General features: G+C 34.0%; 1 protein-coding gene across 1 annotated transcript; it reads right to left on the bottom strand.

Annotated features, from left to right (window-relative positions):
* Positions 1-56,933: 56,933 nt before the first annotated feature.
* On the bottom strand, positions 56,934-63,483 carry LOC148651500 (fucolectin-1-like). Its single transcript, XM_088601851.1, has 4 exons — positions 63,335-63,483; positions 61,784-61,860; positions 58,425-58,710; positions 56,934-57,176 (listed from the first exon to the last, which is right to left on the bottom strand). Exons 1-4 carry the CDS (start codon positions 63,355-63,357, stop codon positions 56,978-56,980), a joined length of 585 nt encoding a protein of 194 aa, XP_088457977.1. The 5' UTR covers positions 63,358-63,483; the 3' UTR covers positions 56,934-56,977.
* Positions 63,484-68,148: the final 4,665 nt, after the last annotated feature.

Below are 68,148 nucleotides of genomic sequence, written 5' to 3'. Positions count from 1 at the left end.
TTTCAGATCAATTCATATTCTGAATTCTAAATAATTCAAATATTGAATTCTATGTACAAGTATTTACAGATGCTACTATTGACAACCTTTGTTAACAGTCCTTTCATTCTTAAACTATACTTTTCAGCAACTTGCCACACTCCAAAGAATATATGTTTTCTGCCCTATAATCAAGTGAATAATACAGCACCTATAAAGAACAATCACATGATACATACCAAGTGTTTTTTTTCTGAGATGGGCATATCATTATCCAAGATTTCTTGTGACTTTTATGCTTTGTAATAAAGTAAACTACGTGAAAGTAACACAGTCATTGTGTATGAATAGGAGTGTCCTATGTATAAAACACTTTCTCATGTATTTCAGAACATTAACAAAATTGTGCTGAAAAAATTACAGACAACTAGATCCCTCTGGAGAATTCTCATACCAAACCGATTATAAAGCTTTGCTAAGTATTCATGGTTAAAAAGCTTGTTTTTTATATAATTATGCTCCCCCACAAATCTAGGGTAATTTAATGCATTATACAATAACTAGTGTGCTTCTGAGTATTTTTACTCCACTGTGAGCCTGTGATTAATTTCATGCTGTGGAAAGAGTGAGAAATATCTAGTTAAGAATTGTCCCAACTTACAAAACATGCTTGTGAGGAACCGTGGAATTCTATACTACAACTGTCTTATGACTTTTTGTGCTCTTTTACACATCTAGTCACACATTTGTAGACCGCAGTATGGCTATATATTTAATATTAAAAATTCAAAATGAATTTCAATGACTGGCTGATTCATGATCAGGGACCTTAAAAAATAAGATATATATATCATATCTTCTTGTATTATTAACAAATTATAGATACATTTTAATTCCAGGGACTGAAAAGCCTTTTTCCATTAAGCTTAATTTTCAAGGCCAAAGCCCAATTACAATTGACTGTTAGCTGTACATATTACGAAGAACAGTGTTGACTAGCACATTCATTTAACCTTGTATCCTACCTATCTGCTCTTGAAAATAACATCTCAGTGTCACATTCATAAATACATTTTTACTGTCAGAAAACCCCATCTCTAACTCAATAGTGATAAATTCACCCTTCCGTTTCTTATTCTAAAGAAATGCTCCAGTACATACTGTATAATCAGGACCATCTTCCAGTACATATAAACAGGACCAGTGTTGCCAGATCAGAGATTTCTCTCCATTTTGTAGGGGGACAGTAGCAGTAGGTACAGACAAAATGAAGATCCTTGTCTGAACCACATAACTCAGAATGTTGTGAAGAATTAGCTGCTGCTCTCTGTCGCCTGACCAGATAAGAAAAGACAGCTGGTCAAGAGACAGTTTAAAAAACAGGAAGCTAAGGTTGATAAGGGTGCAAGACCCACCAATTCAGAGATCACTTGTTCCTCAACCCCTTTGTGTGTCACCATATCTTGATTTTTTTTTTTCAGGGAACTCAAGGGAGCAGAGCAGAGGTTTTTGAAGGTAAATGTCTCATTTCAAAGGATTCAATTTTCAGTCAGTTTTTGTGTTAGCAGATAACCTTTGCGGAGATGGAAGATGTGCACCTGCAACAGAATATGCTGAAATCACATATGTAGCAGAACACACAGCTACATCAGCTCTTGTTGCCAATAGATAACCTAACATGTAGAGACATTAACATTCATACTTTGCATGGAGAAGTTGAATTACAGCTCTCCATCTTCTAGATTCTAGATGCAGGAATGTTTTATACTCATTTTTAAATTTCTCTATATGTGTATAGAATATGCAGTGCATACACAAATAAATACAGAATTTATTTAAGGACATTTCAGACCTAATCCCTTCTTTGTCTGTTTAGAAAGAAATGTAACAACATAAATTTACATTACCACTGTGGTTATATTACTTTCAAAATATTTTTGAAATATCTTTCGTTCAAAAGTTCCTGAAAAGTTCCTTAAATTAAGTTTAATTAATTAATTAGTTAATTTTAAAGACATAGTCTTACACACTGAATGGACAAAATACGAGAAAAAAATTGTTGTACTAGTACTGGAAATATTTGTTGTTGTGTTTTGTTTAAGACTGAACACAAAGAAAGAAATAATGTGACGGATATTTTGCTTGTCCTTTCAAGCCTGATGAGACTGGATTTCTAAAGCCACTCTAAGTTGAAGTATTACAAGCATGAAGAGGTTCGCTAATAAGATAAAAAAGGATTATGTCAGCTAAGGGCTATTGTTTTTAGCTTGTTTTGACAATATTTGACCTGTAAATCTCTGTCATCACAATCTTTTAAGCTACATTTTATAATTAAGCTTAAGCAGGATACTTGCAGTTAGCAGGAGTTTGAAATTCGTCATTGCTTTATTGTACTAAATAATTATCTGTTGCTTTCCTATGGAACACTACTTTCCCAGTATGATTGCAGGAATAGGAAAACGGCTGATTTCCAGGTTATTTTTGTTCTTTTTCTGCTTTTTTTCGTTCCCCTTTCCATTTTTGTTTCCTAACAATAGTCTAGGATGCAATTTAAATATATGGATTTAGATACCTTCAAAATAGCAAATAAAGTACTTTTTTTTTTACATTTAGAACATGGGGTGTCCCATGGGGTTTTGGGTAATGAACTCACAGTTGTAACTGTTAGACTTTTTTTCTAAAGAGGTGTGAGTAGGACTTTAAAGGGGAACAAACACAGGTTAAGTCTATGATGAAAAACAAATAAATAAAAAGATGGTTCAGAAGGGTCCAGAGCAAAAATGTGTTCTTTCTTTTTGTTTTTCAATGTGAATTTATTCTCCAATTGGTCCTTTACAGGTTTTGAAAGTCAGCACATAAAAAATATCTACATACTATCTTTAGTTAATATTTGAGCAATCTGTATTTTGTTTCAAAATTTACCTTAATTTTGTACAGAAACAGATGATTCTGGGCTCTTATTTCCTGTGTTTAAGAACTGTGTCATCTACCATGGGCAGGGTTGAAAGAAAGGATTACATATTCCCTAACGTTATTGATTTCAAGCCCCAGTTTTGAGTTTAGTGCTTTGTCAGGTCTTTTTGACTTCAAAGGCTCATGATTTAGTTTCTCCATTTTTTCTTTTGGCTGAGAAAATAAAGAATAAAAGGAATCCCATAAGCTTGCTTTCAGCTTTTGACAGTAAAAAACATTTGGTGAATTTTAATTTTGAAAAATTGTAAGTTGGAAAACAGACATCTGCTTTTGAAAGAGTTTTTGAAGGTGTATGAGTCATTACCACATATATTTGCTCATAAAAGACCTATTAAAAACTATAACATAATTGCTTTTAATATTAACACCAACTAGCCTGTTTCTTTTTTGTGTTAAGCTTTTGTACTGTTGTGCGTCATTGCATTCTGCAAATGGAATTTTAATGATAAAGCAAATAAATACAGTATGTCCTGTTCCTGGAGAGAGACCTTTCACAGCTAGCTCTGTGATATAGATAGATACTTTATTAATCCTGTGAGAGAAATTGACATCCTTCAATTGGTTTGTATTACTTATAAAGGCTATTTGTAGTGTCTTGAGACTGACATCTTTCAAGGAGACCACAGAGTCATGAATTGGTCCAATTGTTCGAAAGTTTGATTTTCATTAATCATTAAAGCTTGTGCTTCATGATAATAAGCTATGAAATGGCACAGTATTTTAACACTAGTAAGAAAATGGTGTAGTTGGTTTTATTTGTTAAAGTTTTAAGATATAGCACTCAAAATGTTTTTAACTACACATTAAAATACTATATTCCAAAAAAACTATTGAACAGAAAAACTAAAACAAAAATTGACATATGTTGGGGGTATCTATTAGAACTCTTTCAGTATTATAGATCTTCATTATGGACAACCACTTTAACTAAACTGTAATTAAGAGCCTAAGAACAACTACAATAATGAGAAGATATTGTGGTCCATCTAGCCTGTTTGGTAGTTAGTAGCTAATTGATTCAACGATTTCACTAAGCAATTTACTTCAAAGAACATAGATTATTGGCTTCAACAACAACTGACAACCCAGCTGGGTAGCTTTTTCATGCTCCTGTAACTATTTTCAGTTTTAAATGCACTTCTATATAGTTTCTATTGTGGAGACTGTCTGTCTTTCACTGTTTATTTCTGATTAAGTCCGTTGGGTGAATTCTATTAATGCCTTTATACACAATCTTTTATTTTAAAGAATATCCCTTTATTTAACTATTTATCATAACATTTTGTTTGACTTTTTAATTGCTTTGCCAGATTGTCTAGAAGATCACAGTCAATGATGTGTCAACACAATTGCAATACCTACAGTAAGTCCTTTTCATATTAAGCTTCTTCTATCTCTGTGTTTCTCATTTTAATTTATAGTTTGTTTTTGCTATCTGCATGCAAAAACCTGCACTTGTCTATATTTAACGTCATCTGGTGTTTGCTCAGTCTTGAATTTTATCTAAATCTTATTGAATTTCATTTCCTGCTTTATATAATGTTTGCCAATGATCCTAATTTGGTTTTGTATGTAAATTTGACTAGTTAATTAACAACAGTATAGCAGAAGCTAGATCATCAATATATCATAGGTAGAGCAGTAGTCCTCATATGTAACCCTTTGCTAATTAATTTCCCCCAATTTGAACTGATATGTATCTCTTACTATACTCTGTTTCTTATTTCTTTATTACTTTTGAATCCAAAGAAATGCATTACACCCAATGATTGCAACCTGTAATTTGAGAATTAATATTTTATTAGGAACTTCATCAAAAGTAATTTGAAAAAACACCATAGCGTACGTAAAAATACCATATACTATGGAAGGTGTGTATTCATTACTGCTGTTTATAATGAGACAGTTTATTAAATATTGGTAACAAAATAAATTAATTAATGATATTGCCATGGATGAGAGCGAGAGTTCATGCAAATTGTGATGTGAAGCGGCCCTTCCTGCTCACTAGTCACTGTAATGACTAATGTAATGAGATGTACAAGCAAATAAGTACAAGTTGTGCAGCAGACATTTCACTGCGGAAATGTTCCAACGTGATCAGCATGCAGAGTTAACAAGTAGTATTTGTTGGCAAAACCATCTCGAAGTTGAGATGATGGATTAAACGAGATGTATTCACAAGCCTGCTAGTTTACAATGTAATAGGCCTTTTCATGTCACTGGAAGTTTGGTTGCCTCGTTTCAAATGGCAGAATATGGTGCTGCACATACCTGGAAATGTCTTCTATTTGGTGGTGTAAATTGGAGCTTTTACATGGAACTGTGCACATTTTACGTTCATTGTGGTTTGAAATACACATCAATGCCAGTTCTTTCTAACCTTAAAATGTAAAAATGGCATTGCAGTTCCCCACTACGAAAAAACTCTCACAAGTGGGATTCCTAAATCCATATTAAATATTTCCCTTATATTTCCAGATATCTTATACTCTGATAGAGTTTATATCATCATTATCATCGTGGTCACTCGAAATCAGTATGACGGCCATCAGGGTTTCTTGTGTGTCCTTAAATGTCTGAGGAGTCCAATCCTCGAGCCACAAATCTTGGAGCAGTGGGGGGCAAGAAATCCCATTTGGGAGTGGCTTTCACAAATCTGGGTTCTCCTCCTTCTCCTTCCGTTGTCGTCTTTTGTTTACTTCATCAGAAAGGAGCTTGGTTTCAAAAAGGTGGTAAGTTGCCGCACGACGGGTCATGCGGTGCCACAGGGGACGTTCTGTTGCTAGGGCTTGTTGATGTCACACCTGAGGAAGGCTCAACGGCCGAAACGTTGTGTTTTCTTTCTTCTCTTTTCAGCATGGAATAAACCTATTACTTGTTCCTTTGCAGCCTACGCATGCTGATGCAGCTACCCACCTGAACTACTATAGTTGATATACAGTAGATAAAGTTGTTGTTCAAATGGTTTTTATTACCTTAAATATTAAGTTAGACATAGTGAGTTATAATTACTTGGTTCAGTTTTTTCGTCCTTCTTATGGATGGGCTTTTCATTAGCAATTCTTCTGTCTATGGGTTCTATCCCTGTCTTAAGTGACTGTTGTTTTAATATTCTCTGAATAACTTTTTTGTTCTCTGAATAAAATTTTATGAAAACAATCCTTTTTTCCCCACAGAGAGGTATACAGGATATGTGTACTTTTGAGTAAAAAACAAGTTTGATAATTGTTTGTTGTTAGTTAATCTAATAAAGTGGGTCCTAATGATGTTACTAAAGGAATACTGTGTCTTCTAATTTTTCTCTAGTGGAGTTCTTTCTCACAGGCTAATTCATTTATGTATTGTTTTAATTCATAATTCTAAATATCAAAACTTGTAATTGATTAGTAATAGGTATCAACCCTGTAATAATTTCTGATTTCCCAAACTGCCCTCATTCAAGTGTATTGTCTGACATGTAACCATTTGAGCCTCTGCAGAAGGAACATGCTTATTGTGGAAGTGTCCTATAGTATCATTCCCATCTGTGTTTGTTCATTCTTAATTGATCAACCAATAAGAGTTGCATAGTCAGAAATAAATGTGTGTCACCTGAAGAGAGCCTACTTAAAATTCTGAATGCCAAAGTTGTTGGAAGCAGTACCTTTGAAGTCGGGGTATTTCTGACACTAAAACTGTCTAATCATGCAAGTTAAATAAATGTCTAAACAGGCAAGATAATAAATGAAACTGTCAATTAATTGAGGGGATGTGGACCTCAGATAAAATAAAAACATTTTTTTCTTTGATCAAAGTTGGAATGAAATGTGTACAGTAGATGCATTTGGCCTTGAGTTTGTGTATTTGGCCTTGTTTGCAGTTTTCTTTCAGAAATATTTTTGTTTTAAATCTATTGTTTTCTTATTTCTCCACCTCGAGACTATTCACAGGAAATTAAAGAAGTCACATGACCAGTATTCATAATCACCTGGGGATGTTGTATTATTTAACTCGTTGAAATTGTTTGGACTCTAGCTGGTGTCAGAAATTATTAATTGTTGAATCTCTTTAATTTTTAACATGACCCTTAAAGAAATATTTGTTTGAAAGAGTACAATATTACTGGAGCACATTTTTAATTACATTTTCACAATTTTACACATACAAAAGATGATACCAATACTAAAAAAAATGATGTATAGAACACATTTTGTGGCAAGTATTAAATACAAGTAGTATTAAAGTAAAAATAGACCTTTTCTCTTTGGAAATTTCCTAAACATGCATTTTTTTCCATAATTGTATGCTTGCTTGTATAATGTTAAACTTATTTTACATACTTTTGCCAATGAGCACACAAATTATGAACTTTTAATATTGGTGTTGAAATAAATTTTAAGTATCTAAGTAAATGATGTTAATGCATATATATATTTGTGAAACGTCTTCAGACTCTTTGTTCAAGTTTAAATATAAATCGTTACAATTCAAATAAATTGAATGGTTTGATGTGTGCTTTCTTCACTTTCTCCCCTAAAGAAAATGTATAAACATCCAGTCAGATAAAAACAATCCTGGAGCTTGAAATTATCACAGTAAAACACAAAAAGCAGTTGTTGTTTTTTTCCATTGGAACGGACACAATGTGTTGGTATTATTCCATATAACTTAGGTTTTCCACTGTGGGATTCAGTATATTTCTGTTTTATAATAAATCCACATAATTTCCACAGAGTACATATCGCAATGTGGTATGAAATGTAATAATCTGTAGATTTATCTGATTAGAAAATGTAAAAAGAAAGAAAAAGGAACAACATTAATATCGGTAGAATATTGGTGTAATATAGCCCATTCCACATCGGTGGCCTATAGCCTGTATTAAAATTGAGCTCCAGCTCAAAGAGAAAAATTTAAATCATTATGTAAATGATTAGCCTGCTTGGTGACTAATTAGTCTACTACACAGTCCCAGCCAACAATACAGTACATGCACATCTGACTCATTGTGAATTGGTTTCCACGTGGTAAATTAGGTTTTGTCATTTTATTCAATGTGCTTTGGTTTTACTGAATAATGCTCCTAATATAGTTCTTACTTCAGAGTAAATGTTCTTGTGCCCCAGTGTTGTGCCTTTAATGTAGCTGAAGCAGAAGAAAATTGAATGGTGGTGCATGAATTTTTTTTTTCTTATAAGGAAAAAATATAGAGCCTAACTGACTTCCTTTTAGATTGATGAAGCCAAAGAGTCTATAGTTCTCTCTGTAATTAAAGTAATACTGTAATGACCTAATAAGATTTACAAAAAACTGTTTTTACTATCTGGAACCTAGACCTTCCATAAGCATCCTAAAAGTGCTTTACTTCTTCCTCTCAACATTTGTTCTTCTATCATCTTGCTTTCTGCCCTATTCAGTTATCATCCCTCCTTTTACATCTAATGTTGCTAATTTATATTTATTTTTAGTTTCTAATGTTTCTTATCTTTTGTTGCAATACATCAGCACAATCTCTCCATTGTCTGTAGAGTTGCAGCTGACTGAATCAACTTTACATAATAGTGTAATCCAAGTGACACATTTAAAAATAGTTTCTGTGAATCATGTAGATCTCTTTCTGGTACACTTAGCCATAAATATTTGATGTTTACACATTTTAACATTAAAAAGAACACAGCTGTTTTAAATGTGTATTTGTTCCACCTGGTATTCAAATATTTCACCATTTTACTGTATTTAACACTGTATTACAATACACAACATATTTTTTTAAAAAAACTCAAACATAAGTGAGAATCATAATGTGTCCCTAGTTAATTTTATTTAGATTTTAGAATGAATCTATTGAAAATTAGGATGTGTTCAACATAATAAGAATGGATATAACAATTCTGGGCAACATGGTGGTGTAGTAGTTAGCATTGTTGCTTTGTACATTATGTGTGGAGTTTGTATGTTCTCCCCATGTTCACATGAGTTTTCCCTGGTGTTCTGGTTTCCTCTCATTTGTTGAAAAACATAGCAGTAAGTTAACTGGCATTTGGAAAATTGGCCCTAGTATAAGTGTGTGTCTGTGTGTGTCCTGCGATGGACTGATGTCCCATCCAGGGTGTGTCTTGCCTTATGTCTGTTGCTTGCTGGGATAGGCTCTCGCTCCCCTCCAGCCCTGGATTAGATAGAGCAGTTAGAAAATTGATAGAGGGATATTGAAAGTATTAATTTTTGCATATTATAATATACCAACTTGTATCAAATAGAGCAGAATGACTTTAAAAGTTAAAGTGATAGATAACAGCAGCGGTATTTTCTGATAAACACTGATAACACAGTCCAACCACAGGCAGTTTTCTTTTTATGTGCTCTTAATTTGCACATTTTTTGTTTAATGCTCCTCAAGAACATATCATACAAGTATGTCTTTAGGATAAATTAGTTCTCACTTTAACACATTTTGGAACTGTCAGCAACAGGCAGCTTGAAGGAGTGTTAGAGACAACATTTGCTGTATACAACTGGAATGTATAGAGTATCTGGGCTGACGCACAGGCAGCTGGGCAATCTTTGCCTCAGTATCATTCCAGCTGTTCATCTCAAGCTTACATAATAAATGTAGAAAATGGCTATCTTAGCTGGCTACATGCATTCTTATGTGGCATATAATGAGGAATGCATCTGCCATTTAAATAAATGGCTACCTATACATTTAATATAAAAGTGTAGTTATATGTGAAATACAAATTTGTTACATTATATTTATTTGTCATTAAATGTTAAGGTAGTACATTACATACTGGAATTAAATAAAAGTTTAAAATTGGGAATGCATTTAAATTGAGAACTTTTATTTTAATCAAAATACATGCTTTGTTTACATACAGTATATGGTTTAGTTATGTTGATATTTCAGATGATATCCTAAAACAGTGTTGCTTACTTGAACTACAAATACACTACTTTTGTTGTTGTATCCGTACAGCTGAATCCAAATAAAGAGAAAATTGAAGAGTAACAGAGAGAAGGCACCAATGTGTAATCTGATAATGCTTCAAAAAACTAACCGTTCAGATAAGATCATTCAACCAATTTTGCTTGGCTGGTTGCTTTCAGTCAATCACAGAATTGCACCAATCGCTTCACAAAAGATCTGATGCCTGCTTGCATGATAAAACTGAGTAGATTTGTGTGTCATATATGAGGGTAACATGCAGACTCCACATAAAGATACAGATGTGAGTTGAATTAAACATATGATATTGGAGCTGTGAGGCTTCTGATAACATTATCAATGTGCTGCCCAAGATAAAATGCAATTTTCTGTAAACCGATACAAGTGGCCCTAGGTATAGCAATATTAATTCCCAAAAAATGTGTAATCTTTTTACATTTCTATATCAGATTTACAAAAAACAGTTGTTTAGAAAAAACAAGCTGGATTATCTGTATGAGAAAGAGCCTTCACATTATTGTATTTTACTTTCAAAAGATGAAATTTCCCTAAATTTTGAAATATTAGTGTAATTAAAAAAATACAGATTTTGTACTATGGACATTGAAACATTTGAGGTTACAGACATAGATAATTGTGTATGAGGGGCCTCTAAACTCTTATTTAAATCAGGGTTCAATAAAATTAAAGAAATTGAATATAATTAATCTAAATTCATTAGTGTTAGGCTGTCCACAGCATTGTCAGTTTTGTCTTGGGAATCTTCTTATGTTTTTATATCAGGATATTAAACCTGTAGAGGACAAGAAGTAAAGAAAAAAAACTAATTTTAATTTTCATGGAAAGATGTAAACTGAGTTAAGAATAGCATCACTTAATTATACATTTATCAATCATTTAGAAACAGCTAATGATATCGCCAAATTGCATATATGACAAAAACAAATCTGCCAATAAAGAATAGGAGTTTTTTTTCTAATGAATCTGAATTTCATTTCCTGAAGAAAAGCAAAAAAACACACATTGAAACATTTGGATGAAAGACCTTCCTGTCAGAGAAATTAATCATTTCCATGGCAGGACAGCTATTATTAAAGCTCAACATATTTAAAGGAAAAGTCATCATTGCCCTCAAGAAAACAGTGGAAATTAATGTGATGAATATAAACTCTAAGGAACATTATTTTCGGCTGTTTATTGTATTTGACATTCAGTGCAATATATATTATATTCAAATGTTTTCCCTCTTCTGTAAGACTTGCTTAAAGGGGAACTGCAATCCCAATTTCTCAGACTGGTTATTAAATCTCAGTAACAAAATAAATTAATTGGTAGTGTTGCAAAATTTTTCAAATTTGTATTAAGCACAAAATTGTGAACTGTGTGAAATGAACTGATCTGTGAACTGTGTATTGAAATTTTCTCTGCTTTTGAGTTCATGAAGTCTGACGGTTTGTAATAAGAAATATATTTTCATTTCAGATTCTGCTCAAGCCAGGTGCTATACCTACCATTTTTGCTCATAAAAAGCAACCGATTAAAAGAGAGCTCAGTGAGAGGGTAATATCAGTGCTTGATAGAGAAATAAAAAAAAAATCTATCTTCACAATTTACATGATCGTTTTATTATAATTATGTTTGAAACCTAAGATGTACATTAAATATGGCTTTATGACTAAGCGTAATATGTCTATCAGATTAATAGAAATACAGTATGTACATTCACAAGCGTGCTTGTTCACAATAAAATACAGTAGGGCCACTTCATGTCACTGGATGTTTTAATTGCTTACACTTAAATAGCACTTTTTCTGGACACTCCACTCAAAGCACTTTACAGGTAATGTGACTCCCCTCCACCACCACTAATGTGCAGCCCCACCTGGATTACAGCAGCCAGAATGCTCACCACACACCAGCTATCAGTGGGGAGGAGAACAGCTTGATGAAGCCAGTTCATAGATGGGGATTATTAGGAGGCCATGATTGGTAAGGGCCAATGGGAAATTTGGCCAGGTCGCCGGGGTTACACCCCTTATCTTTTCGAGAAACACCCAGGGATTTTTAATGACCACAGAGAGTCAGGACCTTGGTTTTACATCTCATCCGAAGGATGGTACCTTTTTACAGTATAGTATCCCCATCACTATACTGGGGCATTAGGACCCACATGGACCACAGGATGAGTGCCCCCTGCTGGCCCCACTAACACCTCTCCCAGGAGCAGCCTTAGTTTTTCCCAGGAGGTCTCCCATTCAGGTACTGACCAGGCTCACACCCGCTGAGCTTCAGTGGGTTGCCAGTTGTGAGTTGCAGGGTTTTGTTGCCTTGATCTGAATTACAGACAGTATGGCATTTTGCATACCTGGAAAAGTAGTCAATTCAGTGATATAAACTGGAGGTTTTACTATGTACATTGTACATTCATTGTGGTTTGAAATGAACTCATCCTTACCAGTTCTTTTAAACCCCGAAATGTAAAAATAGGATTGCAATTCCCTGTTACTGTATTTATAAGGTGATTCATATTTTAGAAAACACAAATATTGAAATCATTTAAAACTTTGTGTCTTCTTACCAAGTGTTTGAAACTTTTTAAATACCTCCTTCTGCATACCCAGTGGGATCCAAGAAAAAAGAAATGTTGAAGGAAAAATGTTTCAGAAAGGTCAGGTTTTTTTAGAATACTTGGTAATGAAAATGTAACTTTAGAGATATAAAGTTAAGCTTATATTTAATTAATTTCTAAACATACAACCTGTACTTCTAAGATCATATCCAATAAGTACAAGTCATTATCGATCAACAATTTATGCACTCTTCATTGTACAGTACATGTAGGCTAAATTAATTACAAGCAATTAGACTAATGCATGATATATAAGATTAAGTTATAAAACATGGTTACTTATTAATACTAGTCATTGAATTGAATTTGTTTGAAACATTTTACATTTGATTAGGTTTTAAATATTCATTTCACAAGTATATTTTAATGATCTGGTAATATGCCACAAATTCATTTGGATATAAAACCTAGAGAAGACTAAATAAGAGGTTAGAGAAACTGTTTCCTTGGTGAAGAAATATTGTATTGTTGTAAGTGTCTGTGTAAAGTGGTTTCAGTGTTGTACTTCTGTATGGATTATGTACTGTATATGGTAAAGTACAATGTGAAGCTTTTGCTAAAAAATATTTGATAGAAATTACTCTGTATCTCTAGAAGACAGAATACTTTGATTAATGTGCAAAATGCCTTCCCTTAAGAAATGCACAGCCTAATCTGCATATACTATGCATATAAGCAGAATGTGATTTTCACCATTTTTAACAGATGTATGCATCTGTATATCCTTCAAAAGTCTAACTTTTGACACTATACAGTATATAATATTATCCACTTGGAAATCACCATTAACCAACAACATTAACATCCACAAGCATTAACCTTTTTCCGTTAGGTAGCCAGATTGATCTTTCTGGAAATAATTTCTGCATGTACAGTATTGTATCCCATGGTGCATCATCCTTTGTTTGATCTATAATATTTTTAATATCTTATTAGAAACTGACATTTGACTCTGGAAATTATATCAAGGCACTAGGCTTGCTATTTTGAATGAAATGCACTATTGTCACATGTCCTTGTACAATCATGAACCTAGTAATTGGTTTTCTTGCTATTATTTGCAGTGTTATTTAAAATAGCACACAATTGTCTAATGTAGCTTCTAGAATATGATTGATTTTGTTGTTGTTAAGACTAATTGTGTGAATCAGTATATTTCTAAGATTGTACCATTACTATATATCTACAGTATAAACAATAACTACATAAAATGTATTACTGGACAAATCTTCTATCACCAGTTGTTATGAATATGGATATAAGAATTGTTCAAGTAGGCAGCTGCGTCAGCCATATCTTAGACCAATAGCTGACTCCCCCTTATAACTTTATCCCTTGTTCTGTCACACTGACATCCACAGGGTTGACTTTGAAATCCCTAAGGATTTTAAGTACTTACATCAGGTCCCTTCGTAGTCTTATGTGAGTCAAAAATAGTTCAGCTCTTTTAGTCTGTCATTGCAGAACATTCCTTTAAGCCCAGTAATATATCTGGTTTCTTTTTTCTCGACTGCTTCCTTTTCTGTAACTTGGTAACCAAAATTGTACGTGGTATTCTAAATGAGATCTTATTAGTGCATTGTACTGATAATGCGTTTCATTGAATCACTAATCACACACATACAACCCCCCAAACTTAATTTCTTCAACAGCCATTTGTAACATCTACTCTGGAAGCAATATTGTTGTTGTAAAAAGATCTATGTGGGAGATAAAGTATTGACATCCCACTTCCATCTGTTTACTCCATATAAAAAGACAGTACAATATTTGAGTGACATAACTCACACATTTTTAAGGCATCTATGGCAACAAGAGGCAGAGTGGATATGTGGAAATGAGGCATTAAATAATAGCTATCAAAACAGATACATTTTCCTAAGAAGTACAATTGAAAAAAAAAAGGTCTTTTGATGCTAATAACATTGTGAAATGAAACAAACTGCAAATATGGAATTTTATGATGCAAGTATATCATCCTGGTGACAGCTTTGAAAATAACAAAATTTGAGGTTTGGGAAGATCACATGAAGAATGAAGACTGAAAACATTTCACCTAAGAGGACCAAATCTGGTTTATGTAATACATTCTGTTTTAATGCAGCTCAGAGTCTGAAAGAAAAACAGCAATGAATACAGCAGTGAAATACATTGTACACTGTGGTAGTCAATTGATTTGTTATATCCTCTTTCACTTATTTAAAACACATATTTACTCCTTGATGTGATTTCCTTGCTGTATTGTGAGTATATAATGTATAGTATTTACTGTAAGTGCCCAGAAATAAAGGGCAGTAATTAAAGTATATTTAATACTGTTTTTATGATAATAAAAAAAGTCAAGGTCTTATCAGATGTAATTAAATTGTACATCAAAACAGCATTGAAAATGTAATAAATAGAAGCAAGAAAGCTGAGATAACATTTCCCTGTTCTGATAGAACTGTGAAAGGTTTTATTCCCATACTAAAGCAGCAGTCCAGTTCTAACATTTTATTTTTGATATACCATAAATTAGTATATTTTAATGCCATTGCAAAGTTATTACAATGATAGATCAGACTTTCGAGACTATGGAGGTAGAAAGCTATTACTGCCAGTGTGAAGAACCAGGTGAACTTTCCACTATCACCAGTTGTATTAACCCTGGAAGAAAGTCAAGGCTGGGATCTGTGAATCACATACTGTAAGATAATATTAAGACTGCAATATATAGTGCAATAATACAAGTGAAAAGTCATACTGATGAGATTAATAAAAAGATTAAGGGTCCATAACAGGACTATAACACTGGGACTGAAGTAATAGTGTATTTGGATTGACAACATTGTAGAAAAATCAGCCTATAGGAAACACTTGAGCGCCTTAACAACTGTACAGTCAGTTGGGTATAGTTTTTCATGACACAGTGGGAATAAAGATAGCTTCTAGGAAATCTTTTGTTACAGGGTTCCCTTACACAGCTTTTAAACCATGTTAGCAGGACAATACAAGGCTATCAATTTAAAGTTTTTCCTATTGCAGTTACATTCTTTTCACTTAGAGCCAATTTGAATCAAACTATTGGGGGAGGGGGATAGATTTGGGATCTTATTCTAACAACAAAATGTAGTGTGTCTTTTCTTTTAATCTAATTTACAGAAATACTACCTCTCCAGAGTGGCTTGTGACCTCTAGGACAATGCAAGGATATCCAAGAACTTGCTCTAAATAACACAGTGAGTGAGTGTGCAAGGGCCAAGATATTGAACAATATAATAAAGTCAACCATTTAACCACTGGGCTTCTTAAACGTCTTTTATATAAAACTAATATGTTAATGGAGCAATTGTGTAAGATGTATTTTTGTTGCACTATGTCTTAAGGCATAATGCAAATGTAATCCAAGGAAAGTAAAGTTCTGACTTCTTTATTCTTAAAATAATCCTGATTTTATAATGCAGTGGTGAGACCTGCTGCTTTGTAGTGCTAGGGCCCTGGGTGCAATTCCTGGGGTGTGTTCTAGATGGTTTCCTCCTAGTGCTCCAGTTTCCTCCCACAGTCCAAAGACAAACTGAATAAAACACGTCATAATAACATTTTACCTGAATTACCCAGTATGATATCAATATTTCTCTTTTAAAGAAATAGCTGTAGTCACTGCATATTTTAAGAATGTACAGTATTTTTAACTGCAGAACATCTCCTACATATTTTAAAATAGTCCATCTTGACCTGTATTTGCTGTACCTTTCTATGACCTCCAAACACAGTCTTATGTCCATAAGTCTATCACTGTCAGTTTATACAAAATCTGAAAGTCAATAGTTTGAATTAGGTTCATTATAAAAAATAACACTTTGATCTATTCATACAATAGACCTAAGAAAAACAACTTAAAAAAGTAAGTTTAAAAAGTATATTGCTGTAAATGTCAGTTCAGTGTAAATCAAATTCAAATTTAATTATATTAGTTTTTTTTTTACTAATTAATAAACTAAATGCTGTAATAATTATTTAATGTAATTGGAAAATGAGAATCAAATTAAAAGGTTTTTATCGTTGTGACTTCTGTTAGAGCTGAGAAAACTGAATGCTTTTTTAAAAAGTAATCTTAATAATCCATCCAATTAATTTCTTCTAAACAGAATGAGAAACACTCACACAATAGACCACAGAAATGTTACACAGTAGGCACATACAGTATTGTACTGAAAATGCACAGTATGTAGTCAAACAGGTTATTCAACATATAAAGCACCATAAGAAGACAAAAATATGTTCTGGCTTGTCAAGAAGTAAAGTAGTTAAGGTGGCCTGCAAAACCGTGTCTGTTTTAATCTTTCCTGATACTGTATCTTGCAATTGCACAATACACAAGTAAGACCTCATTCACAATAGTGTAACCATTTTTGCTCACAACAATACAGAAAGTCTTTGGTAAACAGGAATTAGTCCAGACGGGAGCCTCCCTAGGCTCAAAGGATTGTATTGTGCAGAAAGATTTAAAGAACAAACTCTTTATGAACAAAAGGATTCAATAGTATATATCCTTACAAGAATAAATATGTGAAGCCATACAGTACGTTCAGTAACTAGTGGTAGAGTACATCCCTGATCAGCAATGATGCCAACTGTTCATTTATTGTACCTGTTTATCAGTCTTGAGCAGCTGCTTTTAGGAATTTTATACTATTCTGCCTTTTAGAACTTCCTCACGTTGATGCACAAATAAATAGATTTAGGTCCTGCTATTACATTTCAATGCAATTTTCCAAAATTTGAAATTCTTCTTTTTCAGCCATTCTGTTGTAGATCTGCTTGTATATTTAGGATCATTGTCTTACTGCTTGACCCAGTTTTAGCTCAGCTTCAGTTGAATGGATAACTTCAAACTCTCTTCCAGAATTTGTTAATTTCCATTTTCCTTTAATGATAGAGCTGTTACCTCTCTTTTTTTACTGTTTTTTATTGCCTTGGGTATTGTATTACTCATTTGAATCAAGCAGGGAATTTGGCATATGAATCTCCACAGAGGTATTAAATAATTATACCCATACAGTACAATTGTATTGCTTCTCAGTAAATTACTTTTGTAGAACTAAAGTATGAAAATAAACTTAAGTCTAACTTGAGGTAAGCTCCTTGAGTTTTAAAACTGAAGCAAAACACAAAGTATGTGCTAGAAAAACAAACCCATCCAATTTAGTTATGGCAAACAAAAGGGCAAGAGCAGTCTTGTTCATATAATGAAATAATTAAGAGAAGTGTATCGTTGTATAAGATTGCTGGAACTTGCGGTAAATGGTAGAGCTTGATGGTATTCAACATATGGAAAAAAAACATGAATTATGGATATGAATCATTCTCGCAGTAGATGAAGCTATTTTCCATTGATTTATTCTGGAAGAAGACAGACAAAGATAAGAGGTCCACAAGTGTATAATAAAGAATAAGAGAAGGAAGATAAACAGAGCAGTTCATAAAGGAAATAAGAAAAGAGGGTTGAAAAGATGCTGTTTGAATAAGGCTGTGTTTGTTCTATGTTTTTCTCAAATGCAAATTCCTTTGATGAGCCACCTGGAAAACAGAGATTGTGTAAATAGCTGGTGAACCTGACTGAATGTCTGCTAAGGAAAATTATTTTGTTTTAAAATATATATTAAATGAAATGACCTTTTTTATTCTTAAAAATTGAATAGTGTTTTATGTCTTTTTTGTCAAAACATCTGAGTCTGTGTTAGGTGCTGTTACCAGCAATGATAATGAGGCATAACCATTAATGTCCACATTGAATGAATAAATAATACAGGAGAGAATTTTCTTCCCTTTAGGCCAAAATTACATAATGAAAAAAGGGGAGGAAAATAAAAAAAAAGTTATGCAAAAGGCTTATTTTTTAAATAATATGTAAAGAGTTTTAAATGTATAGTATTAGAGTGTGGGAAAAAGGTTTTAATCCTGACCACATCAGGATGTAGTACAACAAGCTACATCCAGCAAGATTAAGACTTTCTACATACAGTAGCAAGTCCTTATTATCAATACAGTTCTAAACCAAATGTCATCAATCTCTACATTCTCCTCACTTTCTTGGATTCTCTTCCTAATTTTCTTTTCTCTTTGTCTGCCCTTGCTCCTTCTCATTACATTCGCCCCCTCAGCTCTTGCCCACCCTAGGCCTATAAGTTCATTTTGTCAGCTCTCTGCAGATACATCTAGCTTCACTCTTTTCTTAACTTGGTCTTTGACTTTTTCTCTCCTCTCACCCTCACATTCCTCCTCTTCGACCCTCACCCACTCTTTTCAGCAAAGAGAGATGAATAAAACCATACTTTCTTTTTCTCAATTTATCCTTTATACTGTGAATGACAAGCTGAGATATATATATATAAAAGGAAAGATTGAAGAGGGAGAAAGCTATGTGAAAATGTGTTCAAAACATGTGGATGAGTACATGTTCAGAAATCTCTGTCAATGGCCAGCAGCCTATAATTAACATTTAATCTGTAATCAGTTTTATGATTAAATTACTTTTTATGCAATACTTTATAGATAAAACAGCATTTTTGTTAATCTGTTTTATGTTGTCTAGTATTCACAATGACTGATCCTTTTCTCATTACCACAATGCTAATTCATTTATTTTTCGTATAATTTACAAAAGCAGACAAAAAAACGCCGAACAAAAATAAACCAAGTAGAAATTTCAGTTAGGCACATATAAAAGAACCAATATTTACCCCTTTCCTTTCAAATAAGGAACTGCTAGGTAAAAGATAAACCTAAAATATTAATGCCAAGTGATCCAAAACTAGTAAAATAATTTAATACATTTTAATAAAGCAATAAATTGTAAACAGGGAATATCATATGTAATGTCAGTCTTTAATCTTTTCCAAAGAATAATTATAATTCCCGAAATAAAAAAGAAAAGGAAATTTGAATAAAATATAGACCTCAGTGTAGAGGAGGTGTATGGTTCATATTTGAATTTTTGGGTTTAATGTAAAGGCTAGTGATACATTTCCATCAATACAAATGTAATGTGTTTTCCCACAAACTGTCATTTGACCTACTTTAAATAATAATTTTGCTTTTGCTTAAAGAAGTAAAATTAATTTAGTCTTAAAAAATGAAATGGTCATATAATGTTGAAGTGTTAGTATAGATTTTCACTCTAAAGACTGGAATCTGTCCCTGTTTTTAAAATAGTGAACTGAATAATTTACTTCTGCTGTTTTACTGTTATCTGGTTCACATTACTCAAATGAATAATTGTATAGAATTTTTAAATAAAACTACAGTGAAACATTTGAAAAGCTACTGGTAGTTTCACCCAAAATTATTGAGAACATACATTTTGCAAATGAGAGGAGGCCGTTTGTCATTACTCACTTTTTTGTTTATTCCGGTAGCAAATTGATTCAAGGATCTTGTCTGCTTATTTCTTGAAAAAAGCTGTGAATCTTCAACTATTTGTGCTTAATTAATTCATTGTGCTGCACTGTTTAATCTCTACAGTATGTTGATTAGAGGGTGCATTGTGCCTCTAAAAACATTAGTATCCCCGTTTTACAATCCTTGTTACCTCTATTTTCTTAAAGGATGAATTAATTAGGGTGGTGCCAAATGTAGATATCTTGAAGCAGGCAAGTGTTTCCTTGGTAGCTCTTTAGATTTGATGTTACACAAACCTTTAATACTGTATAAATGGTTTATCATATATAATTACTTAATTATTAATCTATGTGGTGAAAGATGTTGGGCGTCGTCTTTCAGATGAGATGTTAAACAGAGGTCCTGACTCTCAGTGGTCATTAAAAATTTCTCAATAAGAGTAGGGAGTTATCCCGGTCCCAAGCCAAATCTCCCCCCTCAGCCTTTACTGCCCTGCGATGGACTGGTGCCCCATCCAGGGTGTACCCAGGGTGTACCCTCTCCTGCATTCGTTGCATGCCAGGTAGGCTCTGGCTTCTCGTGACACCGTGTGGTATAAAGCGGTTTAGTAAATGACATGACAAATGTTTTTGCCTAACCGTTGTTTTTTAATTTTATATATGGGAGTAACAAATATCCTATACTTAATAATCAGGGATCTGAACTACTGTACTGTATATCCCTTTGATAAACATGTTATTAGTAACATTTGCTACAAAATATGGGCTTCCTTTATTCTCAACATTATCTCAAAAACATCTGCTTAAATTCATTAAATATAGAACATTTTCCCTGAAGGCATGCCCTCAGACCTCCATAGACAGTATGGGTTATTGACACACTGCAATATTTATGCAATTTAAAATAGTAAAACCTAGAACTGAAAGAGATTATTCATGTAACTGACCTAAAAAAAAAATCCTTAGTAGCATCTCTCTTTGGCACAGACAGTGAAAAAATGTCAAGACATTGACCAGAAATCTATCATGTTCAGATGTTTACATTCCTTGAAGACACACAGGTTCATCACTTACAATGCAATGATGTCACAGAGCACTGGAAGACACCCAACACATTCTGCTAATTGTGCTGCAGGTTCATCATAAAAAAAGGAATGACAAACTTCAACTCTCAGAAATTACCTGAATAAATTTAGGAATTCCATCTGCCTTTGCTCAAGTGCCCCTCAACCAACATTACTGCCACAGTCAATGTGCAATCATTTGACATTTTATAGGTGGTATTCTGTTATCTTTCTGGCTAGGCTTTTGTCCCACAGGTTAAGCAGGATCCATCAAAGTCCAAGCACGGTATATCCCCCAAACAATATTATTTGGAGGTTGTCTGCATCTCCTTAATACATATATTGTCTCGCGTATAAAATATAAAATATTCACAGAGGTCTCTAAGTATTTTGGTGGACGTTCTGGAATATGGAGCCATAGCCAGTTATCTAATTTTGCCTTGGACCAGGGGCTATGTTGCTGAAGATTTATTGTATATATCCAGATCTCTTCACAGCAGGCGTAGTGCTTAAAACAGGTTATCTCTTTCCTGCATACCATGCCCTGCATGATAAATGAATAGAGTTCTGCCATATGGAGAATAAAAGTGAGAGGCATTACAATGCCTTTGATTAGTGAATAATGGCTTACACTCAATGTGATTTTCAAAAAGAAAAGATCAAACATGGCCACACTGTGATAGAAACCACTTTGCAAATGCAAGTACTTTAAATGAATCTATCAATTGCTGAGACATTGTCAATATTAGTCATCACTAAAACACTTTTTCCCAAAGAATAGAATTGGAAAAGTGCATTGCTCCCTCACAGTGCGGGGGATGGGGTTAAATTCTAGATCTGGGGTGCTATCTTGTTTGTATGTTTCCCCTGACTTCAGATGGGTTTCTTCCAGGTGCTCCAGTTTTCTCCAGCATTTCAATACATACTGGTAGGTTAATTGGCGTCTGGGAAACTGGCCCTGGTCTGAGTGTATATGTGTGTGTGTCTGAATTGGATGAAGAGGTTAGAAATTTGATGGATGGTGTTAACTCCATAATTATTCCCTCTATTAAGAAATATAGGTGAACTGGTAGTAATAAATATATAAGTATAAAGAACTACATGTGTCATAAGAATAACAATTTGATGTAAATATAGAACACATTCAGAAAAAAATAAATGGGTTTGTAAAGGTTAAGCCAACATTGATTCTAGCTCAGCTCACAGAAACTTTTTGACCTACAGTATAATAATAAAACCTTTTCTCTCATAAGTAATTTTTTGAGGGAGAGTAGGATTTGAGAACATTTAAAAAATATATATTTAATATAGTTGAAAGTTCAGTAAGGAAGCAGTTAAAATGCATGTAACCTTTGCTAGTAAGTTATAATTTGTTTTCGATCTGTTCAATATTCTGTTGGAAATGTGTAAATCATTTATTTCTAGTCTAATACAATGAAGGAAGTGAAATTAAATTGAAATGTCAAGGTACAGTAATTACATTTGGTGTTATTGTGTTCAGCAACTCCATACCTGATACCAGAAGACTTCAGATCAATATCCATTTAACATTTTTTGAGAAAATGAGATTATAGCCTTTAAATGTAAAATAGACTAAATAGATTTTGTTTTGGTAAGTACTTCAAATGTACATCATCCAGGAGAGTAATTTTACTTCTATAGATGATTTACATAACTATATCCAATGGTATTAACAGTTCTTATGTAACATCTGCATTTATCTATAAAGACAAAAAATAATTTCAATTACTGCTTGCATGAATTATTCGTGGTGGTGTCCAGAGGTCAATTGTTTTATTTTAGTTCCTTTAACCTTAAGAATTTTTCTGGTCACTCTTGGTTGGTTTGATTCTGCAGCAGCAATATCTTTTTTGTGATATATTGACCAAGAAATATTTTAGTTGAAATCTTAATATAGCATTGTATACTTTTGACTGTATCAATCGATTTTAATTCCACACGTCTACCTTTCTATCCTGAAATTCTGTTTACCTTTTCTATTTTTCCCCACATTGATGAGAAAATAAAACATTATCTTTTCATGTAAACACCACCATTTTCTTCATAAGCTCTTCAAGTTGTCATACAGTACTTTGTTATATCATCTGTAGTATATGTTTGCGTATGTTATACCTTGCCCTGTATTTAATTCTGTCTAAAGTATAGTGAATTATTTTGGATAATTAAAAGTATTTAGCAATTAAAAATGTAAATTGTCATGAAACCTTTTGTATTTGTATAATTTTTGTAATAAATTATTTGTTTGGTCCCTGGTTATTACTTCATTACTAAAACTAATTACTTCATTACTCTTTGCCATAGAAACCAAGAAAACATCTGCTGTTTGATTTTCTGTATTCTCTGATTATAGGGGGTGTATTTATTATTATCAATTACTTGGAAAGACAGTTGGTGTCAGGACGTGAAAGTTAATTTAATTGATACTTCATATTTTGTCATTTTAAACCCACTAGTTTATAACAATATGGATGGGTGCTTAATAAGCTAATTTCCAGTCAATACAAATTGACTTACTGTTGGTAGAAGGTTATTAACAATTTATGAATAACAGCTCTTATTTCTGTAAGTACAGTTGGTAAAGTACAATTAGGGCCTAGTTAGTTGCATATCTTAAGTTATTCTAATAATTCTATCACCAATGCCTCTTCTGTAGTGATGCTATTTAATGCAGGACTTGTGGCCTGTTGGCTATCACATTTTTGGTCAACCCCTGAAATAATATTATATTAATTTAATATTTCATTTGGAACACTGTGTCTTCTGATTTTTACTCTAGCCAAATTCTTAATCACAGGCTAATTCATTTTAGTTATCTGTTTGTGACAGATTTGTAAACTTGTTTTCAGCTATTAAAAGATCAAATGGGATCTGTAATTGGCAGGGTTGTGAAGTAACAAAAGTAACAAAGTAGAACTACTTCTCTTCACTACCTACTGTAAATACATTTTCCGAGATCTGTACTTTAATTAAGTTGCCTATTTATAGGATGTTTATGATTTTTACTCAAGTATGTTGGTTTATAAAGGATAGTACTTTTACTCCACTACATTTCCCAGAATTATCTTCATTCCTCATTCTATCAGAATGTAAATAGCTTTACATTGATTGCAGAGATAAAGCAGATGTAAATGCACATACGTCTGCTTGATTTTGTCATGTACTATTCTGAAGCCCAACTACAGTATAGACTTTGTTGTATTTTTAAATAACTGCTCAGCAAACAACCATACCTCTAAAAAGCAATTGAGGGGTCACGTTTAACATCATTAAGGGGTACCGTAAAACATGGATGTTAAGCAGGGAATTATTTCCCCTAAGAAATAATGGAAATAGGATTCATGGGGAATGGGAGAACATAAATACTGTATTTCAACAGTAATAGCAACCACGACAACACAACTTTACAGAAGTGTACGTTCATTTTTTCTGTTCATAAATACAGTAGAACATTAGTGTTTTCTGAGTATAAGCAGAATTATTACTGTTGAGCACTTAAATGTAATTTAACCTTGTTTGAAACATGAAAATGAAAACACACAACCACCTCAGCTAGTACTGCTGATATCCCAGTGTCCAGAGTTAATTCAAATCGACAGAGCACACAGTAGGTGTGTAGGCAGTTTAACATAACTAATGCACAGAATATGATAAATAAAGATAAGGTGTGCAGAAGAGTTCTGCAATCTTGTGCAGATCAGTTATGTGATATTTTTAACTTGCTTTTTCAGATGTCCTTAAATCTACTATTTCCATTTCATTATGTGCCAGGCCAACAACCACGATTGCTTGCACAAAACCTCACAGAACCTTAATTTAAACAGTAACCCGATAAGACAGACTTCTTAAAAACAGGTTTTGACAGGTTGAATTGGGGAAGTGGCTATCTGTCTTTTACTACACTTCCACTTGAGTTTGACCCCAAAAAACAAGTGAAATAATAGTCTAAACAAGCAAGTCAAACTAATACAGTCCTAGACTTAGACTTGGAACTTGGATGGATTGAAAACCAGCTAACACAATGTTTCTCTAGGATCATGTTTGGGGACTACTATTCTTGAAGCAGATATGATTGGAAAATGGCATAAATGGTTAAAGTTACCCCTGAACCACAAAGACTGGACAACAAGAAAATCTAGATATAAGTATATGATACAATATTTGAAATTTTCAAAGGAAATATTGATGTGAAAATCATGAGAAAGAGAGAAAAACAAAATGGTTTTGAAGGGCCAGTTTTGCTGGCTCACGAACAGGTGTTAAAACAGAAGGAATTATTTCATTCTGTATCTCAGAGAAATGTCTTCACAGAAAGGCAAGTTTACATTTTCTAGCTTTAAGAACACAGTCTAAACCAGAAAGATGTATAAATTCAAAATTTTCAAAATCAACACATCCTGTCCCATTCATCTGTTTCTAAATCACTTGCAATGTTATAGGATGAGCTTGTATGAACAAAATGTACTCTGGGAGATTATTACAGTAGATCCAAATGGACAACATGATACACTTCAAAATCTGGTTTAGAGAAAGCCCAGAAAGAAAGCCTTTTATGCACAACTAGTGTGTTTAAACACAAGGACATTGTGATAAGAAGATCAAGCAGTAGACTGTGAGAAAAAAATAATAGAAAAAAGCACGTTGAAGGCAAAATTAGTTTGCTTTGCATAACTGAATATTTTTTTTCCACACATGCAGGTCTGCATAACTTAAGATTTTTTTATAAATGTTAACAATTGATACACTGAAATACAAAATCAGTTTTCTCTTTTGAAGATGGTATTTACACTTTTCCTGGAGCAAAAACTTTTGAACAACAAAACAACTCTGTGAGAATGAATTGACTTGAATTTAATTGAATATACAGTACCAACCACAAATAATCTTTTCTCCCTTCATCTTTGAGATCAGAAAGACATTACACAGGGTCAACCTGAAAATGAAGTTGAAATATTAAAGATGCATAAAAATATGAGGAAATCAACGTCTAAATCTAATGAGTTAATAGAAATAAGATTTAAGAAAGATTGAGGTAAAATCTGTTTACAAATATAAAAAAAATGCATTCAAAAACATATGTATTGTAAATACGGTATTTATTCAATTTTTTTCCCCAATTAAAGAGCTAGCAATAGTCAATTCTTCAGACCCTTATATCTCTCACTGTTGGTGGAGCAGTGAGAGAGACTTTAGGCCAGTGCTTCAGTATGTTGACCAAGGACAATGCAACAGCACATACCGTTCTTCAGATGACAAGTTCTAACTATCTCGTCAGTAAAGATTCAATGGAACTGTTTGTAAGTGCATTGATGATAACCCTGGCCACAATCCACTCTGGCTGTGCAAAATCTGAGCTACCTAAAACCTCGCCTCAACGCAATGGAAAAAACTGTTTCTTGTTTCTCTACCTGATGTGCTGTGATTTTTAGTGGTATTGTTTCTGGTGCATAATTGCTACTGTGTGTCATTCAGTTGGGTGCTAATCTTCAGTGGTAAATGGTATGGGATGAAATAATATAAACCACAATTGTTCATAGGTGGCAGTAATGGTTAGTTTTGGTTTGCAGAGTTTGGATTGCAGAGTGTAGCCTATTACTATAAGATGGTCTCATGATCAAACAGTCCTAATTTAAGTCTGAGCAAAAGAAATGTAATGTATTCCATCTGTTCTGACTGCATGTTCCTGCTTTTTCTATCCTTGCTGCTGCAGCATAAATTGTATTAGCACAATAAAACATATGAAGCAAAACACTTAATCTTCTACATGGTGCAGTGTTGCTTGATTCTACTGAACCCAGTAGTGTAGATAATAATTACTTTCTTTACATCCTTGAGGTGAAATGAGTTACAGTGTTTGCTTTCTGTATTACTGTACTGTGATGAAGATATAAACAGTCTTAATTTTTCATTTATTGAAACTGTTCAGCACCTCCTTTGAGATAATTTGTTTAAACTCAGTTAATGATACTCAAGCACGTTCATCTTAGCGCCGATGTTTTTCAGAGGAAAATATTAAAAATAATTATCCTTTTTTTACATGGTTTAAGGAGACAATTCATGTACAGCTGCATTTTCTAACCACCAAAACAAAAAAAAAAACAAAACCCACCAGATTCCCTAATGGCTCAACCATTAAAAGCATCTGTTCAAAGGCTTGGCCTCATAGTCTGGAGATCATTACTTGACTGTGACTAGGATTCCCTAAGAGGCCATGAAAGCAAAGCCTGTGGCTTACCAGGGAGCTTGCAGTGATATAAATAAGAGCTAGAGCTGACCTCCATCTCATTCTTTAGCTCTGCCATTGGTGCTGTGGAAAAGAAACAGATTTCCTGAAAGTGATGTTTCAAGGAATGACGGTTATTTTTATTTGTGTTATCAAAATAAGGATGAATAGTTAAATGTATAGATAGCGATTTTTGTTATAGATATAATAATAATAAACTTTATTTTATATAGCGCCTTTAAAGGTGGCTTCTCAAAGCGCTTTACAGGATGACAATAACAATAAATAAGAAGACTACAACAATAAATAAGAAAAATTTCACAAGACAGGACACAATTATAATTACAGCAATACAACAATAACAATAGAGGAGACCGTGGAAGATGGTATTAAGAAGAGCAGAGGGGTGAAGAATGGAACCAGTTAAGTAAAGGCTTTTCTGAAAAGGAGGGTTTTGAGTCTGGATTTGAAGGAGTTTAGAGAAGGTGACTCTCTAATATCCTTGGGCAAGGAGTTCCAGAGCTTGGGGGCATAGCAGGAGAAGGCCCTGTCGCCCATACAATGTAGACGGGCTTGGGGGACAGTAAGGAGGGCAGAATTTGAAGAGCGGAGGTTGCGAGGTGGGGAGTAGGGCGATAAAAGTTCAGACAGGTATTGAGGTGCCAAGCCATGTAAAGCCTTGTAGGTGAGCATGAGGATTTTAAAGTCTACGCGGAATTTGACCGGAAGCCAGTGCAAGGACTCCAGGATAGGAGTAATGTGAACACTTGCACTAGATCTGGTCAGGATTCTGGCTGCTGAATTTTGGACATACTGCAGCTTGTTCAGAGTAGATTTAGATACCCCAGGGAGCAGAGCATTGCAGTAGTCAATTCGAGAGAATACAAATATGTTGATCAGCTTTTCAGCCACAGTTAATGATAGCATAGGGCGTAGTCTTGCGATATTTCTAAGGTGAAAAAAAGATGTTTTGACAGTATGCTGTACATGTGGGTCGAATGTTAAGCCAGAATCGAATATAACCCCAAGGTTTTTCAATTTTGATTGGAGCTCAAGTACAGAGCCATCTACAGACAGGGTTACAGGACTGGCTTTGCGAAGTTGATGGGGGGTACCAATAAGCATGACGATATGTGTAAAAGCACAGTACTGTACACTTTGCATTCATTCTAAAGGTGTTATGGGTGTGGGCCATGGACAAAATGATTTGATGGACCCAAAGCTTAATTTAATCCCCGTAGAAGAATGTCAGTGAAATGGTGAAGATGTGCCAAAGTCATTTTATGAAAGTTTTCCATGGTTAACATGCCTAGCTTTTTTTTTACAGCTTTTTCTTAATGTTATAATGCTTATTAACTTTGAAGTCACTGGATTTTTAATTATTTCAACCATTTTTGTGTACACGTCTGCTCGATTGACTGTGGCTGAGGATCACAGCTTACCCACATCTTGAAAAACACCCACCGTGCACTGAACTACAAGTATATCATTAAGACATGAGACTAATACTAGTTTTTTTTTTCTCACTATCATTAGATAACCTTATATGGCACACACAGCTAAAAACTGTACATTAAAGTACATTACTTTGAAAGAAAATATTAATCTTATACAGAGTAGTGTAGTTTTAAACAAAATAATGGAGCACATATACAGTAGCTGACAAGCCTACCTACCTCAGTGACCAATGCGATATGATGGAATTTACATTAAGTAGAAAGCAGGGGAGTGGGGGGCATCCTTAAATTGACATGGAGGTGAGTCAACCACCATTGTTTGTGCCAAAAATGGACATAATCCAAAATGTCTCTAAAGAACTCTTAATAAGCTCAGTGCATTGGATCATTTTCAGGATTTCTGAGAATTGTAGTCACATTGGGAATGACACTCCTCCTCATATTTTCATTTGAGAGTTGTGTTCATGCTTATTTCCTCTCCTGCTATCATGCATATTTTTCCATGGTTTTCCAAGGGCTGTATAATTGGTTATTTCTCTTTTATTAACTTAAATCACATATATTTTGATACTTTAAAGTACATTTAAAGTAAATTATATCATTTAATGGATATGCCCATATATTTAGACAGACACATGTAAATCTATCATGGCATAACATGTCAAACTTATAAGGTACTGTGCAGCTGATTTTCCTAGAATAAAATGACTAGGGGTTTACAGTATACGCAGATCCGTCTGTTATTTAATATTTAAATTACGTTTTACATGTTTATATGTTAAATACAATGTTAGCTACATGTTACTTTTTACAGTTTACATGACATGCAATATTTTACATGGTTCTTTACAGATATGCCAAAGCTTTTTCCTCAGCTACATTTTTGTTACTCTTTTTATAATGTCAAAAAAACTTTGTTTTTCTTAAATACTGCAAACATTAAAAATGAAATACTGATACGGAAATGCACAGATGTCTGGGTTTATTTGTCATAAAGAATATAAAACATTGGTTTGGAGCGAAAAGCTGTAAAAATCCTTTTATTAGTTGCTCCAAAAAATGTCCTTGTCCTCTGCTGAAGTTCATATGACATTTAACAGTAAACAAAAAAACGAAAAATAAGAACGCATTTCTTCTGCTGCTGTAATTCACCCCTCAGGTGAAAAGTTTGATCCTTAAACTGAAAAGTTTTGCTTGGTCCAATACTGTAGCTACTGAATTAGTATTAATTTGGGATTGGAAAAGTACCATACTAGTCCAAATATCATTTAGAAAGCAGGTGGTGTGCTAAATCCATATTTCTTGATGTTTGATGAACACATTTTGAGTGAACCATTCTCCATTCAATTTACACATTTTGATTCCATTGCACTTTTAGATTGACCTTGTTTTATTTTCTCCGGAGCCCTTTAGAAATAGTCTTTTCCTGTACCAAGGCAGTTTGCTTGTACCCTATAGGATTAGTGCAACTGTAACCATGCCTTTTCTTGGAAACAATAGTGCAGCTATTGTTTCCCTTTTCTCCCTACTGCTCCATAGATACTGCCATAAACATTAATCACTTCAAACTTTAATCAATGTTTTCCATTTAACAAACAAAACACTTACCAGTATCAAAAGTACTTATATAGTAGGCCCTCCACTTTGCTGGAATAAAATAAAACATTTCCCAGGATTATATATTCTTGACAACTATTACTAAAAGGAAATAGAAAAACCTGATACATTCATGGTAAAAGTATAAGAATTCCAAGATTAAAGTATATAATTATTTAACAGACACAGTATGCCTGAAAATAATTAGCAAGATATAGCTGCTGCTTCCTGGTGGTCACTATCAATGTAGAAGTATGACCAGTGCCAATCTTAGGGAAGAATGTACAAGCTAAAAACATGCTGATGCTTTTAAACTGTGATGTCCTACTGCTCGGTATGCATTATAAGGACCTTTCAAAGATGAAAAGATGATAAATAGAGATGAAGCAGACAAAATAGATGCATTTTGCAATTATTGCCATGAATACTGTACATGTCATTAATAATTGCCAAACTCTTAGTTTTCAGCTAATAGTTTCATATACCCTTTTCAGTTTACTGTTAGCAATATTTCAAGCAATTCCACAGCAACTAATTTCTCAATTAAGGACGTTTACAGAATTTTCAGTAACTTTAAGTGATACCACTAAGAACAGTCATATCCAAGTAATGTTCTTTATGGGAATGTACTATTATACTAATGTACTTCAAGGGTAATAACACCTAAGTATTAAATGTATTAAAAATGTTTCTTGGAATGTTTAGCCATTTTACGTTTAGCCAACCAATTTGGCTGAGGGCAAACCTCATAGACAAAGGGCAAGGAGACTACGACCCCCATGTGGAGTCAGGAATTAACCAAAGGGTAGCTGTTAAAGATGGAGATGGGAGAGAGGAGGGCAAAAGAAGAATGTGACAGAGAAAAAGCTCACATATAGTATTAATAGTATTTATAAAATTAGAAAATAACATCAGGAATGATTACGAGTTAAGACAACTGTGGTGTACAGTAGAATTTACCTGCTGTCATCCCTCCCAAACTTTCATCTTAAACTTCACATCGTACATAATGAGACCAAACCTTTGTTACTAATCATACTGTATTTACATAAACAGACCAAACATATGATCATATGTTAACAATGCAGTGGAGTAACAAATGGGCATCTGACAAAACAAAGCGTGATATTTATTAAAAAGGCCATATTACTTACAGATAATTAAATTTTTATTACATAAAGATATTAGGCATTGTAACATAGCATGGAAAAAACTCACATTCTAGGTTTAACTCCAGTGCCCAATTTAGAACAACTGTTCTATTCCAGTGTCTGAATGCATGTACCGTAATATGCATATGTATGTAATATTTTACTTATATAACATATAGTTCAAGGATCTCTTTTTATTTTACATCTGGTTATATCTTTATATAGATGTAAATGCACAATATATGCTTTGCTTGTCCTTATTGAGTTAGTAGACTAATCTGCAATATTCCAAATATTAATTCCTGCACTCTTCCCTACTAAAATGCTTTTTTTTTAAAGCATCAAGATTAATTTGCAAAACGACAAATGACATTTAAGAGTTCTGCTTCACTGAACATAAAGATGACTTTCGATATTGAGAATGGATTTATAAAAGTACTTTTGTCTTTCATAGAAATCTATTGCAATGGCTGATATAGAGATCTTTTTAAGCACATTGTATGGAATCTCTTTGTCCATTTTGAATATTATGACACTGCAAGTTGGTTCTCATCATTTTATAGATATAAGCACTCTACATGTGTGAATAGTTAAAATGATGTCATGCAGATACAATCTTGAAAAATGTTATTTAGAGAATATAAAGACGTTCCTGCACTGGGTAGTTACAGAATCTTGGTAAGCTTTTCTAAACAGAAACAAGAAATCTTAAATTGTTTACAGTGGTGCGTACATTATGCCAATTTTTTTATTTGTTTTTGTCATTTTACAGCAAAGAGAGTTAATAAAAGTCATTGAAAAAATGGAGTACGGCCACACATGATACGCATAGTGTACTTCATCTGTTTTCACTTACAGAAAATGGCCTTCACTATGTCAGAGAAATGTGTGAGTACAAATGCAGAATTCTGCAGAATGTTTCCCAGGGGTTCTTTTTCTTTTCCAGCATAGTGTACACCTCAATGGTATCTAATTACTCACAGAAGCAAAAACCACATAGGTATGCTTTCAAGAAAGCTGACTTACAGAGGTGGTTTTGATTTTGATTTGTTTTGGGGGGGTGGGGTCCAGGGAGAGGTGAAAGAGACAATATTTTTTCATATCTCACTGGAAACTTGTCTTTGGATGCAAAACTCTGTTTCTACAGTAAGTCTTACTGCATACTCCATTTATAAAAAAAGAAGGTTCATAGTTTTCGAACACACTTTCATGGAGTTTCTTCAGTTCATCTCCCATAAATCTGTCTGCCAGAGATTTTTTAGTTGCATACATTGTTACAATAGTGACGGGAAGGAAAAGAAAGGTTTTCAGTGTTTAAAAGGAAAAAAAAAGGGAAAATAAGCAAAAAATATTTAAGGTGCCTTGTTTCATGTATGTTAGACATTCTCCCAGAACTAAATAAATATTTTCTATTTTCAATTTCTGTCTTAAAATACTAATGGGTGGTAAAACACTACTTCAGGTTGCATGGAATCTATTTGCAGAACCAGTATTAATCAAGCAATTTTAATAGGAAACACTCTGCATGCTGCCTCTGCTCCTGCACATTGAGCATATGCTTTTACACATGGTTTGCATTTAGCACTGACTTGATGTTCCAAAGAAAAGCCCTAAAAAAGAATGCAGTTTCTGCTTTCAGTGGAATAATTCCCTTGAGCTTCCAGGCATCTTCTTTGTTGGGTTTAGAAAACAATTTAGATTAATCAAGAAAGGCAATACTTTGATGCTTTTGTTAACCAAAAATGATTTCATAACAAAATAATAAATGAGAAAACATAATAAATAAAAGAAGAAACGTCACCTGTGATGCCCGATTATAAACTTTCATTTTCGACAGGCTTCCTCTAAAAAGCTGATTCATAGTAGGGATGTATTAATGTGTAATTCAGTACTTAATAGTCATAAAGCTTTCTAATGGGGGGAGGGGGGGGAATTCTCAATCACATATTGCATTACATTAAATAGCGAATTATCAAAACATTTACAAAACCATACTTTAAACATTTTTTCATGTATGCTAGTCAATGATTGTGTAAAGTCTCTAATTTAATTTCAAAAGCAATGTGTCTGCTTAGACTGTAATGAGGAGGTTAGGAGTGGAAAGGCATTTAAAGCATTGAACATTATTGCCAACTTCAACCCAATGGCCTTCTTCCATATCAACAAATGAAACATTGTCATACTGTATCACTCATAAGGAGTACTGTATATGCAATGTAAATCAATCCAATGGACTTCTTCAGAATCAACAGTGAAAAATGTATAGGTGACAAACAAACAAAGGGGAGGTGCTTTTAAAACTGAGAACAGGAGACACATTTTGCATTGTTGAGAGTCTGGAAAACATGATACCCAACTACTGTATGTTCTAAAATTGGATGATATTCTTGTATGGATCTTGCTATTTAATGACATTAAATTGCTTACATTTTGATAGTTATATTTTATCAAGGCCTGTGATATTGTGCCTTATACTTTCTGTCTTGTGTTAGAACTGTATAATGCACACACTTAAACAGCTAATTGCTTCAATGCTGTTTTATGCTATAAGAAAACCCAATTCCCTTTTTGCAATGTTTTACACTCATTGAAAAACAGAACACACTGTAATTTTGTGACTTTAGTTAACCACATTGTTAACAATGTTGAAGATAAATGGGTGCTCTCACAAGAAATTCAGAAATGCTGTAATTTCAATGTGTAAAAAGTAATGTGTAAAGTGTAATAAACATGCAAAACAATGCTAACAGTGGGAAAATGTTACTGTGAGCAAATCAGGAGGAAAAATACAGATTATCCCCATTATATATTTATGTTATGTTTGACAGACTGATAATGGTACAATGGTACAATGAATTTGGACAAAATTTGGACAAAACCAAAATGCCATAAATCAATTTGAAAATCTGTGGATATAAATTTCCCATTAAATAACTTCAGAGCTGGGTGATTTGGTGCTTATATGATGGTATATCCACACAGAAACACCTGGTAACTGTGGTTGCCCATTGGTGTAGTCAGATTGTAAAAGCTGAATGTTTCATTGACTGGATTAAACTCATATATTTGTCATATACTCACAGCAGCTTATAATAATTCTCCTTCTGTAAGCTCAATGCATCAAGTCCAACCTGCATTAATTTTAAAAGCTATGTACAGTAGGTGCTGTACCTTATTACACAAAGGCAGTAATGATATTTTGTGCTGCTACCGTGACTCAGTCAGACATTAAAGCCTAACTACAGTATGCTATTAGTCTTGTAAGCATAAAATAGATTTAATGGAGCTATTTTGTGCCATTTCAAAACACAAATATCCTGGAGATCTCAATCTGTCTTGCAATCATAGGATTGACATTCATCGAATCAACAGTGCATCTTTTGTGATATTGTAACATTTCGACAAGCTTACAGTCCTGAACAACCCTGGAGAGTCTTAAAAGGCTGTAATAACAAGCAAGTCTCTTTTCAGGCTTTTAGACATTTCAGGGAAATTGAGATAAATATTACATGTTGATGAAAGCAAGTTGAGAGTAGTAAATTTACAGCTGTAAAAAAATTGTACCTGTCACAGCACAGAGCCCTACCTTTGTACACTGGGAATTCCTGATGGAGAGATACAACGCTTGCAACACAACACTAAAACACAGCAGACAAACTCATCAGTGTCTTAGCTTTGCATCTTGCACTAAGGAGGGCCTGATACAGATACTCACACTAAAGGCCGGTATTTATTGTGTATTGTGATTGAAGTAGTGTGAAAACCATGATGATGCCACGATTTAAGATGGCAACAATCTTCAGAAAAAAACATTTTCAGAATTTTTACAATAGTGTTTGCAGTATAAATGCAGTATATACTGTATAGCACTTAATTAATAATTAAATGGAATATACATAAACTGGTTCACTGTCAACTGTTATAACAGTAGAAATAAAAAAAAACATCTGACACTCCCCAGAAAACTTGTAACTGACCATTATTATTGTCAGATTATTATTGAAAAAATCTAAATTTGATGATGTATAAAATTATTACTGGTGTATTTTATGGGTACCCATAAACTGACATGAATAAAGCATTAGATTGGATGTTGCAAATTGAATTTAGAAATGCTTATTAATCAAATGTATTTATATGTTTTTTAAAAAATGTTAAGTAAATGTGATGCTAACAGCCAATCTCTTTAAATGGATGTTAACAAGAAAACCACGAACCTAACTCTATCCATAATGTGGACCATATTTCTAATCCCAAACCTCTATACCTTAATGCTAACAGTGAAAGGTGAATGTTGTGAAAAGTGGAGTGAATTATTTTAAGAGAAGCTATGACAAATAACTATATATATTATATTGTACTGTATATATTTAATGGGGACGGAAATATTTTTTAGTCCTCACTGTTTCACAGTACTGAAAAGCAGAACTGTCATAATAGTGGATAATTCAGCCCTGTGCCTTTAAATTCAAAGTTTTTCAAGTGTGGGGCTGTGTCCGTGAGAGAGCTGTAAAGGATCAAGTAAAGCTTTATTTCATGCTGAAGAGCAGAAAGAAGAAAAAAGCATAATATTATGGCTTTAGGGTTTTATTCAAGTGTAACAACTGTATTTTCTTCTTTCTTTCTACTTTTCAGCATGGAAATTATCTCTACTTTTTCCTTTAAAGTCAAAGTAAGCAGCCATTAACTGATGTTTGCTCTAAGTAGGACTCACCAGCAATGACAAGACCAGTGAAACAATAATTTATATTACATGTACAGTACTGTATGTGCCTCATAAGTAATGCCTTTAAAAGTGGTGTTCATTAAGAATAAGCAGTTCTAAATGACTTATGGCAATGTGAATTTTAATTAGTTCTCAATAATTTACAATGGTGAAGACTTGTGCATTACATTCACTTCTTCCAGTGTGATAACGTTTATCATTTTTTTTACTGTACCTGCAGTAATAGAAAATAAATATCCACAGGACAGCAGATGAGGAAAAAAGCTGTAGCCCAATAAACGCCCTTTTTAATTTTAATGTTTTACATGGTTGCAGTGACAAGAAGTCTAAGAAAATAAGACAGAACATGCAAGCATATAATAAGCAAGTTAACCAGACAATCCCTCTTATGGTCATGTAACAAACCTACGCATAAACTGTTTAACATATGCTGGAACATCTAAAATATTTTTCTTGTTTTTGGATAAAGGAGGGATTCGTTAAAACAATGCTGAAAGTGTGCTACTTTATCTAATTAGATGAAGATCAGCTTTGTGTTTATCTTAATTTTTGAATAGTATCCTTGACATACACAAAACTGGATAGAATACTAATTGAGTTATACAGTACATGCCAATTAGTAGCATTCTCCTGTTTTAAGATAATTTATTTGGAAATATAAATTGCTTTGTCAGATTTGAAAATGACTGCCTAAAAATATTTTTAGAGAATTTAAAAAAATAATGTTTAAAATGTCCATCGCATAACGTAACCTTTGCTTATAATTATATAATCATACAGCTGACAGTGATGCAGTACTTAATTGTATCATCTTGTTTTGCGCTTCTCTAAACTTTCCCCATATTTCTTATTTTTAAAGATTTTCAATTCAATTCAATCTGCATTATCTGCATTTTGGACGGTACAGTCCAATTCAACAATACAATTCTGACGTGTAAACATTACCAACAAAGAAGACAGTACAGCAGGACTTAACATTGTTTGAGAGTGATATTATGGAGGGGATGAATTATTTCTTCAATCTATTACCATTACAGCTGGGGGCACAGAGTTGTCTCCCAGTTGGAAGTAGTGTAAATTCACAATGGAGCTCCATGACTTTTCATGTTGTAAACAACTACAGCATTACCATAATTATCATAGATTATGATGGCAAATTATGATCTTGAAGGCAGGTAGGTGAGGACAATACTCTTCAGCAGACTGGGAAAAAAAGAGTCCAATCTACAGTGGTGAAGCCTCTATTTCAGTACTGAACTCAAGGCACAGCAGTAGCAGTGCCTTGCAAGAGCAAGAGGGCTCTGTCAGTTTCCCTGACACATCCTTTTTTAAAGTTTGTAACAAACATTTGTTCCAAAAACCACAACTTAGTAGCCACTTCCTCCTGCTGGCTAAACTGACAAATTATCTCATTTTCTGGTGAGGAGAAACACATTTACTCCCCCCCTCTGTTACTTCAAGTTAATTATTTATGAAGATCTACAGTCTGCTCCTTTGTTTTTGTTTTTTTCAAATGATACATAGCTTGTTGATCAGACAATTTTTCAGCTCTCTGCATTTTATTTTTTTTAAATGTTGCAAAAAAAAAACATTATCGTAACTTGCTAGATATAAGCAATATTTTGTAGGATACAGGTTAACAGTGCTCTGGTAACAGTTATGTTACACAAAACATAAAATCCAATCCATCTTGTTTTCTAATTGTTGAACTGCAGAACCAGTACATGATGGGAGGTGTGGCTGCTTTGTGTCTGCCTTATCTATTAGACATATCAGTAATTTTAATATAAATTAAGAGCCAGCTAAAATAAAACACAAGAGCCCAACATTTATTTGTGGGACAGGTGGTGGCATGATGAAAATCATGTTTGGTTGGTTATTAGCTCTGCTGTTAACTGCTTAAGTACAGTACCAGTTAAAACAAATGCTTATTTGAAGTTGCTAAAATAATAAGATTGGGCCAACCACCAGCACTAAAAAGTACAGTACATCCTGTTTTATAGCATTATGCTTCAATCTGTTTTCTAATCACTCCTTCCTTCAAGATGTGGAAGAGCTGGACCATACCCCAGCAAGCAACACGCGCAAAACAGGGATGCCAGTCCATCACAGGGCAGATACACAGTCACACACACACACTCACACCAGGGCCAACTTTCCTAGATACCAATTAACCTCCCCATATGGACTTTTTGGACTGTGGGAGGAAACCAGAGCTCCTGGAGGAAACCGCCATGAGCACAGGCAGAACACACAAACTCAACGCAGATAGCACCCCAGGTCTGGAATTGAACCGCGGACCCAAGCACTGCGAGGCAATGAAAATCATTATGTGACAATGCCATCCCACATTATGCTACCATCTGTCAAAAATGTCTTGAATTTAAATATATATAGTGTACTTTAAAAAATCTTTTTTTTTCTTCACAGAGCATAAATAATGCAGACTGAATGTATTATGTAGATATAATACGGGGAGCATTGTAACACAATTTAAATTATTACTAAGATAGGTACTGTATAATGGAAATTATCACAGTAGTTACAAGATTCTGGAAAGAATAATGTCTTTGACAAACTGTCGTGTAGCAGAATTGATTATAAAATGGAATTACATTTATCATCCATAATGCAATATTGAACAGAGGTGTTTCTCTAACTTACATTATTCTGAGTATTTAATTGGCTTTCCTTAAATATCATTGCCCTCCCAAACTCCCAGTGGTGTGAGATGTACAAGGTTTAGTAAAGATCAGAGTCGTTATTTCTGCACACTTGGGTAATTATTTCTTTCAGCAGTCCAGTACCAGTATTAGAAGTTTTTTCAATTAAATTACATAATTACTTTAGTTCTTGAATTAAATAAAACTGAAAGGAAGTCAAAGGCAAGTATACAGTGCAAGATGTATGGTATGGGCTTGTGTATGGTTTACTGACAAAAACATTTTGAATTATAAGAAATGAATCGTCTTTTAAAAGAATATTGAGTTTTATTTCAAGTATGATATCTACATAAATACCAAATAAAAAAGTAGCCTTTCATCAAATAACTAATTAAGATGACAGCTGTTAAAGTATACTGAGCACGACATAATAAAAGTAAGCACTGCAGTATATACTGTTATAGAAGGAGTAATAATGAGTTTCTGAAAAAGGACATTATCATTATGTGTGCTCTTAAAAAGTGACAAGATTTTCATTGTGCCTCAAAGCTCAATTGTGGGTATTTATTGTAGTAATTTATTATACACTTCAGATTTAGAAAATTATTATTATATACCAATTACCATATATACTCAGACAAAAGAAAATATGCTACTGGTTCTGTGACATTCATGAAATCTCTGATCTCTATGTATTGTGTTTACATAAAGATAAGATCACTTTATTAGCCATGTACAATTTATTGTATGAGGAATTTGTCTTTTCACATACCTCACTTGCTCTCCATGAGACACACAGGCAGGGAGAGAAGCTTGGGGTCAGAGCGCAGGGTCAGCCATTTATACAGCGCCCCTGGAACAGTTGGGGTTAAGGGCCTTGCTCAGGGGCCCAACGGAGTAGGATTCTTCTGCCAGCCATGGGATACAAACCAGCAACATTCCAGCCACAGGCGCAGATCCTTAGCCACAGAGCCACTGCACCATCCCCAAGATCACTGTATGGTGCGGTTTTGAAACTTTCTATCACTCACACCTGTTCTGCCCTGGATCCTGCATGTGTCAAATCGGCATGACTGATGAGCTGTGAGCCACATCAGGAGGAATGAAAATACTTGCATACTTTCCTTCAAAACTCTGTTTTAAATTATTTTTAAAATGACCTTTTGTCTGCATATTTTATAGACATTATAAAATGTCTGCACACACAAAATATGATATTTCTTCCATTCATTATAGTAGTGACCTAGCAATCGCATAAGGTCTAAAAAGCTTGTTCACAAACAAACATTTTGCACTGTTTAAAATAGGCTTATGTTACACCAGACTGCTCATCATTTTATTGTCTTTGGTCTTACTATGCTGCTCTCAAAAGTTGAATTGATTATAATTGATAATCCCAAATAATATTTCAATTTAATGAAAGGGAGGTCTATAAAATATGTTCAATGTATTCAGTGTGTTCAATTTTCAAAGATGGTAATATCATCTGACTTTATATCTGTGGCTTGTTTGTACTTTCATGAACATTTAATACTACTGTTAGTAAAGACATGACAGAGTTTAAAATTCATTTTCTTGGCATAAAATAAATAATACATTTGGACTGGGAATTATTTTCTCTATTATATCAAGTGTTTATCTCTTTCAATCATGTGCATATTTTTTGTTCACTTGACAGTTTTAGTGGAAGTAAAACTATAGCACAACAAAGATGAAGGCTGATACGGACCCAGAGACATACAGTAGCTTATCTTTTATTAAGTACTATTAATGCTCACTAAAAAAACATACTGTGCCACATTTATATTTGGGGGGAAATTGACAAAAAGCTGTTCCAGGAGTAGAAAAGAGGTGACAATATACAGTAGTTCTCTGTAAATTGTACCATTGAAATGCATAACTGTACCATTGAAATGCATAACATCTAACAAAAATGTCTCCCTTAAACATTGTGAGATGTAATATTTCTTCACTTTTTGGAAAAAGCAGTTTGGGGCTTGCAAGTAGCCCATTAAGTGAAAGTGCTTGCTCAGCATGCCAGTTTACCCCTCTGGCCTTGGCATTGCGGTTTTCTTCCTGTGCCAAGCCAATTGCCAACCGCAGTCCATTCCATAAATAATGGTTGCCAATTGGAATAGTACTGCTCGGGTTTTAGATATCCAGAGGGTCTTCTGGGATTTCAAGGAAACACCAACTCTTGTAGCTTTAGGGTAACTACAAGAGGAGTGGCTCTGACAGGTGGGAACGTGTGGTATAGGTATACCTATAAGTATAAGTACTTATACAGTGCCTTGCGAAAGTATTCGGCCCCCTTGAACTTTTCAACCTTTTGCCACATTTCAGGCTTCAAACATAAAGATATAAATTTTTTATTTTATGTGAAGAATCACCAACAAGTGGGACACAATTGTGAAGTGGAACGAAATCTATTGGATTTTTGAAACTTTTTTAACTAATAAAAAAATGAAAAGTGGGGCGTGCAAAATTATTCGGCCCCCTTGCGTTAATACTTTGTAGAGCCACCTTTTGCTGCAATTACAGCTGCAAGTCGCTTGGGGTATGTCTCTATCAGTTTTGCACATCGAGAGACTGAAATTCTTGCCCATTCTTCCTTGCAAAACAGCTCGAGCTCAGTGAGGTTGGATGGAGAGCGTTTGTGAACAGCAGTTTTCAGCTCTTTCCACAGATTCTCGATTGGATTCAGGTCTGGACTTTGACTTGGCCATTCAAACACCTGGATACGTTTATTTGTGAACCATTCCTTTGTAGATTTTGCTGTATGTTTGGGATCATTGTCTTGTTGGAAGATAAATCTCCGTCCCAGTTTCAGGTCTTTTGCAGACTCCAACAGGTTTTCATCCAGAATGGTCCTGTATTTGGCTGCATCCATCTTCCCCTCAATTTTAACCATCTTCCCTGTCCCTGCTGAAGAAAAGCAGGCCCAAACCATGATGCTGCCACCACCATGTTTGACAGTGGGGATGGTGTGTTGAGGGTGATGAGCTGTGTTGCTTTTACGCCAAACATATCGTTTTGCATTGTGGCCAAAAAGTTCGATTTTGGTTTCATCTGACCAGAGCACCTTCTTCCACATGTTTGGGGTGTCTCCCAGGTGGCTTGTGGCAAACTTTAGACGAGACTTTTTATGGATATCTTTGAGAAATGGCTTTCTTCTTGCCACTCTTCCATAAAGGCCAGATTTGTGCAGTGTAAGACTGATTGTTGTCCTATGGACAGACTCTCCCACCTCAGCTGTAGTTCTCTGCAGTTAATCCAGAGTGATCATGGGCCTCTTGGCTGCATCTCTGATCAGTCTTCTCCTTGTCTGAGCTGAAAGTTTAGAGGGACGGCCAGGTCTTGGTAGATTTGCAGTGGTCTGATACTCCTTCCATTTCAAGATGATCGCTTGCACAGTGCTCCTTGGGATGTTTGAAGCTTGGGAAATCTTTTTGTATCCAAATCCGGCTTTAAACTTCTCCACAACAGTATTACGGACCTGCCTGGTGTGTTCCTTGGTCTTCATGATGCTCTCTGCGCTTTCAACAGAACCTTGAGACTATCACAGAGCAGGTGCATTTATACAGAGACTTGATTACACACAGGTGGATTCTATTTATCACCATCAGTCATTTAGGACAACATTGGATCATTCAGAGATCCTCGCTGAACTTCTGGAGTGAGTTTGCTGCACTGAAAGTAAAGGGGCCGAATAATTTTGCACGCCCCACTTTTCATTTTTTTATTAGTTAAAAAAGTTTCAAAAACCCAATAGATTTCGTTCCACTTCACAATTGTGTCCCACTTGTTGGTGATTCTTCACATAAAATAAAAAATTTATATCTTTATGTTTGAAGCCTGAAATGTGGCAAAAGGTTGAAAAGTTCAAGGGGGCCGAATACTTTCGCAAGGCACTGTAGGTACTTACAGTATATAACTATAAGTACCTTCAAATGCCTTGCATTTGTTTACACTGAAACATTAGTAAAGGGATGTCACTAATTATAAGAGTTTTCTACATAGACAGCACATCTATTTTTATGATTCATATAACTTAAAAACAAACAAGAATAATGCATTCATATTAGTTAAAACAAGTTCTAGTTACATTTAAATTCTCTTCTAGTTGCACTTTGTGTAAAACATTTTGGTTTTGGTCAGTTTATGGTGCAAAACAAAACAAAAATGCAGTGTATGACTTTTGCTGGTTAAAGTGTTAACCAGTGTTAACAACTAATGTTAATGGTGTCAACAACTATTTAACTCTTTCATTAGCTTCTTCATCAGAAGCCAAATGAAGGAGAAAAAAAAGCAATGGAGCAGAAAAAATATGCAATTGTTTTTCCAAATTACCTTTATCCCTATTCATTTCTGGATTCTTGAGACCAAGACCAAGATGACTCGGGGTTATGAAGAAGTTTGGACATTTAAACATAAGAACAGTTACCAGATATTTCTGGAAATATGTAAATGAAGCCATAAAGTAAAGCTTTAAATAAGCAGGATATTAGTACATGTTACTGTAAGCATTTTTTAATTCATTACATTTCTGCAAGAATATGTCTACAAAACTGTGCAGATTTGGGGCAGTGGCTGCACTAAATCCATCAAGCAAAGAGCAGCGGAACTGAGAATTCCAGATAAATACCCCTCTTACTGTAAATCACTGGAATATATGCCATATGTGAACAATTAAAAGAATAAAGTATTTATGGTTAAATTAAAACACAGATTGTACTACACTATATAATGCATGTTCAAGAGCCTGCTGATGTCTCCTGCGGTTACCATGGAAACAAAAAAACTGATCAAAGATCCACAGCAAAAGCTAAACAAGTCTTTTACATGAATTGCATCAGTGCCTCTGGATGTTTGAATTATATGTTCTTGGTGTCTTCTTGAATTGTGTACTTTAGGTCCCGTTTCTTACTTTTTTCTGTAACGGTGCTATTATAGTATTTTTTACCCTGATCTCATCAGATCTCTGAAACTAGGAAAGGATGTGGGCCTAGTAACTACTGGTTGGGAGAACTTTGAAGAAAACCGAGTTGTAAAATGTTAATGGTTGAATAGGTGACACTCGTCTCTCTGAACCAGGATTTTTAATCTAATGTCCCTTTGTGATAACTGGGGACGTTATGCTGCGAGAGGTGCCATCTCTTTTATAAGATATTGAACAATAGTTTTAACTACAGTACTTGGTCATTTATGGTCCTTTTGTAGTGTTTATACAGTAAGTAAAGGGTGTTAACCCAGATGTTGTGCCTAAACTCCAGTTTTGGGTTTGCATAGCATGGCCTCCCCATATTTTCCCCTTCATTCAATTGGTGAAAAAAATCCTTGTTTTGTTTTAATATTTCTCATTTCGGAGTTGTGGCCTGTCTGGCACATAATGCACTTCAAATGTTGGAAGAAATAGGTCCCCTCGTCTATGCAAAACACTTAGGGATTAAAAGCACTTGCTAGGAGTTATTAGATGGCTTTATCTGAAAATGAAAATAACTAAATTTTCTGGAAGGTTAAAAATACTGGTTCACAGGTTTTTTGCCATTTATTATCAGGATAAAATGTCAATGTCTAGAAATGGAATTTTAACTAGATGATTCTGTGTGTTTTACTTAGAAATACATTAAATATACAGTGCAAACTTTACTTTAGAAATAAATGTAGTTGTATGTCTCCACCGAACTTGACTCTACATTGTTTTTCTTTTAGAAAAGGGAGTCTGGGAGTCTAAGGTGTATGAAAAAACTTGTAAAAATATAGTTCAGGTGGGTAGCTGCGTCAGCATGCGTAGGCTGCAAAGGAACAAGTAATAGGTTTATTCCATGCTGAAAAAAAGAAGAAAGAGAACAACGTTTCGGGCGTGGAGGTTGCTCACACCTGAAGAAGGCTCCATGGCCGAAACGTTGTGTTCTCTTTCTTCTTTTTTTCCCAGCATGGAATAAACCTATTACTTGTTCTTTTAAAAATGTATTTATTTATTTTGAAATAAAACATATTTGACACCGCCAACACTAAGATAAAAAATCTGATATTTGAAACAAACATTTTAAAATGACCATTTTAAGTTAATACAAATACAAATTTTTGACTGCTGCTGCTAGTTGTTTTTTCCCTAAACAATGACCATGTGGTAACTTGATGGGTGTGAATATTTTTTTTCATTTTGACCATTTCAAATACTTTACTAGTTTGATCACTGAGCTAGTTTAGCCCCAAACTTCATTTTTTAATTGTACCAAGCAGGAATGAAACATACTGTACTTCAATCAAAAACATTTTTCACAAATGGGGAAACAGGACACAATAAATCGTTTTATTTCTCTGAAGCTGAAATGACATTCTTGTATCAGTATGGATAGATAGTGCCATCAAGTGCCAGCAGCACAGAGAGACTCAAAACCCTTTGATCATGTTCAGCAGGTGAAATGTCCTTTAATACAAAGCAAGGATTTCATAAGTGTAAGGACCTTAACAATAGAAGAGGCAACAGCCCTAAAGCAAGTACTTTTTCTTAAGGAATTCTGCACTTTCATTAGTCTTTAATATTTGTCAGAAGTTGTAACAATATATTTCCAATCTTTCAGAGGTTTTTATTCTAGAAATCAGAAAATTAAAATATCTGGAAGAAATTTACCACCACAAAATTCATTTGCTTTTACTTCTGTATGTTAGTTTTCAAGTTGCTAGCATTGTGCTGAAGTGTATTTCTTTAAATGTCACCAATATGTTAAGCACCGTGCTCCCAATAAATGTGAAATAGCTGTATCTTGAATTAATTGCTTTGACTCCACTTCAGTTAATTTACCTTACTACATATTACAAGCTGACAACAGATAAATGAGTATACGTACATTTCAAAGGAATAAGATGATCTTTCAGCACCATAACTGAAACCTTCCCTGAAAACACTGTTACTTGTGGACATGTCTAGAATTATTTCTTAAGCCCTGAATCATAACATATTCGTTATGAAAGCAGGGACATTTAGCAACTTTTCACTGTCATTCTGAAAGACTTTTGTCATACAAACAAAAAAATAATACAGCTATGGAGTTAGATGGATGGCTTAGTGGATGGGTTACTGATGATATCTTTATTACAACTGCTTGCCATTAAGTATGAGTCACCATGAGATGGATATTTGTGAGCAGATTTCTGACTCACTTGGATTTTACACACCAGGGGCTTCGTGTGTTAAATAATTACATCTAACCTCAATGTCCAGTCTGCTCTCACTGCCCTAACTTGACTGCTCATATCAATATAACAAAGTCAGTGGGAATATAACAAAGCTGTGGTACCAAAATTCAAAAAATATTAACAATATGTTTTTCAAAAATTATTTCAAACACTCATTAAAGAAACTCTTGAAAGAAGTACTGTAATTGTCTGACAGATACCATTATCTTTATAATGAAAAGAGTCCTGTAAAAATAGAAGGAATGTAACATGTATACATATGGAAGAAATTTTTGAAGATGTCATTGCAATTACACTTATCGTAAATATCATTTCTGAACTTAAACGGAACATGCCATAAAAAAGAATTCATGTTTTGCAAGAATTCTAGCCTTAGCTATGGGATTGCGAAAGTTAGGGTTAGGATTCAGAATTTCTTCAAAGAATTAATGCAACCTACCACTCATTTGAGTGCAAAATATACTCCACTGAAACAAAATATTTACCTGAAATGGTTAAGCAAGCACACGATATTAATGAGAATGCATTAACAAGGGTAGAATTCCAAGTATAATTTCTGTCCAAAAACACAGCCATGGCATCAGAAAGTTCCTATGTTTTGCAAGAATCCTAACCCTAACCCTAGCTTTGCATTTGCACTAGGTTAGGGTTAGGGTTCAAAAATGTCTAATTAGAATTAATGTAATCTTCCTCTCATTTGAGGGTGAAATATACTCCACTGAAACAAAATATTTACCTGAAATGGTAAAGCAAGCACACAATATTAATGAGAATGCATTAACAAGGGTAGAATTCTATTTACGGACATGTATTCTACTATTGAAAATGTGTTGGATGGTGATCTCAATGAGCATGGTTTCAGGTTTAACTGGGGGTAAGAGTCAGAAAAACCCCAAGGTTTGGGCTTCATTTCTTAATATTCATGTGCATTCAATGAACATGGCAAGATTTGGAGCTGTATTATTAGTTTTTCCAATTTAGGCAACATTCCCTTTTGGAACAATGTAGTGTAAATTGCTACTGTAGTCTCACCCTTTGCAAGTATTAGGAAGGATAAAGCTTAAATACAATTCTTCTTGATGAAAATGTGAATTAATTTGCATGAGAACTGGAACAGAAATGTTGCCCAAGAAACCGAATTAAATACATCAGATACACAGACAAGTATTTTATTGTTCACTTCCCATTACACAACCATACATTAATTATATACATGTATTTTTTTATGGTCATATGCACAGAACAGGCACCAGTAGCACAGGCTTCACATACGTTTGTTCTAATGGTATTTCTCAGAATTACTGCATATTTATTTTAGAATTCTCAGTTGTCAACCACTGTACTGTCAGTCAGACTGAACGTGTGTAATACTACAAATCAATGAGCATTTTCTTCATCCAATGGACAGTCATCTGTCACTCATTAAATTAACAGCATTAAATCCTGGAAATCTTCAAAAATTCAATAAATTCTTCGATTCAATGCTAAAGAGCATGGATTTGACTCCATCTTAGGGGAAAGATGAGCCTTATAGCCTTCCAATTGCAACTATTTACAGTTGGCTGCTTTCTAACCTAAAACCTAATTTTCACAAGGTTAAATTTGAATCATGCCTAGACTGAACTATGGTTATACAAATATTTTTCATGTATATAAAAAAAGTGAGAAAAAATGCTTAAAAGGCTTATAAATTCTCTTTGGCATGCTGAATCAATGGTTATAAAAAAAAGGTTTCCTTCTGCAACTTTTAAGACCCCCTCCAGATTTCTCTTGTTCTCCTACCCTGGGGATTTACTGTAGGCCTTCAGGTTGAACCAATTTGCTCTTGAAAGAAGTACTGCATTTGTTTGACAGGTACCCTTATAAAAACAGTCCTGTAAAACTGAATGGATTGCTAGGGCATAGACTTAGCCTTTGCTAGTATCAGGAAGGATAAAGCTTAGAACACAATTCTCCTTAAAGAAAAAATGAATCAATTTGCATGAGAACTGCAAAAGACGTTTTGCCTCAGAAACAGAATTAAATACAACCCATTTGACATGTCTTACTGAACTGAAATTTCAATGTTATGACATTGAATAGTGAATTCCTTTCCTTTTTTCTCCCTTATTTCTTAAACTTCGATATTAAATGACTAAATTGTTAGGCAAAGTCATGCTATAGTTAAACATTGACAAATAAGTCCCCAATGAAAACTGGTTCTAGGAATAACAGAAGTAACATGTAATTCCAATAATGCATCCCTATTACAAAGGTGACAAGGAGCAAGTCAACAAATTAGGCTTTAAATAATCGTACCTATTAAGCTAGCATTGAAGCTACCTTTAAATTCCCATATGAGAAGTGCATTGATACAATCAATGCAAATTAAATCAAATAAAAAGTCAGATTTAGTATGTTAAAATGATTGCCAATGTCTATTTGCCTTAAAATCTACTTTGAAACCATGATAAAAATAGAAAAGACATTTGATTTAAAATCACATATACACTGTAAATGTTTTATACTTCTAGACAGTTATTGCAAGACAGCATTATCTTTAACTTGACCACCTACCTGTAGGGCCTTTGGCAAGCCATGGAGTTAAAAAATATTCCACATTTGTTGTGGCAACTGGGTCAATCGAAAAGCTGCCTTAAAGGAACATCTGCCTTTGAGATTAACATAATCTATACAAACAGGAAAGCGTTAGCCTGTGGTGAATCATTTAGACATTTAATCCCAGTAGAAATGAACTTTTATTGTGATTTGTGAGAAACAAAACAGAAGAAAACATGTAAAACAAGCATAAACAGATAAATTTACAAACTACAAAAATGAATGTTAACTGTATAATCTGAACACTTCAGCACCAAACCACATTGTTTTTATTAAACAATTAGGTTGACTGTTGGGAGTGTGTAAGCTTGATTGATATGATATTGATTGATATGCCTCAATCAGAATGAATCAATACATCAATCAGAAATATGTCAATTATCTGAAAGGATTCAGGTGCTATTTGGAGATTATTTGTTTCACTGTAGTAATTAAGCCAGGACTGTTTGATCAATGATTCCTATTGACTATGTGAAGAGTGCTCCTATTTGTGCTTGTTCCACATGAATTATTTGGGACTACTTTAAAATCAACAGTGAAAATAAGAATCCAGAGTCAAAAGCTTAAGTAAAGATGAGCTGGTGATCAGGGCTGCATGGACCAAGGATATACATACCTGTGATATTAAACATTTCTTTCAGCACCATTACTGAAACCTTCCCTGAAAACACATTAACATTTGTTATGACTCCAGGAACTATTAAGCTGCTATATATATATATTTCCTGCCCGGTATAATTTGAAGCTGTCCAGTAAAAACTTTGATAAACATTTGATAAATGTAATAAAATCCATGTAACTTATTTGACTGCTTGGAGATGAGTCAAATTGGGGGGATTCAATAAGTGAAGTACAAAAAAACCATTGCTCTTCCTAACTCTTATCAATATAGATTCTGGTGTAACTAACAAGTTAAGATAATACTAAACTGAATTTAACCTGAAAAACTCATTCAAAAGAATTTACACCAAAATTAGGACAAGGAAAATACCTGGTGGTTGACATTTAATGTAAAATGTAAACAAGTGATGGTACGCAAAGTACTTAAAAGTGAAGACGTAGGTGTTACAAATATGCTACGATGGTGCCATTCACTAGTAATACCTAAAAAAGTGTGAACAATTTGTCACTAAGACGTAAGAAATACAATGCTCTGGAATTAATTCAGAGAAGAGCAACCAGATGTATTTCAGGGCTCAAAGGACTGTCCTACAATGACAGGCTAAAATATTTAACCTTTGTAGTCTTAAACAGAGAATACTAAGTGGATCCTAAATAATACATTTGAAATACTCAATGGCATTGACAAAATCACCCGAAAGGGTTCTTCAATAGTGAAATATGAACCAGAATACATAAATGAAAACTATGTGCAAGTGAATTTAACACCGAGAACAGGAGACACTCCTTTAAATAAGGGAGTATGTTAGTATGGACACGACATAAGCTACAGCAACATTTAGGTTGTTGAAGCTGATTTTCTGACTTCTTTCAAGACGTTGCTTGATGAGATTATCGGATCAATTAGCTAGTAGCAACTAAAGTGGCTAGATGTGCTGTTCGATCTCCTCTCATTTACAACATTTTTAAACACGTTATTTTCTAAGCTTCACTGCTATATTGTAATCTTGTTATATACTGTGTATATATACACAATATATAGCTGGCGTTATGTAGATGGAATATTTTAATTTTACTCTGTAACTTATTACATTTCTGTAACTACACAATAGTGTCCTAGTATAAGTCCTTTGATAAGTATAAATTACCTTATTGGGCTTTTACAGTTCAAACACTTTCAGAGAAGAAGTCAATTAAGATCCCACTTGGCCAAGAGTTCAGAGTACTCTATCAACATAATGAAAAATTCCATCTTTCAAAAAATTACTCAATTTCTAAACACTTTACATTATAGTAACTCTGGCAATTTTACGGTATCCTTAGCAATTCAATTAAGCCAATTAATTATTTTAACAAGTACCAAAATAACATTTCCAGCACTAATATATTTTTTCCTTAATTATCATACACAACAACCGGTGCAAAATTGAATTTACTTTTTAATAACTGAAGGTCAATGAAAGGAGATGCTGCCATAGATCATAAAAATGATTTTGCTTGTGGCTAATAAAAAACCATTAGTGTCATCTGCGCTACTTTGATATAGTCACAACAGACGTTGCCGTCAGTCTATAGCATCTGCTTTGATTTAATTACATGAATGGAATCTGTACATTAATAGAGAGAGGGACTAGAATAATTTAGCCTAGACATTTATACCAGCATAGCAAGGTGAACAGACTGAAATAGACTAAAGCTTTGATTTCAATGTAAAAAAAACCCCGAAATGGTAAAAGATATGAAACACTGATAACAGACATCTTGTTTTAACTATACTTTTATTAATTCCAAACACACTTCCAAACCATTTTCTTCAGTGACTTAATCTCTCCAACAGGTAAAGTAAATACATAACTGTTTCCTTTTGCAGAGCACACACACGCATATGCTTTCACACATACAGTATACTCAATAAAGAGACACTAGCTTGAGGTGCATGAAAATAAAGTAGCAATTAAACATTACCCGTTTGTCAGGGAATACAGTACATAACACCATGCAGCAAAGTGTGATAAAGTAATTACTAGACAGAAAAGGACATTCATGTAAAGAAAATTAACAATTTCCACAGCTATACAGATTTTTACAGATATGTGAAAGTTCTTAAGAATTCTCTAAACACATACCACAAATGGGAACCTTCAACATATATAAAACAATAGTCCCTCACTTAAAGCTTATTTTCAGTCTTTTTAGTGCTCAAATTACCTAAAAAATGTCTTGCTGATGTACTATGAAAGAATTACACTCGCTTCTCCTCATTCCATTTTTTTCTGTTCTACTCTCTCTCTCTCACCCTTTTCATTGATTCTGTATCATCATTGTCTTCAGAGTTGACATTTCCCATCCCTCATTAACCACAAAAATGAGCTTAAGGATTTAAAAGCAATTATTTTAGTCTTTTTTAAAAAAAAGATTTTGTTGTTCCAGTTGCCTCATAAAACCACACAACTGTGGGAAAATTCCCAAGAATACCCATTATTTTAACTTTAAAGAATGGGATACAGTACCTGGATGTGAAAAACATATCCACCAGGAAAGTTTAAAAACCCCTCTGATTTTGTTCAATTTTGTCAAATGCACAAAACCACCTTCAATTGACAATTAAATATATTTGAAAAAATTAAAGATATTTTCAATGATTCATTAATCATTAAATTGTAATGGTTTTATTGTTCTTAGGAGCTGCTAGAGCACAATGTGCAGTTTAATGTTACAAAAGACCAGAGAATTGCTGTGCAGCTTTCGATGGACAAAAATAGCCTAAAACACAAATTGTATCCTTCAGACTTAATAATATACATTATATACTTTAAATGCTTTTCTGATGCTTTAGAACACTGGCACCTACTGTGTGAAATCAAATCTTAACAGATAATGGAACATGAAAAATAAGCTCAATCACATTTACATTTTTGCATGATAGTATCAATTTAGCAGCTACCACCACTCTCGTTTGAGCATTTAGGTTTGACTCTATATTCCTGAACTATCTTCCTCAAGGGTTGAGTTATTTTCCTCCTACTGTAGGTCTTGCCTTAACATGCTACTCTACCTACACAAATGTAGAGGTAATATACAAGATTCATGGGCACAATTTTACTGCAAGGTGGTTACTGGTTACTGCAAGGGTGAGTACAGCAGTATGTGTGCTCTTTGCTGGAAAGAACTATGTGAATGCATTTGGAAAAACAGATATGTCTTGTTCACCTGTCTCAACCTCTAAGTACTTATCAAAACAGTGCAAGGCTTATAGAGTTACAGCATATCACCCTATCCAACCCATATGAACACCTGTTGTCTCCACCCGGGTCAAGGACTGGAATTTCATTCATCAGCACTGAGAAAACAATTAAGAATGTCATGCCTACACTGTACTGTACCAATTCTGATAATTGTGACCATAACGAGGTAGTTACATGGGTTGAAAATTAACTGTGACAGCACAAATTCCTATGTAGCTCAAAATAGAATTGTAAACTAAATGTTACAGGTAAATCACCCAATTCATAAGTTAATATTGTATTCTGTTATCTACTATAAGATGTTTAATCAAACAGTATTATTCAGATTAGGCTATACATCATAAGAAATTCCTTAAAAACAAAATTCTAAAATGAAAGTTTAATAATTACTGCTAGTTAATCTGAAAGGTCAGGGTTACTTTAGGTTTTTTATTCAAATTTCATTTTGTGCTGGTGTTTATAAGTACTAATAAAACTCTTACTTATATGAAAGAATCATTCACATTTTTCCTTTCTCCATTTTGGTTTTCCTATTTTTTAGGATCTCTGACTTCTAATTTACTGAACATGGATTTTCTTCTTTATTAAGTAAATGATTTTGTCTTATGCATTTAGCTTTAGTATGCTCATGATGTAAAGGGCATGTTAGATGTTTAGATTGGTTCATCTCTTGTATTCCAGTTCAATACCTAATATCATAATCACATGCATCATGGTACTGCTGTCAAGTTTTGATAGACATCTCTTCATCTTGGATGAATAAGACCACATGCACTTCAGGGCTTGTGGGGCTCCTCTTGCATTTATTAGAGAAGATAAGAGAAAGAGCTGAAGGGTGTAGCAAAAGGTTATCAACTGTGGGCCTGGAGTGACCTCCCTAAACACCTCTTCTGCTTTATGGGGGGGGGGGGGGAGGTTATGCTTCTCGTAGGCAACCAGTTGCAGAAGTACAATTCTTATTTTCTCCATGTAGTATTAAACTTCAGATGAAGCCAAACCACTCCTCCTTAGTATTCTCCAAAAATTCTTTATCACTAATGTTTTACACTTACAAAAATCATTGAAATTCAGTTGACCACTTGAGCTTTCCAAAATACACAATCACCAAGGCAAAATATTAGTCATTTAAACAGCCCAGAAAAGAAGTCTTTAAGAACTTGCACTCTTTAATAACTTTAACATGTCAGATGAATCACTTTTCTACCCCGATATCGATTGTGGTAAAAAGAGTAATATTAAGTCTTCACCTCACTTCTTTCATATTGTACAACGTAAGATCTTTGATTTAAGAAAACCATTCACTACCCAAAAACGTACAGTAGTGTAGCAAGGCGGTAGTGGGAGGAGCCGCGGCGAACACCGGTAACTTGTCGACGCCCGCTGTGAGGGGGCGGAGGTACCGGTGTGACGTTGGCAAGAACCGGAAGAAAACAAGGGAAAATTGCGCTGTAACAAAAAGTGGCGCTGCGCTGTGGGTGCAGAGCAGCGCCTAGGCTGGACTTACCCTCTCTAGCGGGGTCCAGTCTGGGAGCGCAAAGCCAAAAATAAAACTTGTGAAAAAGGAACAGCCGGTCCCGGTGGAACTGCACAGCGGTACAGGTGAAAAGAAAAGGGTCGACCTAACGCTCGAGTACAATTCCCCCCCAAGGACCGTCAGAATAGCATCACTCCGCTTCCAGAAACAGACGCTGCTCAGCCCGTCAGAGGCGTGTCCAGTGTGGTTATATATTGCCTGTACAGCTGTTCTTCATTAGGCCGCGGCGGTCCAGCTGTGACTCGTTAGGCAATGCATCGCCCTTCCTCCAGGGCTCCAGCTCCACACTAAATACACCCCTCTTTTTTTTTTCTTTAAAACATTGAAATTCCCTCCATATATTTGTGCAAGAATTAAAAATTAAAACATCTCTACAGTATATATACCCCACTCCGTGAAGAATATATAGAGAGAATGTAATATTCTGTTAACAATTTCAACCATTGACAGACTACTTTTCATCTAATAAAAATATGTACAGCCTAATAGAGATTACAACTTCTGTTATAAACTATAGATGCTGGAGGCTTTCAGACATTCTTATCCACAATTTGCAAATCAAACGACGGTATTTTTATTATTTTATATCCATATTGTTTCATTTTAGTATAATTTTAAAAGAAGTTAAATATATGAACTAGTCTACAAAATAAATCTGATTTGCATCACTGAAGGTATGCAAATCAGATATATTAAATATTTGTTTTTTTTTTTGCCATAGGATAAACTAAGTTACAGTAAATAAGCCATATACTGTAAGCAGCGAATGAATACTAGTCTTTGGAGTTGTTGTGTTCATTGTGAAGGATGCACATGTGAAAATGAAATGGGTTTTTTGTGCACTTTCCAGTTCAGGAGAAGAAAGCATTGAAAAAAATAGTTTTTCATGTTTTTTTTTGCCTGAAAAAATGAATATGCATGAAAGGGGACCCCAGCAAAAAGCAAAATAAGTGTGTAATGAGATGTTTTGTAATGTTGATTTCTTTGTAGATTCTATTGATTGAAATGTTTCCAACTCATGCATAGAAGTGTATATTTAGGTATACACTGTATACTATAGCAAATAATTAAAATATTGTTTTTCATTTAGATCATATTTTAATGTCTAAATCAAATTAAAAAGTAGTCGAGCTTTGCAAATGGTTTCCAATAGATATTTCTTATAACATAATAAAAGCTATAATAATAATTATTAATATAATTCATACATAATAATTATTCAAATAATTAAGATACTTGAAAAAAGATAAGTCATTTGGGACATCTTGTTTGTTTGGTACTTTAGTTATTAATTGAATGGAAATTACGGACAGAGAAAACCTGCCTCTTGGTGAAACTCCTGGAATGGGTGAATCACATGGCTGGGAGATCCGTTCCACACACTGTTTTTATTAAGGTGTTTCTTATTTTCCTTTTAATTTAAACTAAAAGTGACACTATGACCTTTTGCTGCTCAATCTGATGGAGTTTGGACTGACACTACTGTATATACAGTATACTCCTTAGGATTTTTTATACTGTATACTGTATACTGTATGTACTGTAGCTGGCTGAAGATTATAGTTGCTACATGGTCTTAGTAATAGTTTGTTTAAGTATGTGTACTGTAGTTATTTTGGTGAGTAGAAATATTCAACTAAAATCCAACTAAAAAATTTGAATTGTACCAAGCTTTCAGTATAATAATACTTCAACAAAATGTAATCAGAACTCTGATGGAATGCTCATATAATGGTCTACAAGATTTCAGACTTGTAAAATTATAGTGTTATATTTATTAATATGAAATCTATCTCTGCAACATTATAGGTAATATCACGATTTCTGCAAGGATTCAAAGGATGTTATTTGTAGACTGAAAATAAAACTTTTCGAACAGTTACACAAGACAGGGGTGATATTCTTTGACTGGAAAGTTGCTAATGTCTCAGCCATCTACAATAGGGGTACTGTACTTAGTAATTACAGACCATAAATAAGACTTGCTTCTGTTAAATATAAGGCCATTGAGGTGATAATTCTAAACTAGAGGATTATCTACAAAGCAATATGATTAGAGGGGATAAGCATTATTGATTTAGAAACAGTAGGTCTTGCTAAACTAACTTATTAGTTTTCTTTTTTACAAGCAACTAATAATGAATGCAAACGGAGCATACGATGCCTTGATAACCTGGGAAGGCATTTTGGAATGTTCCACAAAAATATTTACATGTAGGCCAACAGGGAATATGCCCAGAGTCCCTGACCAATCAGTGTCCATATAACTTTTTGTGTCAAAAACATACAAGTATAAAAATCTGAGAGTTTGAAATTACAATACGGAGCAAAACATGAACTAGATTGTACTTGTGTTGAGATATGCAAATTACCTGTTGTGTGATTGGTTGATTGGAACTGAAATCATTAAGAATGTGCATTCTAAGTAGATAAAATGGTCAACATTACAATACTTCAGAGGGAATGCTAAATTGAAATTTACACAGGGCAAGGTAGGTGAAGAAGTTTATTTATAAAAAAATACCAACAATAAATCATGACTTCAAAGAGACAGAAACTAAAAAAACTGTAACAAAAAAAAATAAAGAGGGATCCTACCACTTATTGGCAAATTTTGTTGTGGACTTCAAATGGAGTATGACGCTACCTATCAAGAACAGTGTGAAACAGATGAACAGAAGGTTTTTTCTGATAAGCTTTATGTAGTTCTAACCAATTATATTTTTGTAACATGCAATCAAGCAGCTCTGTAATAATTAAATCCAACATTTTGTTTGTGTGTTTTAGTTCTGTTACGGACGTTAGGTAAGGATTTGTGAAAGGTCTATACTGCTACAATTTCATACTATGTGAATATGATCAAAAGAAGAGAGCGAGCCACACTTTACACAACAATACCAAAATAAGACTCCTAAGAGTGAAGAAATCAAGAAGAGAGACTGATAATTCAAGTCCATTTCCTCTTTAATGAAAGGTCTACAATTTATTATTTATTTATTATCATTACAATCTTTTTTGTTATTACTTGTACAATATTCCTTTTTCAGTGGCACACCATAGACCTCAAACTCACAGAATACCACAACACCAGTTTTTCCAGGTTTAACTATATTTATGTAGCGGCCATCCATTCCATTGCACTTGTAAGTGGCTGAAATTCCACTTTGAAGGTTAGTGATAGTTGCACATCTGAAACAAAAAACAAGGCAATATTCATAGTAAGCAGTAGATACAGTTAATCACTGTAGATAAGAATTCCTGATAAGCATCTAAATATTGCTACAACTAATAAATGGGTCAATCAATCACTTAATCAACAAATCAATCAATATAGGTGATTGCAACGTGCATAAAGCATGAATTCTCAGACATTTCTGCCTGGGTACTCATTTTGAAGTCAATGCTTTTTAATGGCTATACCCCAATTTGAACTCAAAACCCTATCCCAAACATGTCATTCTTATCATTATAATAATGATTATGAGATATTAAATGTCTGAATTATGCATATTACTTGACTTGGGTTGTAGGCTTTCCCTTTATTTCTGAGGTTCTCTGATTAAGATCCACTAGCTAAACAGTTGTCTTGCATAATGTGTGATCAGAGTTTAGTTTAGTACATTGGGTAAATGTCATTTTCAAAAACTGTTCTCCTGAAAAACATCAATATATTGTCTAATTAAATTTACTAATTACATTAAAAAATAGCATGGCATTTTATTCCTTACATTTTGCAAGATACTGATCATTATAGCATAAGACTAATGTATCATAAATGATATTAACACTAAACTTTGCTTTTGTTAAATATTCAAATCATATACCATATTTAATTCATTGCATTATCTGAATTGGTTAACATACTCTATGTACAGTATACTGAGAGTATATAACACATTATCCCCAACACTGATTATAATAAAATGTATTAAAGTACATCTAACAACAATCACAATGTGAGTAAGACATGTGAATTATGGTGGTGTGATTGCTGAAGACTACCAATTGCATCAAAGCCTTCCTTCATAGAAGCCCTGCCCTTTTAGCATAGCAGACTTTAGTTCTGTGGGTGTGTGCTTTGTTTCTCAAGAATTAGAAAATGCTTTAAAGAGATGAAAATGAAAAACTGCACACATGCCAAATCGATGGGTGTGCTAACAACAGGCTACATGCAAGGGGATATCTAGTGTCTGCTTTTCTAAAGTCCATTTTTGATCAATAATCTCCATGACATAATAACTAAGACTTATCAAACACCACCTGAAGTTAGAACAAAGAATAAATTATTTAAGGACCTTACAGTTTTGGAAGGTTTGGGGACATTTTGAAGGGTTTGATCCAGATTCAAAACAGTTGAGCTCAATCTTACATCTGTTTTATCATATCTTTCCTGTAAGCTCTATCATTTGACACTGAAAGTTGTTTTGTGATTACTACCTGGGATTTTGGTTGCCATTGTTATCTAATGAGTTGCCAATGCGAATCTCGGATCCATTTATCTGTTCAGAACAGCAGTCTCCTCGTGTTGTGATGATCACCCACTCTACTCTGTGTGGTTCCAATAGGTCTACCCTCCACCAGGGGGTGTCATGATTTCCAGTATGTACACAGGACCCATGTTCAAAAATCCCATCATGGTTACCATCAATACCATTGGAAGCTAGGCCCAAATGGTTGTACAGTTTTGACAAGGTTGCTTTTCCACGCAGAGCAACATTTTCAACTGAAAAAAAAATAGATTGGATGACATTACTATGAAACAAAGACATAACCAACATGACAAGCCTACAAATACAAAATGGAATGCTAAAAATAATTTCATAACCTTTGACAGATTTTCTGTTTTTAAGAACAGAGGGCAGAGGGTTGGTATAATCAGTGTTTTGTGGATCACAGAGTTTGATTGTATAATTCACCTTTGTGTTCTATAAATATCACATTAAGCACCGCTTTAGCTAAACCAAGTTGAGATCTGAATGTCCTTCCTTGTATGCTTAGCAATTTACAAATGGCATACTCATCATTAATATATTCATCAGTTTTGTGCACAACTGAAATGCCGGGCTAAATACTCAGTAAAACAGCATTGAAGCTTATTACCTTTTACATACTGTATGCATGTTATGGAACAAAACATATTTTACATTTATATTCTAGAACAAAATGAGATGTAACATACTGTAAATGTTTGTGTAAGATGAAACAGGAAACAGTAAGAAAACCAGGACAAGGGTTTCTCATTTCTTGGGGGAGATTTCATACATTTGTATCACAAAGCTTGTTGTTTTGCTTATGTCTCCAAAGTCACACTGGAGAACTCAAACCTGGTAAGGCTTTAAGTGGCTTTTCTAAGGATTTAAACATATTCATCAGCAATTAAGCAAGTGCTTAGTTCAACCTGGCAATATCTGTACCTTCAGTGCTGAACAGTATTCAGCTGAGTTCATGTCAGTTTTGTACTGTTATGTTATTCAGGATGTGAATGTATGGTGTGTAAGAAGTTTAATGCTTCACCCGAAATAAAAATAAATTAAAGGAATTTGACCCTCCAGACTGACTTAATGACTGTTCTGCTTTTTGCTGTCAAAAGAACAGCAGGTGCTACTTATGGAAACTGAAAGAGATTCTGTGGGTACACAGATTGCTGTTTATTTTCAATATTCTCTGATATACTGATAGATAAGAGTTACTAAAAGAAAAAAGAAATCCAAACCTTATTCTCTCAGGTGAGGAATCTGCAGTTCACATTTACTTAGATTATTGTGGACAATTTTTCTGTACTTCAGTGAAGGAAACAGAAGAAGTAATTATTTAAAAATTATAATAAACTTAATTATATATTGTATATGTTCTATACACTTCTGAGAACTTTTTATACTGTACATAACTTTCACTTCTGAGGAACAGGATTTTAACATACATTTTAAGAAATTCAGACTTTTTAATTTCCTGGTAATATTCTTGGAACTATTTGAGTTTAATGCAATCGCGAATTATGTATTATGACCAATTGAAGTCTGAAGGGATAAAACCCAGTCACAAGCGTCTACTTTCATTGAGAAATTGTTCGTGGTCTGGTTGGTGCTACAGTATGTGCTTATATGGTACCTGTTTAACTAATCTGCCAAAACTTGTACTTCATGATTACTATGAGGAGTCACAAAAGAACCAGAGAAAACAGTGATGGGGACACCTCTCTATGAACACTTGACTGCTAGTTTGTTGTTATCTGACATACTTCTCACACTCTCTAATACCACCTGTGTGTAAAGCCCATCTCTCTCAGCTTTGAAGAAAAGGTTTGGTGCATCCTGCCAAACAAAACTTAATTCCTTCTTTTACCAAAGAATCTAGCTTTTAGCACACAGGTGTCCAACACCTGTGACGTCCTCAGTACAGCTTTAACGGTATTTTCTCAAGCTTTCTAAGCTTGTTGAGTCCATCCCACAAATCAGTAAGCCAACCCAATCAGTTTCAAATGCCCATGCCCACTCCTTTCAAACTGAAGTCTAGATACGAACTTAAGATCTCCTCACCTCCCTCCACCCCTTTTTTATAAATCTCTTAATTTGATCAGAGGTGTGGCTAATTCCATGCAGAGCCTATCCAGACAGCTCCTTATCCTCACACAGAATTGTGAGCGCTAATTACTCAATCATACCAGGTGTGCCTCATTGTACATGTTTTTACAATTGACAGGAGGCTTATTAGGTAAACTACCCAGGTAGAACCTCCTGCTGTTATGTTTTGTTTCCTGGTTTAAAATATTTAAACTCATGTCAAAATTATTACTAGGATTTCCAGGTAGATGCTAAGAAACTCCATCGTGCTTTTTCATTCTCTTGTTTAGATTACTGTAATGCATTGTTTGCTCTTGCCCCCTGATGCAACAGGCTTTCCACAGATTGCAGTATCTTCAGAACTCAGCTGCTTAAAGTGTAACTAAATCAAAATCCCTCAAAAATGTCAATCCTATCTTGGTCTCTCTGCAAGTTTAGGATTAGTTTTAAAATCTCCTGATTTATAAAGCTCAAAATAATCTGTCCCCTCTTACCTCAAATCATTTCATAGCCTTTACACGGTATGCTGACATGTTTACTTTTGTTTGTTGTGTGTCCAATAATGAAACACCTTTCTTTGGAAAAAGAGGTTTCTGTGGTTATGCACCTATTTTTTGTTGAATCAACAATCTGAGATTGTATAAGATTCTGTCTCTGTCTTGTTTTAATTATATTTAACATCTAGGATCCTTTGGTAAGAAATTACAGAGCTGGTTAGGTGGGGATAATGTTGGGTTATCTGTTTTTGATTTGTTCTGTTTTGAATTTAATAAATTATCAAGTCTATATAGTTGATATGGTGGCATACATCATTAGCATTGTTGTCTGGGACCCTGGTTTCAATTCTGAGAGAGACCGGGGTTCTCTCTGTGTGGAATTTGTATGTTCTCTTGGTGTTCAGATGTATGCCTTGTACCCCAGTTTCCTATCACAGCCTCCCAAAGACATACTTTTAAGTTCATTGGGTTTCTGGAAAATTGGACTTAGTGTGAATGCGTGAGTATATGTTTCATTCTTTTTCTGCCCAGGGTGTATTCTGCCCAATGCCTGTTGCTTGCCAAAATATGCTCTGGCTCCCCATCGACTGTGATCAGCATAACAGTTGAAACATCTAACATTTTCTACTCTTGAAATACTACATTATTTTTTTGAACAATTGAAAAAAAAACTTTTATCTTAACATAATGACTTAAATGAAAAAAAGAAAGCCCGACTAACAGAGATGATTTTACTTACTGTTAAAGTAGTTGCAGTCATCAGTGCTGGATTTGGCCAAAAAAGCGAAAAATAACAGTGATAAAAGGATACTAACTCTGAAAAAGAAAAAGCATGTATTTTAAGACATTTAAATAAAAAACAAATCTTGAATCATTAAAGAAGTAAACTATAACTTTTCCAATCTCCCCATAATACGTAGTATAGGTATGCACATTATGGTATCAAGAAGTATAATTAACTGAGTTTAAACCTCGGATGGATGTTATCTGAAGTAAAATATTTTTTAAAGCTCTGAGTAAAAGTCCACAGTACCAAAGTTGTGGAGTCAGAAGGTCATACGATGAAAAATATACAGTGCAGTATATGGGATGTTGTTTTTTGGCCAGAATGGTAGTGCACTGGTCAAAATTGCTACCTCACAGCGCTGGGGTCCTGTGAAGGTTTGATTCCTGGGGTGTTTTCTGTTTGGAGTTTGTATGTTTTCCCTTGTGTTCGCATGAATTTCCTCCATAAGCTTCAGGTTAATTTGCTTCAGGGAAAATTAACTCTGGCATTAGTCTGTGCGTGTTTGTATCTACTGTATATGTATCCCGAGATGTACTGGCATCCTGTCCAGGTTATATCCTGCCTTGCACCCATTTTATTGCTGGAATGTGTTCTATTCTGAACTGGAAGAAAATGGATGGATGGACAGTACATGCCTCTTAATTCTTTTCTGATGCAAGTTTTAAGAAAGTTTATCCATATAAAATGTATAGGATATACCTGATAAGTAGGATACGAGGTAGGAGATAATCTTCTACAAGTAAATTTTCTCTTTCACAAAATTATACCCTTGTGCAGGAGGAGTCAAATGGTGGTGAAAGGTAATGAACAAGAATTCTGGTAGTATTAATTCGAAGGTCCATTTTTACTCAGAATCAGGGGACAATTGGCCCTGGTGTGAATGCGTTCATGTTTGTGCTTTAGAATATTTCGTATTCCTTCTTGTTTTCACTGTATATACAGTTATATATCATGTAAGTTTTGATAATTGTAAGATGACCAGGGGAAGGGTCATTTATAACCGGTATTTCCGGAACAAAACATTTAATATACTTGATATAGACCTGAGGAAGATGGCCACCAAGGAGAACCAGCTGATCCGCTTTTGGAAAAGACCTATGCAGCGAAACAATGAGACACAGGTGAGCTACATCAGGAAACAAAATATAAATGACCCTTTCCCTGGTCATCTTACATAATGTATAGTATGTAATTTAAAATCAAACAGTATGCTCTTTTTTTCCATTAATACCAATACAATTTGTATATACAAATACAAGCTAGAAACAGGGGTCCTGCAAAAAAAGAGGTGATCAGTCAAAAGGGGCAAGTTAGTAAGACATTCTTATTCCATTAAGGACGTGAAGTAGCACAGCTACATTATAGTACTATGTTAACTTTATCTTATAATAATTATTACAAGGTTCATTTTACCATATTTAAATAACCTTTAGTTTTATTCCTGTATTCTATTAGAAGTCAATTATTAATTGTCCACAGCTATATTGAATTATATTTTCTTACCTTATTAATTCTGCACGTAGCATTGTTGGTTGTGTGTTCCTTCCTCTTACACTCTACTTGTTTAGGCTCCAAGGTACATTATATAGCAAACTACAAGTAGGTATTTTCTGTTGCCTCAGATTTTGGTTGAACTTTGTCTAGTTACACACTGATAAGAACACATTTGTTATTATATAACCGATCACAAATCAAACACAGGTCAAACGGGGGAGGACACGTTTTTGGTAAAATTCCCACAAAAATATACTGAAATTGAATTTCCACTGTTACAAGCAAAATCACTGTAATTAAGGATACCAAACATAATGCATCACTTTAGAAAATTGCTTTTTGTATCATCCAATTTGACCATTTTTAAATGTTCAAAAGACATGCAATGATATTCTTTAGAAACTGTTCAAAGAGCATAAAATAAATTCACATATACAGTATTCAACTTTTTCAACAAGTAACCTGTACTGACAACAGCCATTTCTCTTTGCACAGCATGACATTTCTTAAACATCAGCTCTAATAGCAATCTTAAAGAATTTTCAAACACCAATTCAACCTTATACAGTATAAAGTGTCCTCTAATTTTCTGATCATTTCAGTTTCTGAACAATATTTGCAATAACTGTTATTTACTTATTAACAGTATGACATAAATTTAACTGTATAATTTAAAAAATAATTTAATTTTTCAGTATTTTTGGTTTTATTTTGCAAATATATAGTTTTTTAGCTTTATTATGTATAATATCAGTTTTACCTTTCTTATGAGTGATAGTTTGTGCTGCGATGGTTTTAGACATCTTAAATTTTAAATATTTGGCTTTCACATCATAATATGTTTACATTACCATTACCACAATACAAATAAAAAAGGTTTGTTTAAAATAGTATACTGTAGTAGTATTTAGTATGGTATGATTTAGAGTATATACTGTAATACCAATAGATAAATGTTTAAAATATGTATAATGTGCAAGCCTACAAATCAAGGATGTTTAATTGACTATTTGACAATTTCTGTGATCTGCTAGATAAGTTACATCTAAGACTCCAACACTAATAATTTCCAGGATAATGTGAAACCATTTAATAAGTGGACAAACTTTTAATTTTTGAACTCCCAGCTTTTAAATAAAAGCATTAGCTTTCTAGTGTACCTAGACCTTTAAACCATATTTTAAATTTTTAACAAAAAAAAAGAACAAAAACATCCCAGACCTTTTTGATCCTGAAGCAGTCATACATACAGTACAAAGCACTTTGCATTGTGATATCCACCTCTCTTCCATTTGTAGAAATACTGTATGACTGTGCTGACTACCCATGTCTTCATACAACATTTTAAATAGTCTGGATTAAAGTGGTTGAGCTTTAATATAATTAAGAATTTGTACTGCCTTGACAAGTGCATTTTTAAGAGATGTGGTCGTTTTTTTTTAACTGCAAGTGCTTAGCTGTATAGAACACAATGGCTGCTGGTGCTTCCTGCTGTGTGACAGCTCCCAGCATTTTAACTATCATTGCCTGGGAACCATCGTTAAATAAAGCAACGAATGTTTCTCATCCAATTTCTTGTTTTGTTGTTTGTGCAGTTAAGTATTTCTACACCAGTCACATTGCTTTACAAATATTCACTTTAAAGATTATTCAATAGATGCATCACACCTACTATATTGGACAAAATACAAAATCCTGAATGGCACTGAGCAAGTCAGGTTAGGAGTGTTCTTAATGACTAGAAACAGATTAATAATCAAAGAAATATATGATGATAAATTAGCAATCTATTAATGTAATAATAAGCAATACGTATGAATATTACATTTAGGGCACTCAAGAGGACTGTTAGAAGTATGGGACCCAGTTCCTACTTATGAAGCTAACTCTGTGGAATCCTTTAAGGAATGGATTAAAGGAATTCTAGGATCGTTAAACTACTACTAAATGAGCAAGGCTGGTCAGACTGTCTCCACTCATTTCTAACCTTTTCCTTCTTCTTTATCATTCTAAATCATGAACATAAATGGATATAGCATTACTCGGAAACTAAAAAAAAAGTTATGTGTGATTTTTCTTAACTCAAAGTCCGACCATTTTTAAAGTTTTTGTGATTCACGGACAAAAGGTGTCTACAATGACCAGGAGGTTGTGTTCAAAAATCTAAAGGAAAAGCAGGAGATGATCCAGTTTTATCAAACTTAACCTAACATTACAAGAATGGCAGCTTAATAATGCAATAGTATCCATGCATAACGCATGAGGCAAGTGACAAGCAGGTACAAGTAAAAGCAAGTGAAAGTGAAAATAATTCACTAAAGACCAAAAGTAAAATCTTATAAATACTGGATTTCAATATCCTCAGGAACATTAATAACATTAACATTAATATTATGACCAAACAAAATTTGGACTTAACGGCTGTTACTTTCAAATGAACCATTTGTTATTATTACAATTACCTCATTGACCATCCCCATTCAGTGCCAACATAGACCATATTTATGCAAAGATTTTACCAGATGTCGCCAATCCCTTCACAGCTGTGCTAATCTGCAATTAAATAGCTTTCATTATATCAGAATTTAGGCCATTAAGATACAGATTGCGAATGGTACTTCTAGTGTGAAATGGTTTGACTGCCAAAAAATAATGAATTTCCACACAATTTAAATTTCATACACATCTCATAACATAGGTAGAAATTGAATGCAAATGAATTGCTCTAATGCATTATTGCCCACCAGCCTCTTTTTAATCCCAAACCATATAATTAAGAATAAAATTTAGTCTCAGCATTGTTCTCAAAATGTCACAGCAAGAGTGGCGTGGGAGGACAGAAATCATTAATCCATGCTGAAGTCTGAGTCCAATTTGATAATTACTGTCCCCAAATCTATTTGGGGAAACATTAAGCAGTAATTGTAGAAAAGTTAGATAAAGAATTCACTGTTCTGAAATATAAAAGCAAATTATAGAGTCTAGTTCACTTAGAGTCTGTTTTCATAAATGTTAGCCTTTGCTCTGTACAAGCCTAGTACAGTTAAGCAAAACTCATTCTTACAGTGTAGGAGTACACGTATCTCTGTAGAGCACTACATCATGAGATAAAGTGTCAACAGTATTTTTGCCTTCGCAGCATGCTCAGAATAATTTCTTAAGCATTCGTTCAAGAACAGAAACTTTTATGTCATCTTAAGCTGGTTTATTTTCCTTCACACTGCACTACAAGAACTCTTTTACTCATGCATATTTCATGCCCTTTCCTGTAGTACTGTATTTGTAGATGCTTATGTCAAGTGTAACATTTTGCATTTATAATTTTTTTAAAATTATTTTACGTTTTTTTTTCCTATCATTTCTAGTATTATTTTCTTGCAATACTGACTAAGGTTTAAAAACGGATCTTTTCTGTTGTTTCATTGAGAAACAAGCAGAGTGGATGCATAAGATGGAACATTTGTCACGGCTAAAGTGACAAATTTGAAACAGACTCGGCAGCATACACAATCGGCGGTTTACTGTACACCCACAATATTAAGCCTCTGATTCTTGCCCAGTTTCTATTTTTAGATTAACATTTTAGATTGCAGTTTATTTTTAGACAAATAACATTCAAATGCCATTAACATGTTAGAGGTTTACTGTATGAGTTCTGTTCAGGATTGTGCTTTAGAATCTCATTAAGTGCAAACAAGAACAGGAATAATGACAATAAACATCCTTTAGCATTTCTATTAATAATCATACTCTATTTGCAAAATATTTTAGCGGCTTGAGTGTTTTCAATTTTCACTGAAAAAAAATAGGCCTAATTGATGTCTGTCTGACAGGAGTCTAATAATCCTGTCCCAGCAATTGATTATATTGATTATAGGCCCAACAGTTTCAAGGACATACGGTAGTTCCTGATTGGGTGACTAATCACTCAACTAACTGTTACGTACAGTATAGACACTTACAGTATCAGTCCTCAAGAAGATGGTTTTTCAAATTTTGCACTAAAATCAGATGTATCTATAACTAACTCAAGACTCCACGGCCGAAACGTTGTGTTCTCTTTCTTCTTTTTTTCAGCATGGAATAAACCTATAACTTGTTCCTAACTCAAGACATGTTTGAACCTATCCTCTTTTTTATTTATAAACAAACTCTCATTAATGTTTACAAATATTTTATTTCAGCATATTTGGGCTAGATTTCGTTAACGTTTTTTGAAACATATTGACTTTTTAAAAGCATCGAAGCATGCTCCCTCACTTCAGTAATACAGTATGTGTTACCCTAGATTTAGAAAAATACAGCCTCTTACATAATTCAGAAATTCTTTTTGAATACCACAGAAGACAAATGATCATTTCAACAATTTTGTATTGTGTTATATGTTAAACTGCAACATACTAAAATAAAGGCAAAAATAGGAAACATACAGTATGTTGGATGTTTGAATTATTAAATGTTTGTTTCTGAACAATTACAGTTTAACAGATGTCAGAATACAAAACTATGTAAAACATATATATATATAACACAAAAGCTTTAATTTTTCAGTCGAGATATAATTAATCTTGTTTCCATATGCAAATGCATCAAATCTGTAGCATAAATCTATCATAGTGCATATTCAGAATACTGATCATCCTCAGAACTTTCCTGCAATACTGTTTTGCATTCTTAGGCAACACTGTGACACCTCCAACTATCGAGAAATCATCACAAAAACTTTCAGTGGAAAAGTATGCTTTCTCAAAAAACTGCAACATTCCAACTAAAACACCATTAAAGTAATTTTCTGTCTGATAAAAAGAGCGGCTTTTGTATCC

The sequence above is a fragment of the Lepisosteus platostomus genome, chromosome 12 (assembly GCF_059453375.1).
Source record: "Lepisosteus platostomus isolate fLepPlt1 chromosome 12, fLepPlt1.hap1, whole genome shotgun sequence".
Classification (NCBI taxonomy): Eukaryota; Metazoa; Chordata; class Actinopteri; order Semionotiformes; family Lepisosteidae; genus Lepisosteus; species Lepisosteus platostomus.
Note: the sequence above shows the minus strand (reverse complement) of the source record. Positions and strands in the feature narration are given on the sequence as shown.

Coding starts and splice junctions, on each gene's coding strand:
- LOC148651500 (XM_088601851.1), bottom strand. CDS start 63,357: ATGCTACGTGCAGAATTAATAAG. Junction 61,861..63,334: donor CTACGTGCAGAATTAATAAG/GTAAGAAAATAT, acceptor TTTCTTTTTCAG/AGTTAGTATCCTTTTATCAC. Junction 57,177..58,424: donor AATGGCAACCAAAATCCCAG/GTAGTAATCACA, acceptor TTTTTGTTTCAG/ATGTGCAACTATCACTAACC.